Here is a 72,089-nt window from a genome sequence, read left to right on the forward strand (position 1 = left end):
TATAAAACGTCATGAAGCCACATGTATTCCTTCTCATCCAACGACCTAGACTGCTTCAATGTCGAGCGCTCAACATGTTTAGCGTGCAGTTAATTTCATGCCAAAAATAGTGCTAATCACATAATAACACGCAAATAATATCCTACTTAATATCCGCATGCACTTTATATACTTCCAAATTAACGTGCATTGCACGTACACATTGACTAGTACTACTAGTACGTGAAACTGGTGCCATGACTTGTGAACGCGTCCAGATATGGTCAACGGCAACATCGCCAGCGAGTTCTTTGTGTTTGCCCGTGCGTCTAAACGCAGAAGGGGAGGAGAGAGAGAGAGCACACATGGAACCCACCAGTAAGTGAAGGCGAATAGTACTACGTGCTAACGAGCCAGTCCCACTAATGTACTAAAATAATATTACATGTTATCCATTAAATAGGATGTGGTAATATAAAAACATTATATGAACAAAGAGGGTACAACAAACATTGATGTTCTATGTATGTTGCCTATTGACGTGCGGCTTGAAGACCCTGGTCGCATGTTCGATCCTCGTCCTTTATTTTTTAATTTGTATATGGGTCCAAATTTGTTTCATGATAGGTGGGCCCCTCGGTGTGTAGTTTGTAGCAATTTAATTTGTGGGTCGAAATTTGTTCCATTCCAGGTGGACTATCGGTGTGTAGTTTTGTAGTTTATTTGTAATAATTAAAGAGAACAACAGAGTTTCTTGCAATAATACCATGGTGCAACGTTGAAGGCGAGAAAGGACGTGCGAGAGAGCGATGCCCGAGCCAAAGGAAAATCAATTGGGGAGGTGCGGGGGTTGCAACAGTGTTCGGAGTAGTTGTGGGCCGAATGCTACGAAAATATAATCTAAACCCACCGGAATAAATGCCTACACAAATTAATCCAATGTTGGAGTCCCCCTCGCAATGTAAATAGCTCCGGCTTTGCGAGGGATGGAGAGGTAGCTTCAATGTGTGGAAGATACAGCGTGAGAAAGCGAGGTCAATCGAGAGATATATAGATAGAGAGACAAAGTGAGTGTGGTCCGACATTCATTGAAAAGATACTAGCAATGTGCCCGTGCGTTGCAACAGATCCAAAATAGAATAATACATGTTCACATACTTGAAAGAAAAACACTATAGTTTGGTGTATATATCACTAAAAATATACTCGTATTAGGTTTCACTCAAAATATATTCCTTGTGGCTGTTTTGATGAGATGGGGGAGGGATGTGGTTGGATTCAAGATACTAAGGGGTTTCTGCAAATTGGAGGAGACGAGTGGGGCCGTGTTGCAAAAATGCCACGACTTACATCATAGTCGTTAGATGTAGATCTGATGGTCAGAAATGACGGATGGCAGACACACCATCATCACCAACTGAGTCTTTTATAGGAGTAGAGATATATGCTCTGGAGAGATATTGTCGGATTGAGCTTTTGGGAAGGGTGAGGGCTGTAAGATAGAGCTTGAGAGATGATCCAGCCACATACATGTAGATATATTTTATGCGTTGGAGGAAGCAAGGTCAATCGATTACATGTATAAAGGGAGAGAGATTGAGCGAGTGTGGGTCGTCGTGCGATCAAAAGAGTGAGACGGGTTGGAGAGAGTGACCTAGATAGACAATGTGCATGCGAGAGTATACAATATGAATATGTCGATTTGGGCTCAAACATGGAGATATATCGTTTGTGTCCGAGAAAGAGCGAGGTCAATCGAGACATACACAGAGAGAGAGAGAGAGAGAGCGAGAGAGGGAGAGAGAGAGAGAGAGAGATTGAGCGAGCGTAGCCCGCAATGAGGTCGAAAGAGTGGGGGCGACTTGGATGGACTGACCTAGATAGACAATCTGCATGAGAGAGTATAGAGTGTGTCGATCGAGGCCCGAACAGGGAGATATATCATTTGTGTGTGAAAGAAATCGAGGTTAATTGAGACTGAGATAAAGAGAGCGAGATAGAGTGAGTGTGGCCCGTCGTGCGGAAGAAAGAGTGAGACAATCTCGAGGTAGTGACCTAGATAGACAACATGCGTGCGTGCGCACAGAGGTTGGGGGCTAGATAGGCAATGCATGTATCTAGTGAGAGAGGGTGGGAGGGAAAGAGAGAGAGAGAGAGAGAGAGAGAGAGAGAGCTCGGCATGGGGTGCAATGGCGGGTGTGTGAGGTAAATACATTTGGAAACATAGTGGAAAAATGGGGGTTGTGTAGTTGAGAGAGTTAGAGATCGAAACATGGAGAGAAAGAATGAACGTGTGTCGGAAACCGATAGCTTCCTAAGGTGGTTAGGAGAGGAAGATTGACCGATACAGGAAGTATGTAGCATGTGTGCCGAGGGGGGGGCTAAAAACAACATTTGAATGTAGATAGTACGAGACTTAATATCGATGTTCCAATTCCGTGTACATTGTAAGATTTGAACTGAGGACCATGCATATGGGTAATTATTTCGAATTCGTGCCATATTAGGTTTGGAGAAGTTGACATTGACTCGATTGTTGTGCTATTTTGTAGGTCATATGTTTGAATCCACCCAAAGTTTTCTCACTACCATGGTGTTCATCATATACATATGAATTTGTATTAAAAAGTAGTGTGGATACCGTGAAATGCGAAATCCACGTTAGAATTGGAGACTGCTATGTGACACACACTCTAATTCAAATAACTAATTATGTGACACACACACTCTAATCCATGTTAGCGTAGATACCGTGGATACCGTTTCAATTTTTTTCACATAACTCCTCATTAATTAATTTATAGTATCTTGTTTCGAATGACTAATTATTTGCAAGGAAAACACGGGCATGGTAATACATACATATTCGTTTGTAAATGAAAGAAGATTCGTTTGCATTCTCAAATGTAGGCACACCAAGCAGACCAGGGTCATGTCGTGGTGGTCGTGTGTGTCGTACGGACGCTTAGCACCCAGCCACCCACCCCCTCCCTCCCCTCCCCCCCCCCAAAGAACGACGACAAAATTAGTTCGCGCTTTCATGTTTCGGACTGAAATATCTGGCGGCCCCAATTCCAGCCCTACAAAATCTCCCTTCTCCGTCGTCCCCTTCCGCGCCCAGATTGCTCAAATCCCTAATTCACCGCCAACCCAAGCAAAGTACGAATCGCCCCTCGTCTCGTCTCTTTCCCCACCTCTGTGCCGGACGAAGACGACGGTCGCGCTTCACCACCGCACCGGAGCTACCTCATCTACGCCCTCGTCCACCGCACCGGGTGGTCCACCGACAATGTCAGCTGCCGCAACCGACGTGCCTCATAGACACCGACTTCCACCGCATCAGGTGCGCTTCACCGACGCCGTCTCCCACCTCACCGGGGCTACTTCACCGAGCACATCGTCGCACCTCCGCCCCCCGAGGCCGTTGGGGCTTCACCAATGGTCTCATCCACCGCATCGTAGCGCTCCGCTGCCACTCTAGATCTGCATCCGTGCGCGGCCAGCCAACGCCAGCACATCACCCTCAATGGCTCTGAAGTGACCCGCACTCTAGCTAGGCGAGCATGCCCAAACGCCGGCCCGAACTAGGTATCCACACATCACTCCCTTGTGCACTGTTCCGATGATGTTTGGATATCCTTTCACTGCTCTCTTAGCTTACACGCCTATGCAACTCTGACTTTAACTCTTCGTTCTTCTGGAGATATCATCTGAAACAAGCAAAACCATTTTTTAGCGAAGCATGACGGCACTATGGGATCTGGTACACATCCTGCACACCCGTATAACCTTGTAAGTATCTATCCTCTGGTACAACAGTAAGGTCAATTCCTCTTATTTGATCAACCGTTCACCTGTCAAAAATGCAGAGGGGGATGCAAGGAGCACAAGGCCTGCACATCCAAGCAAGTGGTAACATGGACTTGTACATGGAACATCCCAAGTGCAAGCAGGGCTGCAGTGAGCCTGTACAACGAGCTAGCGTAAGTCCCTGCATTTCATTTAATTCGTACTGGCCTGCGTGTATGATTTGTATGCAGTGGCGGATCCATGAATTCAAGTTACCAGGGGCGAACATTTAACTTAAAAAATACGAAGGCACTTGCACTCCGGAAATCAAGATAACTTGAGAAATGTGAAGCTACATGCACTTTGAAAACCAGCTAATGATCCAAAGTAGTTCAGATTATAAAACACTAAATGATGCAAGCACCAAAAAACACAAAATGCAACATGGTGTACAAGGACTACTAACATGGTCTGTACCTGCTTGAATTATTCGTTCTCTGGCTGAAAATATCGAAGTGTAATTGCACCTATAACCAGTGCGCAAACTGCATATCAATATATCTATCCTGCACAAGTATGCCAATGGTTTCAAACAACAGATTAGAAAAGTATTTATACTACGTTTTCATAATACGGGGACTTTCTGGTAGATGGCCTCGACGTTTCCTGAAGCCATGAAAATGTACTATAATTTGCTTGTCATCAATGCCTGCAAATCTCCATGTCTCTCTCAACATAGCAGATCATCATTAGACACTAAATCCTTCAATGGGAGCTTGCAAAATGCTTGCATTAGATCCCTCATTAGACACTATATGTTCATCACTAGGAGCATGTAAAATGTTTGCATCAAATCCTTCATTAGCAGTCTGTTCATTAGACACTTCAGGCTCAAGAACAACATGATCTTGTATGTTTGCACCGGAAACTTGATTAGATACATCAGATTCAGTCAGTTTAGTATTGATTGGGGGAGTTATAAAATAAGCAGAAATTGGTTTCATTTTCTCATAGATTCCCTACATACAAGCAGTTTCACAACACCGTCAGGTCTAACTATTGGCCAGAAATTGAACAGTTGAATTAGATAAGAAATTGAACAGTTGAATTAGATATAATCAGGGATGTGATGTACCTGCTCGTTGCGCATGCTGCTCTTGCAAGCTGCGACTGTCCGTTTGCGCAAGCTCGATGCCATGCCCGTGCTGCCGCCGCTACCTCCCACGCAGGCTACACCCAGGGCTGGATCTTCATATTCTTGTCCTTCCATTCGCTTGAAGCCCGGCGACCACCCTCCAACGAGGGCGCGAGAAAGTGCCGTGTTGGTCTATCCAGCGGCGGCTAGGTTAGGAGCGAACCAGACTGGAGGCTGGAGGGAACGAATTGGGATTTTTCCTGCTGTCGATCAATATGGGAGGCGCTCGTTTGGGCCGCGAGCCTGCTATAGGGCCTGCCTTGCACTTACGTTATTGGCCCATCCAAATTGGAACATTTTTCTTCATTTTTTACATTGTCTGCTCGTGCGTTGGGACGAACATAACTAGCCTGGGCCAACCTAGACGACTCAAACTAGGTGCACACTTTCCAGCCACCTGAGGCGGCCGCCCGTACCAGCCCCTACGGTGGCGTCGCCCCTTTTTGCGTGTATGATTGGGGTAGTGAAAATATTCCAGTGGCACTTTTGATTTACCCACAGAATGGTTGAATTCGTGTTTCTATGAACTGAGTTCGCCAATAATGTGAAGGATGCCAGTCTTTCATCCTATTGTAGATTTCTTAGATCTCGATATGCCAAATGTAATCGCATGAAATATACAGTAAAAGCCAGTGTGATGTGTGTGGCTACAACTAGTCTGACTACGCGTCCTCATATAACATATCAAGGACGCACCATCTTACAAGATTAACCATTCGACTTACCAATGCAGTGTGTAAAGAAAGAAGTATTGAGACTGTGTATCCAAGCAATTGATGCCATGGACTCCTTCGTAGAACCTTGTAAGCAAAAAAGAAGTTGCAGTGTGCCTGTACAAAGAGCTAGCGTAAGTTTAGTTACCTGCTTCTCGGAATTTTACTTAGCCACTTATTGCAAAATTGTTCAATTACATTGCTTGGCTTAATTTAGTTTGCTACTGATTACATAATGCCATAGCATGTTAATCCTATTATAGACTGCGCCTATCTATGTGTTTGATACTTACTGTTAAGAATTACCTGTTTGCCTGAACTTAAATAGCTACTTAAGCACGTAGATAGCTGATGTCTACTACACAACCTTCTTCTTGTAGACGTTGTTGGGCCTCCAAGTGCAGGGGTTTGTAGGACAGTAGCAAATTTCCCTCAAGTGGATGACCTAAGGTTTATCAATCCGTGGGAGGCGTAGGATGAAGATGGTCTCTCTCAAACAACCCTGCAACCAAATAACAAAGAGTCTCTTGTGTCCCCAACACACCCAATACAATGGTTAATTGTATAGGTGCACTAGTTCGGCGAAGAGATGGTGATACAAGTGCAATATGGATGGTAGATATAGGTTTTTGTAATCTAAAAATATAAAAACAGCAAGGTAACTAATAATAAAAGTGAGCGAAAACGGTATTGCAATGCTTCGAAACAAGGCCTAGGGTTCATACTTTCACTAGTGCAAGTTCTCTCAACAATAATAACATAATTGGATCATATAACTATCCCTCAACATGCAACAAAGAGTCACTCCAAAGTCACTAATAGCTGAGAACAAACGAATATATTATTGTAGGGTACGAAACCACCTCAAAGTTATTCTTTCTGATCGATCTATTCAAGAGTCTGTAGTAAAATAACACGAAGCTATTCTTTCGTTCAATCTATCATAGAGTTCGTACTAGAATAACACCTTGAGACACAAATCAACCAAAACCCTAATGTCACCTAGATACTCCAATGTCACCTCAAGTATCCATGGGTATGATTATACGATATGCATCACAGAATCTCAGATTTATCTATTCAACCAACAGAAAGAACTTCAAAGAGTGCCCCAAAGTTTCTACCAGAGAGTCAAGAAAAAAATGTGTGCCAACCCCTATGCATAAGTTCACGAGGTCACGGAACCCGCAAGTTGATCACCAAAACATACATCAAGTAGATCACGTGAATATCCCATTGTCACCACAGATAAGCACATGCAAGACATACATCAAGTGTTCTCAAATCCTTAAAGACTCAATCCGATAAGATAACTTCAAAGGGAAAACTCAATCCATTACAAGAGAGTAGAGGGGGAGAAACATCATAAGATCCAACTATAATAGCAAAGCTCGCGATACATCAAGATCGTGCCAAATCAAGAACACGAGAGAGAGAGAGAGATCAAACACATAGCTACTGGTACATACCCTCAGCCACGAGGGTGAACTACTCCCTCCTTGTCATGGAGAGCGTCGGGATGATGAAGATGGCCACCGATGAGGGATCCCCCCTCCGGCAGGGTGCCGGAACAGGGTCCCGATTGGTTTTTGGTGGCTACAGAGGCTTGCGGCGACGGAACTCCCGATCTAGGTTTGTTTCCGGAGGTTTCTGTATTTATAGGAATTTTTGGCGTAGGTCTCATGTCAGGGGGGTCTCCGGGCTGTCCACGAGATAGGGGGCACGCCCAGGGGGGTAGGGCGCGCCCCCCACCCTCGTGGGCAGCCCGGGGCTCTTCTGGCCCAACTCTTTTACTCCACGGGCTTCTTTTGGTCCATAAAAAATCATCAAAAATTGGCACGTCAATTGGACTCCGTTTGGTATTCCTTTTCTGTAAAACTCAAAAACAAGGAAAAAACAGAAACTGGCACTGGGCTCTAGGTTAATAGGTTAGTCCCAAAAATCATATAAAATAGCATATAAAACATCCTAGATGGATAATATAATAACATGGAACAATCAAAAATTATAGATGAGACGTATCAATAGCTGGTCATATGTACTTATAGGGTGTAGCAGAATTCATGTGTAATTTACGTTCTGATACCCGGTTTGTTTAAATGGTTTGCTGTTATCACTTGTAGCACTAGTAATGTTTGCATGTTCATAGATAGAAAACTCTCAGGTTTATATGAGGGACACCGTATTTTTAACTTATATCTGTTTTGGAATAATTTTGCTTACATCAAAGAAATTTACAGATGTCTGTGTTGCTGGTAAACGGTACCGACTTGTTACTTTAATACATTGCCAAGAATTTGTTAGTTTTACTAGTTCATGTGTAATTAAATACGTTGCCAAAACTGGTTAGTTTTACTAGTTTGATGTTAGTTTCTTATGTCTCTTGCAAAACTTTATTTATTGATTGCTAACATTCAAGTTTGTAGGATCCAACTGAAACTCTGTTGGCACAACAGGTATGTTTTCAGAAACTTCCTTGTTTACCTGGTTTGCTATTGTAACTTGTTGCTGTAATCATCTTACCAACTTCAAGTTTTCAGGATCCAATTGGAAGTCCAATTGCACAGCAGGTACATTTTTAAAAATATATTTGTGTAACCGGTTTGCTACTGTAACTTGTTGCTCTAATCAAGTTACTGACTACTCAACTTTTCAGGATCCAAGAGAAACTCCAATGCCACAACAGGTTCCTTTTGCAAAACTTGTTTGTTTAACTGCTTTGCTGCTGCAACCGGTTGCTCTAATCATGTTACTGGCTACTCAACTTTTCAGGATCTAAGAGAAACTCCAATGCCACAACAGGCACCTTTTGCAAAACTTGTTTGTTTAGCTGCTTTGCTGCTGCAATAACCGGTTACAATGATGTTAATAACTACTTTTCAGCATCCAATTGAAACTCTTTATTTCCTTGTTTGTTTAACTGGTTTGCTGTTATAACTACCCGTTTAGATGTTTTGCTTACTACAACTTTTCGGAATCCAATCAGAACTTTAATGGCAAACAGGTTAGCCCAAGATCAAAGAGTGAGGTCCCCATGGACGTCGTATCATCCCACAGAAGTGGCACCGGCCCAATCGTGCATCATGAATTGCCAGCTCATGCTCTAGAGGCTAAACTAGTGGTAGAAAGTGATTCTGCTTCTGCACTTAGAGATGAAGTTGACATGTTGAGGAAGCAAACAGCAGAATCACAAGCAGTACTCAAGACAACCATTAAATATTTGGTGGATTTCAAAACAAAGCAAGCTGAGACTGACCGCATTGTTAAGGTCCTGAAGGAAAAAAGGAAATTAAATTCCCACTTGGTAAATCATAGGTGAAATGTTCTTTCCATCGTTGAATAACCTTTCTGTTGTTTGTTCATGTAATCGATCAAACCATTTGTTTTGGAGATCATGCAATAATTGTTTTTTGTTTTTTGGTTTTGTAACATCCCAAATTTTCAATTTGGAATGTTATACATTAGATCATCATTGCATATCATATTTTATTGCATTTTGGTTTGATCCTAGAAATTCTACGCAACTCAAGGACCCACGGAGAGAGTTGGGAATTTCGTTATTTTCATATTTGAGTTTTCTCAAATTTTGAAAAGAGGGTCGTTTGATTTTAATTATTTTCTCTTCGAATATTTCTTTTATAAAAATAAAAGAGGGAGGATAAAATGACTTCCTCAAAATAAAGAAATATTGGAGGTTTAATGTTAAAATCAAATAAGATTTTTATTCGGAGTTCTATTGCTATTTTATTTGAATTAGGAAAAAATTGCGTTTCTCAAAATTGCACTTTAGGCCCAAATAAATGTTCATCTTGTCCGGCCTATTTTAGAGGACGGGGAAAATTTATTTTGCAATTTTTGGAGTCCGTTTAGTATTTCTTTTCTTTCTTTTTCTGCCCGACGGAATTATTAAAAAAAAGGAAACCGACTCCAGGCCATACCCGAGCGGGACTCCGCCCGGGGGGGCTTTATAAGACGCAGCCCCGAGCCGCCCCAAGGCCCAGCCACCGCCGAAGCCCACCGCCGCCACCCAAACCCTAACCCGCGCCCCGCCGCCGCTGCACCGCGCCGCACCGCCGCCCCGCCTCGCCGCCGACCCGCCGCCGCCGCTGACCTGCCGCCGCGTCGTCGCCTCGTCGTCGCCGGAGGTAGCCACCGCCGCCGCCTCGGTTTTCGTGAGAAAACCGATCGGTTTCTTTTTGAAAACCCTAGATCCGTTTTTTTAGTTTCGGTTCGGTTTTTTCGGTTTAGTTATTTAGCGGACGTTCGTCCATATGTTCGTTTTAACGAACGGTTTTCACCCGTTAGCCGCTGATAACGAACGTTCGTTCGTTAGTCTGTTCGTCAGTTTATCTTTTTCTCGAATTTATCGTGATTATTTTCGATCGCGATTTCTGATCCGATTTTCATTTTAGTTTATCTTTTCGCTCGTTTATCGGAATCAGGCGATTCAAGCGCCTAGAGTTTCGTCTCGAAGCCCTCTTTCTCTTTAACCAACTTAAACAAGGTTTTGCTACTGTAAAACTTGACTTTAGTCCAGATTAGTAAACGAAGCTTGTTTCTTTCGCAGTTTGAGTTTCGTTGTTTCGTTTGATTTGATTCTTTTTGCAAACCGGAGTTCTTAAGTTGAACTTTCTGGTTAGATCTCTTATTTGAGTTTTACCCGTGCATGGTTGCTTGATTGCTTATTGTATGCTTGTTTGTTTGCGATAGAGTACCCGGAGTGCGAAGCGTGCTACTACGAGTCTCTAGGTTTCACGAATCATCAGCAAGGCAAGTAACACTTTGATCATACCTCTTTACTACCCAGTTTTATTGCATTAGATCAATCCTCAAACATTTGCATGGTTAGGGTCTTTTAATTTGTGGGTTTGGGAAGTAGATGAGGTAGTACCTATTCACCTGTTTATTATCAAACCTATGGGAGTTACTTCTACGTTGCTTATATTGCTATGTTATGCTCGTAGACGTGGTTTGGGTTTGAGAGTATTCATGACAGATGTGAGTATTGTTAATTATTGGTTAACTTAAGGTGGCAACTTTAATACACATCTGGGTGGATTGAGGCACCTGGGGAACCCAGTGATTGCCTGTATATTTTTTTTTGAAATCCCGGGGTACCGTGTGATTCTCCTATGGACTGCCACCCAGGCTCAAAGGGATCATGAGATTATTCATGCTAGAAACTTCCGTGTGCAGCCCCAAGCCATTATGGGCTCTGGCATAGTTGAGTATGTTGTGTGACCTCTTTTAGTGGTAGACTAGCAGATGTAGGGGATGTAGGTGGTACGGTCTACCCATCGAAAGAGTTAATGCTTCTGAAAGACTGTGTCTCGGTCATCCGTTTCTCAAACATCATGTAGTGTGAGAAATTCAACGGAGGAGATCGAGTCTTGTGGGGAAAAGTGCGCAAACCTCTGCAGAGTGTACAAACTAATCATGGTTAGCCGTGTCCCCGGTTATGGACGTCTTGAGTATCTGGTTCTTGGATTATTATGTGGATCTCATCACTCTTAATTATAAAACTGGATTGGGTTATTAATTACTTTTAATTGGGATTGAGATGGGGTTTACCATTCTCAATGTTTAACAACCACCATGATAGTTAAATAAAATTTATTCCTTTGTTGTAGGAAAAAATTGGCTTTTCGCAAAACATATTAACCATACAGCCTCCATCAGCCATTCATGCATGTAGTGATAGCTATTATTCTGTTTATTACTCTTTTGTGTTATATTGCCAGCATATTCCATGTGCTGACCCGTTTTCGGGCTGCAACGTATCATGTTGCAGACTTTTCAGACGACGAGTAAGGTGCCTTAGGTCGGGTCTTTCACTCAGTGATGCCGTTGGAGTTGATGGACTCACTTTATCTTCCAAGCCTTCCGCTGTTATCGTAATTAGATGGCCTTAAGCCATATTATTTTGTAATAAGTTCTCTTTTTGAGACATTTGATGTAATAAGTGTGTGATTGCTACTCTATTATAAATCCTTCAAGTACTGTGCGTGTCAACATTACTGATCCAGGGATGACACTGATGCACAGAGATCAGACTGTTTGAGGTCTGGTCGCTACAAGATGGTATCAGAGCACACGCTGACTGTAGGACACGACCACTAAGCTAAAGCCCTAGATCACTACTCTCTTCTCATTTCTGACTCCTCTCCATTTTCTACTCTTTAGGATGGCGGATGCAAGGATCAAGTTCACGCAACCTGATGAAGACACCCCTTTTGGACGTCACTTGAAGGAAGTCACTAGATACCTGAACATTGGAATACCAAGCTTCACAGGGACTTACAACGCCACCTTACCAGAAGAGGAGCGCTGGATGATTCAAGTTCAAGTTCCAGGGAGGACGTTTACGCCAGTCACTGAGCCCATAGAATTTTCCTTTGATGCACCAACCTGGAGTCTAGGAAAGAGTATGGCAGCCCACATTACCATGGGACGCATTGGAGAAGTTTACCACAATGATCTCAAGGATACTATCTATCAGATTTGTGGACGCCGAGATGAGCAATGGGAGATGATCAGCACCAGGAAGGATAGATCGATTGCAGCTTTCATCCAGGATTTAAACCAACACATTCGACGCCAGGAGAACCAGATGTGCGCAAGCATGATAGATTTGAAGAAGGCAATGACAAGGATCACGGAACTGGAGGAAGAACTCAAGGCTACTCGCGAGGATTATATGGAGGAAATTGTCGTACTAGTGGAGAAGAATGACGACCTGACAAGGAAGCTAGGAGTATTCATGGGAGACCCCGCGCCAGGACGAGAAGACGACAGTTCCACTTGCCCGAAGAACTACATCATCATCGACGACACCGACTTGGATCCCGACGATAGCGATGATGACTATGTTGATGAAGCAGGAGCAGATATCATGGAGTCTTCGACCGATCAATTTTTCCAGTTGACCACCAAATCCGTAGTAGAATTCCACCATGTATATAGTATAGTCCGAGCACTTTTGTAACGATAGTTTTTAGACCGATTGTATGCCCTTGCTTGATTGATTGAGTGATATGTTTGTGTTTGTCTCATGTGCATATGGGTAGTGTTTTTCCCCCTAGACCTCATTCTACTCTGTTTTCTCACCTTTTCTAAACCCAGCAGATGCCTCCGAGACGCGACAATGGATTTGCTTTCCCACCAGAGCTCACTCAGTTGATCCAGCAGCAGAATGCATTGATGCAGATACTAGTCCAGAATCAGAACCAGGGGAACAACAACAACAATAACAACAACCCACCCCCACCACCACCAGTTGATCACTTAGCCCGTTTTCTTAAGCTGAATCCGCCGGTGTTCTCCAGTAGCACCGAGCCGATTGTTGCAGATGATTGGCTCCGCAGGATTGAAAGGGAGTTGACTACTGCAGGATGCACAGATGCGGAGAGAGTGCGTTTTGCCGCACATCAGCTTGATGGACCCGCAGCATCATGTTGGGAGAATTTCATAGTCACTTACCCCATCGACACTGTGACATGGGATCAGTTTCAGCAGGCTTTTTGCACTGCCCATGTATCAACATGAGCTATGGCCATGAAGAAGCGCGAGTTTCGCAACTTATGCCAAGGAGGTCGCACCGTTGGCCAGTATGTGGATGACTTTAGTAAGCTAGCACGTTATGCCCCAGATGACGTCGCTACAGATGCAGCTAAGCAGGAGAAGTTTTTGGAAGGACTGAATGATGAGCTGAGCATGTAGTTGATGGTGGCAAATTTCAATAACTACCAGGAGTTGGTAGACAGAGCTCTCATGATTGAAGGGAAGCAACAGCAGATTGACAACCGCAAGAGGAAGTATGGACAAGGAAGTATAATTCTGGAGCTCATCAGAGGCCCTGTTTCACCCCGAACTCGGCAGGACTTGTCCATAACCAGGGAAGTCACAATCACACTGGAGGGAGTTCGCATAACCATAGTGGCGCCAAGAACGGGAATGGTAACGGAGGAAGCAACGGACAGAACCGTTCCAACCCGGCAACACCCGCCAAGAAAGATCTAAGCCACGTTACTTGCTACAAGTGCCAGAAGACGGGACATTACGCCAATGAATGTCCTGAAGCCAAGAATGGAAATGACAATGGAAGCTCTGGGAAGAAGCCCAACCCTTTCACCAGGGGACAAGTGAACCACGTTAGCATGGAGGAGGTTGAAGCCCAACCCGATGCAGTAATAGGTAAGTTTTTGGTTAAGTCATTTACTGCAGTCGTACTTTTTGATACTGGTGCATCGCATTCATACATATCAAGGGGATTTGTGGATAAGTTTAAACTGCCAACCCAAGCCCTTAGGTCACCCATGTTAGTAACCTCGCCAGGAGCAGAGTATATGGCTAGCCTATGGTGTGATCGGTTACCATTAAGGATTGGTAACTACCTGTTTCCCTCAGACCTAATAATATTGGAGTCACAAGGACTGGATGTGATATTAGGCATGGATTGGTTATCGAAGTATGGAGGGAACATTGACTGCGCCAGTAAGTCGATTTTGCTCACCACCCCAGAAGGAAGAAGGATCAAGTATGTATCCCGGCATGTGCCGAATAGGACTCAAGTGAATTCCTTATCAGGAGTTGTACAGGAGGAAGTACCAGTGGTGAAGGATTTTCTGGATGTATTTCCAGAAGAGTTGCCAGGCATGCCACCGGATAGAGACATTGAGTTCTTGATTGAGCTTTTGCCAGGCACAGGGCCAATATCTAAGAGACCGTACAGAATGCCCGCAAAGGATTTGGAGGAAATTAAGAAGCAGATTAAGGAGTTACTGGATAAAGGTTACATTCGCCCAAGTTCGTCACCTTGGGGATCCCCAGTACTTCTAGTGGAGAAAAAGGATGGATCGTTAAGGATGGTTGTTGATTATCGAGGATTGAATGAGGTGACGATCAAGAACAAGTACCCACTGCCGATGATCAATGATTTGTTTGATCAGCTGCAAGGAGCTAAGGTGTTTTCCAAGATCGATCTGCGATCAGGGTACCACCAGCTGAAGATTCGAGAGCAGGATATACCTAAGACAACTTTTACCACGAGGTACGGGTTATATGAGTATATCGTTATGTCGTTTGGCCTGACTAACGCACCTGCCTATTTTATGAACATGATGAACAAGGTGTTTATGGAGTTTTTGGATAAGTTCGTTGTGGTGTTCATTGATGATATTCTGGTCTACTCGAAGAATGAAGAAGAACATAAAGAGCATTTGCGTTTGGTACTTGGGAAGCTCAGGGAACATCAGCTATACGCCAAGTTCAGCAAGTGTGAGTTTTGGTTGAAGGAAGTTGGATTCCTTGGACATGTTATATCCGGAGAAGGAATAGCAATAGACCCCACCAAAGTTGTCACTGTGACAAATGGGGAGTCACCCACGTCAGTCGGAGAGATTCGGAGTTTTCTTGGACTCGCAGGATACTACCGGAGGTTCATTGAAAATTTCTCAAAGATTGCGAAGCCCATGACGGAGTTGTTGAAGAAGGACACCAAGTTCAAATGGACTGAGGAATGTGAGGCCAGTTTTCAGGAGTTGAAGAAACGCTTGGTTACATCACCGGTGTTGATTCTGCTAGATCAACGCAAGGATTACGAAGTGTATTGCGATGCTTCTCGTCGAGGACTTGGAGCCGTACTTATCCAGGAGGGAAGAGTTGTTTCATATGCCTCACGACAGCTTAAACCCCATGAGTTGAATTATGCTACCCATGATTTGGAGTTAGCAGCCGTAGTGCATGCGTTGAAGACTTGGAGACATTTTCTCATCGGAAACCATTGTGAGGTATACATGGATCACAAGAGTTTGAAGTATATCTTCACGCAGAAGGAGTTGAATCTCAGGCAGAGGAGATGGTTGGAACTCATTATGGATTATGATATGAGGTTGCATTATCATCCTGAAAAGGCTAACGTAGTAGCCGATGCGTTGAGCCGCAAAAGTCATGTCAATACACTCATGACCGGAGGATTACCCAAGGAGTTGGCAGATGACCTACGCGAGCTATGTTTGGAAATTGTTCCGAGAGGTTATGTAGCAGCTTTGGAGATTAAATCTACTTTGATGGATAAGATCAGAGAAGCTCAGAAGACGGACAAGGAGATAGCCAAAATAAAGGAAAAGATGAGTAAAGGAAAGGCTAAAGGATTTCGTGAGGATGAGCACGATACCTTATGGTTTGAGGACCGCGTATATGTGCCAAATGACCAGGAGATCAGGAAGCTGATTTTGCAGGAGGCCCATGATTCGCCATATTCGATTCACCCAGGAAATACCAAGATGTATCTGGATTTGAAGGATAGTTTCTGGTGGACCGGAATGAAGAAGGATATTGCGGAGTATGTAGCAGTTTGTGATGTATGTCAGAGAGTGAAGGCAGAACATCAGAAGCCAGCAGGATTGCTACAGCCATTGCCAATACCCGAATGGAAGTGGGATAAACTAGGCATGGACTTTATCACGGGATTACCCAGGACTCGTTCAGGTTATGACTCGATATGGGTTGTAGTCGATCGTTTGATGAAGGTAGCTCATTTCATCCCAGTGAAGACCACTTACACCAGTGCTAAGTTGGCAAAGATATACATGACCAGGATCGTATGTCTGCATGGAGTTCCAAGGACCATTGTATCAGATAGAGGAACCCAGTTCACCTCAAAGTTTTGGAATTAGTTGCATGAAACTTTGGGAACCAGGCTAGAGTTCAGTACATCTTTTCACCCGCAGACAGATGGACAAACTGAGAGAGTCAACCAGATTCAGGAGGACATGTTGAGAGCTTGTGCGCTAGACTATGGGTCTAGTTGGGACGATAATTTGCCGTATGCAGAGTTCTCTTACAACAACAGCTATCAAGCCAGTTTGAAGATGGCCCCTTTCGAAGCACTATATGGAAGGAGGTGCAGAACACCGTTGTTGTGGGACGAAGTTGGAGACCGACAGTTGTTTGGACCAGATTTGATTAAAGAATCGGAAGAGAAGGTTAAGCTGATTCGCGATAGACTCAAGGTAGCCCAGTCCAGGCAGAAGAGTTATGCGGATTCTAAACGCAAGGAGACAGTTTACGAAGTTGGAGACAGAGTGTATCTTCGTGTATCACCACTTCGAGGAGTGAAGCGTTTTGGAGTTAAGGGAAAGTTAGCACCATGTTTTGTGGGACCATACCAAGTTTTGGGACGTATGGGAGAAGTTGCTTACCAGTTGGAGTTGCCTGAAGGATTGTCAGGAGTTCACGACGTGTTCCACGTTCCTCAGTTGAAGAAGTGCCACGCAGAGATGGCTGATATCCCTCTGAGAGATACAGTACCACTGGAAGCGATACAGTTGGATAGTGACTTGACATATGAGGAGAAACCAGTCAAGATACTCGAGTTTGCCACCCGAGTTACACGCAGCAAAGTAATCAAGTTCTGCAAAGTTCAGTGGAGTCACCATACCAAAGATGAAGCCACCTGGGAATGAGAGGAAGACCTACGGAAGGATCACCCTCACCTATTTTCTAGCCAACCCGAATCTCGAGGGCGAGATTCATCTTAAGGGGGGTAGGTTTGTAACATCCCAAATTTTCAATTTGGAATGTTATACATTAGATCATCATTGCATATCATATTTTATTGCATTTTGGTTTGATCCTAGAAATTCTACGCAACTCAAGGACCCATGGAGAGAGTTGGGAATTTCGTTATTTTCATATTTGAGTTTTCTCAGATTTTGAAAAGAGGATCGTTTGATTTTAATTATTTTCTCTTCGAATATTTCTTTTATAAAAATAAAAGAGAGAGGATAAAATGAATTCCTCAAAATAAAGAAATATTGGAGGTTTAATGTTAAAATCAAATAAGATTTTTATTCGGAGTTTTATTGCTATTTTATTTGAATTAGGAAAAAAATTGCGTTTTTCAAAATTGCATTTTAGGCCCAAATAAATGTTCATCTTGTCCGGCCTATTTTTCGAGGACGGGGAAAATTTATTTCGGGATTTTTGGAGTCCGTTTAGTATTTTTTTTATTTCTTTTTCTGCACGATGTAATTATTTAAAAAAAGGAAACCGACTCCGGGTCGTACCCGAGCGGGACTCCGCCTGGGGGGGGGGGGCTGCCATAATTGAAATCATCATGTCCAGCGAAAACGTCCCGTAGATTAGTTTTGATTTGAAAATTTAGGGTTAGGTCTCCGCCGAATTCATCTCGGACCGACCGAGTTGTAGAAATCGGTCTCACCGATTTTGGCTTAGGCCAGAGCACACGAATTTTCGGTCCGACCGAAAATTGCAAATCGGTGTGACCGAGTTCGATTCTCTGTGAAACCCTAGCAGTCTCGGTACCACCGAACTGTGACTCGGTCTGACCGAGTTCACTAGTTCAGGTTCCAAAAGCTGCTTCGGTATCACCGAGTTTACAAATCGGTAGATCCGAAATGCTTTCTGTGAAGAACTAAAACTAAGTTTTTAAGTCATCTATTTTGCAAAAACTCCTGTGCTTTGTGATGCTCATCTACTCTACCTCATCTATAACCTATTCACAGGGTCTGCTGACAGTTTGCCTGCAAGATGTCTGACCAAAGTGACAGCCAGAACAAGTCAGAGGAACAGGTTCAGTTAAGTGAGGGCACTAGTCCCTCTAGCAGCTATGATGATGGCAGCAGGAGCACTCCATGAAGGAAATATGCCCTAGAGGCAATAATAAAGTTATTATTTATTTCCTTATTTCATGATAAATGTTTATTATTCATGCTAGAATTGTATTAACCGGAAACTTGATACATGTGTGAATACATAGACAAACATAGTGTCACTAGTATGCCTCTACTTGACTAGCTCGTTAATCAAACATGGTTGAGTTTCCTAGCCATAGACATGAGTTGTCATTTGATTAACGGGATCACATCATTAGGAGAATGATGTGATTGACTTGACCCATTCCGTTAGCTTAGCACTTGATCGTTTAGTATGTTGCTATTGCTTTCTTCATGACTTATACATGTTCCTATGACTATGAGATTATGCAACTCCCGTTTACCGGAGGAACACTTTGTGTGCTACCAAACGTCACAACGTAATTGGGTGATTATAAAGGTGCTCTACAGGTGTCTCCGAAGGTACTTGTTGGGTTGGCGTATTTCGAGATTAGGATTTTTCACTCCGATTGTCGGAGAGGTATCTCTGGGCCCACTCAGTAATGCACATCACTATAAGCCTTGCAAGCATTGTAACTAATGAGTTAGTTGCGGGATGATGTATTATGGAACTAGTAAAGAGACTTGCCGGTAACGAGATTGAACTAGGTATTGAGATACCGACGATCGAATCTCGGGCAAGTAACATACCGATGACAAAGGGAACAACGTATGTTGTTATGCGGTTTGACCGATAAAGATCTTCATAGAATATGTGGGAGCCAATATGAGCATCCAGGTTCCGCTATTGGTTATTGACCGGAGATGTGTCTCGGTCATGTCTACATTGTTCTCGAACCCGTAGGGTCCGCACGCTTAAAGTTCGATGACGGTTATATTATGAGTTTATGTGTTTTGATGTACCGAAGGTAGTTCGGAGTCCCGGATGAGATTGGGGACATGACGAGGAGTCTCGAAATGGTCGAGACGTAAAGATCGATATATTGGACGACTATATTCGGACATCGGAAAGGTTTCGAGTGATTCGGGTATTTTTCGGAGTACCGGAGAGTTACGGGAATTCGCCGGGGAGTATATGGGCCTTATTGGGCTTTAGGGGAAAGAGAGAGGAGAGGCTGCGCCCCCCCCCCCAAGGCCTAGTCCGAATTGGACTAGGGGGAGGGGCTGCGCCCCCTCCTTCCTTCTCTTCTCTCTCCCCTTTCCTTGACTCCTACTCCTACTACTTGGAAGGGGGGATCCTACTCCCGGTGGGAGTAAGACTCCTCCTAGGGCGCGCCATAGAGAGGGTCGGCCCTCCCCCTCCTCCACTCCTTTATATACGGGGAGGGGCGCACCCCTTGGAGACACAACAATTGATCATTGATCTTTTAGCCGTGTGCGGTGCCCCCTCCACCATAGTCCACCTCGATAATATCGTAGCGGTGCTTAGGCGAAGCCCTGCGTCGGTAGAACATCATCATCGTCACCACGCCGTCGTGCTGACGAAACTCTCCCTCAACACTCGGCTGGATCAGAGTTCGAGGGACGTCATCGAGCTGAACGTGTGCTGAACTCGGAGGTGTCGTGCGTTCGGTACTTGATCGGTCGGATCGTGAAGACGTACGACTACATCAACCGCGTTGTGCTAACGCTTCCGCTTTCGGTCTACGAGGGTACGTGGACAACACTCTCCCCTCTCGTTGCTATGCATCACCATGATCTTGCGTGTGCGTAGGATTTTTTTTGAAATTACTACGTTCCCCAACACTCCAAGCAACTTGCCAAAAGCTGCCACCAGGTCAAGGAAGAAGAGAACTTCTGACTCTGAGGATGAAGACTATGTGGCTGTTGAAGATGAAACCACTTCAAAGAAGAAAGTGCTGAAGAAAGAGTATGGCTCAGCTGCTGCAACTAAGCCAGGTCTGAAAACAAGGAGGCCAGCAGGAAGACAACCCATGTCTAAGCCAAGAAAAGTTGCCACAGGTGAAACTATGAAGTTCACCATTGAATCTGAAGAAGAAGCAGCTGGTGAGGATAAGAAGAAGAAGAGGGCCAGAACCACTACTGCCAGAGTTCTTGGCAAGCCCTCAATGAGGAAAGATTCTGAAGAAGAGGAAGAGGAATAGGATGCTGCACCAGCACCCAATGCTCAAAAGCTCATGGGAGATGCAATTAAGGCAGGGGCTGCTCCATCTAAGCCCAAAACTGCTCCTAAGACTGCTGCTCCAGCTCCAAAGCCAAAACCCAAGAGGAGCACTAGGAACATCCCTGCTGAGGAAAAGAACAAGGCCCCAGTGCCTCAAGCTGCTGAAGAAGAAGAAGAAGATGATGATTCTGTCATTTTGAGAAAGCTGAAGCCCAAGATCCCTGATCACAATGATGCTCACCCAGTTGCAGAGAACATGAAAATCAGGAAGGATTCGGGATTGAGGCTATGGAGAGAGTCTGATCCATATGTCACCAGGAGAAGGACTGCTGTGGACTACAGATTCCACACTAAGGAACAGCAGGACTTCTATGAGACTGTTTTACTTGATAAGAAGCCCATAGTGTGTGACATGAGATGGGTTGATTGGAAATTCATCAAGGAGAATGAGGATCACTTCCCTGGTGTATATGACAGCTTCAAGGCATGTGGAGTTGATAATTTTGTGGCTCAGAAGTTCACCAAGTGGAATGATGAGCTCATTATGCAATTTTACTCCACTGCACACTTCTATGCAGATGGAAGGATTGTGTGGATGTCTGAAGGTACTAGGTACCAGTCCACAGTTGAAGAATGGGCAAAACTCATAAATGCTCCTGAGGAACATGAGGATGACTTGGATGTCTATGCCAAGAAGAAGAAAGACCACAACTCTATGGCCAATATGTACAAAGAGATCTCTGATGATGCTTTGGACACACATAAGTTTGGATCTGTACACTACTTGTTGTCTGGTCTGCCAACAATCAATTGAATTCTGAGGCACACACTTCTACCCAAGTCAGGTGATCACAAGATGATCAGAGGACATGCTATCAACTTCCTGCACATATTTGATGTCCCACAGAAGTTCAAGGTTATGAGTCTGATTGTGGAAACAATCAAGATGACTGCAGCTGATCAGAAGAGAAGTTGTGGATATGCCCCACACATCCAGGAGCTCATCAATTCAAAGATGGGCAAAGGCAAGTACATCTTGGACAAGGAGCATCTACCCATTTATCCTGAATTTGAGGACAACACAGTTGTCATGACTGAGAATGAACCATCATCTGTGCAAGCATAAGAGAAGAAAGCCAAAGCTAAAGTTGAGAAGGTTGCAAAGGTGCCAACTGTGGAAGAGGCATCTCAGGTCTTCTTGAAGAGCAAGCAAGACCAGCTTGGATATCTGATCCAATCCACTCTGAGGATTGAGCAGGGCCTGGCCACCCTGACCAAGAACCAGGAGAGCTTGGAAAGGATTGTTGAGACAAAATTCTATGACCTTGATGTCAAGATCACAGAGATCCAAACTGCAGTTGAGCAACTTTAGGAGGAAGCAGAGGAGAAGAAGGGCAAGTCTACCACAGATGCATTTGCTAGAGTGCCCAGAGGACAGAGATCTGCTGCAGTGCCAGTGACAGACACTAGAGCTACAGCATCAGCACCAGCAGCTACAGCTCCAGTTCCAACTCCAGCAGGTACTCCACCAGCTCCAGCCACTTCATCAGAAGCTTTCGTCCTTGGCGTTCTCTCAACACCACCTCCCGAAGATCAAGCCTGAGAGTCGTTTAGCACTATGCATTTTCAAACTTTTTGGTAACTTGTTGCCAAATGGGGAGAAAAATGTTTAGATCATAGGCTTCGAGAGAGAGAGTGTGTTGGTTTTTATCTCTCTTTGCACTCTTTTTGGTTGGTTTCAAACTTTACTGCGTGCTTGTGTGATACTACTTTATGTCCTTGTGAGATACTTATTTGGTCAAGTGTTTGATCATATGCTACCCTTAATGCTTGTTGGATAATGCTATCTTTCATATCCTATTATGATCATTCACTTTGCTTGGTGATGAGTGCATACTTTTAATCTCTATCATTTTGAGCGCTCCACCAAGATGTATGTGACATGGAAGAGTAACCCATGATCCTAATCGATTGTGCATTTGCATTCAAAAGCAAATCTTAAATAATGCACAAATTTAGGGGGAGCTCTTGCTTATCACATACTTCTCAAAGCGACGATGTTTTTCAATCTTATTTATCATTTGTCGAAGCTTTGATCTATATGTTGTCATCAATTACCAAAAAGGGGGAGATTGAACGTGCAACTATCCCTGGGTGGTTTTGGTAATTCCTAACAACATATAGCTCATTGAGCTAATGCTATTCCAAGATAAATATTTCAGGAAAGCTCAATGTTTGGCATGGCATGGATTAGAAAGCAGACCCTTCAAAATGCTAAGGACAAAGGATTGGCTCAAGCTCAAACCACAAGACTCTACATTTTCTATTTTAGTGATCCAAGATCACATTGAGTCTATAGGAAAAGCCAATACTATTAAGAAGGGATGAGGTGTTTCTTAATGAGGATCTTGCTCAAAATGCTTAGTGATATGCTCCAAAACCCTCCACTACTTTCTCATATCCACATATGTCCTAAACCAAAAAGTCCAACTCGGCCCCACCGATTCTTTCCATCCGGAGCCACCGAGTTCAGTTGACATAGCCACTGCCAGAAACCCTAATCAATTCGGTCTCACCGATAGGGATCTCGGTCTCACCGAGATGGGATTGCAAACTCTCTATTTCCCTTCGTAACGTTTCGGTCAAACCGAGATGAGCGATCGGTCCCACCGAGATTGCAATGCAAACTCTCTGTTTCCTTTTCGTAACGTTTCGGTCCAACCGAGATGAGCGAATCGGTCCCACCGAGTTTGCCTGACCAACTCTCTGTTTGGCTATTACCAAAATCGGTCTCACCGAGTTTGTGTAATCGGTCTCATCGAGATTACATTATGCCCTAACCCTAATGACATCGGTCCCACCGAGTTGACATGTCGGTCCCACCGAGAATCCTAACATTCACATTGTGAACCAAATCGGTCCGACCGAGTTCTCTGAATCGGTCCCACCGAGTTTGGTGATTTGTGTGTAACGGTTAGATTTTGTGTGGAGGCTATATATACCCCTCCACCCACTCTTCATTCGTGGAAAGAGCCATCAGAACATGCCTACACTTTTAATACATATTTTCTGAGAGAGAACCACCTACACTTGTGTTGAGTTCAAGATATTCCATTCCAACCACATAAATCTTGATCTCTAGCCTTCCCCAAGTTGCTTTCCACTCAAATCTTCTTTCTACCAAATCCAATCCTATGAGAGAGAGTTGAGTGTTGGGGAGACTATCATTTGAAGCGCAAGAGCAAGGAGTTCATCATCAACACATCATTTGTTACTTCTTGGAGAGTGGTGTCTCCTAGATTGGCTAGGTGTCACTTGGGAGCCTCCGACAAGATTGTGGAGTTGAACCAAGGAATTTCTAAGGGCAAGGAGATCGCCTACTTCATGAAGATCTACCCTAGTGAGGCAAGTCCTTCGTGGGCGACGACCATGATGGGATAGACAAGGTTGCTTCTTCGTGGACCCTTGTGAGTGGAGCCCTTCGTGGACTCGCGCAACCGTTACCCTTCGTGGGTTGAAATCTCCATCAACGTGGATGTACGATAGCACCACCTATCGCAACCATAGATAAAAAATCTCCGTGTCAACATTGCGTTTGCTCCCTCAAACTCATCCCTTTACCTTCGTATGCAATTATTTTACATTCCGCTGCTATACTCTTAGAATTGCATGTGTAGGTTGATTGCTTGACTTGTGCTAAGTTGCTAAAATCTGCCAAGAACTAAAATTGAGAAAAGGCTAGTTTTTTATTTGGTCAAGTAGTCTAATCACCCCCCTCTAGACATACTTCCGATCCTACACCTATCCCCGATCTTAAAAACATGATGAACACAGGCCCGAAATGGCTTCTCCATGCCCTGTGCAAATTGCCTGATGAGCAGCGCCTGCACCTGGTTATGCTCTTATGGAGAATTTGGTACGTTCGGAATGAGGTAGTACATGATAAACCAGCACCGCCAATTCAGGTTTCAGTACACTTTCTTAGAAGCTATGTGCAGTCCATTTTGACAATCGCCAAAGAGCCAGAGAAAGACCCCTTGAAGGGGAAATCTACTATGTTGGATTGTTCTTTTTCTGCTGCACCTGCGGCTACGTCTGAACTGGTAAATCCACCAGCTGTGTGGCTGAGACCTAAAGAAGGACAATTGAAACTCAATACAGATGGCTCCTTTGTTTCGGCGGATGGTACTGCTGGCAGCGGCATGATCTTGCGTGATCACAACGATAATATAGTCCTCAGTGCTTGTCGTCATCTGTACCATTGCCACAATGCTTTAGAGTCTAAACTTGCGGCCATCACAGAGGGTGTGTCACTTGTTTTACAATGGAGTGAGCTACGTATAGACATTGAGTCTGATTGCTTGGAGGCTATCAATCTTTTGAAGAAGGGAGAAATGGATAGATCTGCGAACAGTTTCATGGTTCATGAAATCAAAATACTCATGGATCAACGAAATTCTTGTATTACTCACATTTATCATAGTCAAAACAATGTAAGCCATTTATTGGTATCTTTTGGTAGAACTATGGGTCGTATCATGGTGTGGCTTGGATCTGGACCTGATGAGGTCGTCAAACCGTGTAATTCTGCTAGTAGCTCGGCTACGTGAGTAATATAAGTAATTTAAAAATAGAGGTCCAGGGTGTCCACGCGCGCGTGGCGTGTCGGGTGAGGCCGCGCCGCCCGTGTGCACCGTCGTGCGTGCCATGGCAATGGATCAGACCGGGCCGGCCATCAACATCCCCGACCGACTTTTCTCGAGGAATAAAATCCCAGGATATCCACCTTCCATTTCCACGTGCTTATTTTTCTCTTGATTTGATTGTAGGGGTGGAGCCGTGATAAGAGGAGGAGGAAGCGGGCCAGCTCTTTGCCCCCTGCTGTTCCTGCTCTTGCTCTGAAAAAGAAAGAACCCACGCTCAGGCGTCTGCTGGACACGTTAAAGAAAAGGAAAAAAAGAGAATCATCCGCCGGAGGAGCGAGCGGGGATCGGAGGGAGCCGGGAGCAGCTGGGATCGGGATCCTCTCTCTTCCTTGCATTGATGGCTTCCCTGGGCTTGCCCGGACCCTCCTCCTACCACGACCTCTGCTGCTACGGGGCAGGAATCGCAGGTCAGCGCCACCGCCATTCCCTTTGCTCTGCTTCTCAGGCTCTGCCGCCGTGTAGGGGACGGCCGGATTTGGTTCGGCCAGTTCTTGACCGCCGTCTTCTCTTGATCTTCTTCCAGGGAACATCTTCGCCTTCGTGCTCTTCATCTCCCCGCTGTAAGCCCGTCCCCCTTTCGATTTCAACCCGATTTCATTTCTTCTTGGCTCGGCTCGAGTTGCTTCAAGACGGTGCTGCTGATCTGATCGATCTCTGTCGATCTCAGGCCAACATTCAGGAGGATCGTCCGGAATGGGTCGACGGAGCAGTTCTCGGCCACGCCCTACATCTACTCGCTCCTCAACTGCCTCGTCTGCATGTGGTACGCCCTCCCCTTCGTCTCCTACGGCGTCGTCCTCGTCGCCACCGTCAACACCATCGGCGCCGCCTTCCAGCTTGCCTACACCGCCGTCTTCATCGCCTACGCCGACGCCAAGAAAAGGGTGGGCACCCTACCCACCGCTTCTCCTTTGCTGCCGGCATCTGTAAGTTTGACTGATGTGGCTTCTTGCTGCAGCTCAAGGTGTCCGTGCTGCTGGCTGGGGTGTTCTGCGTGTTCGGCCTGATTGTGTATGTCAGTATGGCGCTGTTTGATCACAAGCCTCGGCGAACATTCGTCGGCTATCTCAGCGTGGCGTCCCTCATATTCATGTTCGCATCCCCTCTGTCCATCATTGTGAGTCCTGAAGTATTTCCTGCTTTATAACTAACTCGAAATAGGCTTCCGCAAATTATAACTAACTCAAACTTGTATTCCATAACCACATCTGGTGTATAATTGATAGTAGGTTTGATGGGTTTGGCGTTGTTGATCTCATCTGACCATGTTATTTGAAATGTATAGTCCTGTAAATGAACTTTCCTCTTGTGTTTGACAGAATTTGGTGATCAGGACCAAGAGCGTGGAGTACATGCCCTTTTATTTGTCGCTATCGATGTCCCTGATGAGCATGTCGTTTTTCGCATACGGGGCGCTTCTGGATGACTTCTTCATATACGTAAGATATAGTTTTCTATTGCTGATCAGGGATTTTGCTTGGAGGGTTGCCTAACATCATGTCTGTTTGGCCCTTCTTTCTTGTTGGTTTGCCAATTACAGGTTCCCAATGGCATCGGCACAGTCTTAGGTGTCATGCAGTTGTTGTTATATGCCTATTACAGTAGAAAAGGATCGAGAGACGAAGCCAGACGGCCATTACTAGTCACACATACATGAGCGTGCAAGGGAAACAAGGTTGAGTTTGAAAAGCTATTTACTGTTATATGCGGCTTTCCTATTTCTGGTTGAGTTTCCTGATCATGGTTGCGTCTCCATCACACGTTTTAAGCGCCATTTCAATGGTTTGTGCAAACTTTGGTGTCTCGTTTGAATTGTGTGTCACATTCGTTAAACAAACATGGGGGACCTCTGGGGATAATATAATGGTTGCGTCTCCAGCTCTGTTGCCACCTGCCATAATATCTGTTCCCTTTATCTGAAAGCAAGAACAACAATAGAGTAGTTGTCTGTACAGGTAAGCAAGACTTGTAATGTTTGCCAAGTTCACGAGTGAAGATCTCTACCAAGTTTTATTTTTAAAAAATCCAAGAGTAAGAGAACTTGCGAAGCAATATAATGTTTATTGTAAGAAATGGTGCCTTGCAACAAAAGGAGGCGGCTCAAAGCTGATTTAGCCAAAGAAGGCTAAGAAGCGTCAACTTGTGCGAACAAATACATTTTAGCATGAATTATAACTTGGACCAAGTTACTTGGTGGTCAATGGTGGTGTCACTTTCTTGCAGCAAATTGCTGTTTGAGTTTTTTTCCTTTGCACGGAAAATTGATGTTTGAGCATGGCTTGCACGTTTTGTGGTTTTTCTAGAAGGCTACAGACAGAACATGCACCGGTCAACAGATATACTGTATTTCAGACGCAATACTACTGCATGGTCTGAACTTTTTCCTCTCCCAAATTTCAGATGGATGATTCTTAGGGCATGTACAGTACAGCCATCGCTGTAAGCCTACAGCCTGCCTGCATCTCAGGGTTGAGGTTCTCTGCATTATTTTCCTTGTGTAAAAAGGTGGAGTAGGGCTAGTTTTAAGGTCCTCGAGTCATTTGTTTATATTGTTTTTCCGGTGAGCCATTATTTGTTTATTTGATGCTATGTACGGCGAGCATTAATGGATCACTGATGTGCAGACTTGATGGATGTATCATGTATGTGATCTGTACAAGTGTAGAATACCAGTGATACCCACTTCCACATGATCCCATGCTCCCACTTGAAAAAAAAAATCAATTTTAAATATTTTCGGAAATTCTGGAAAGAAATATGGTGTTCACAAAGAATGTGTCTGCAACCCCTAAAATTTCAGGCCCAAATTTGAAATGCACATTGACAAACAAAAAAGACAAGTCCTGATGTAAATAGTGTCAATTTTACTTTTGTCTTTTTGTGTCACTATTCATACTATATTTGTCTTTTTTGTTTCTCAATGTGTATCTCGAATTTGAATCTGATTTTTTCAGGGGTTGTAGGCGCATCTTATGAACTTCCAGACAAATTTCTAGTATTTTTTGAAACATTTAAATTTGTCTTTCCAAAGTTGGTATCATGGGAGCATTTAAGAAGGGTATCACATGATATTCTCCCGTAGAGTACAAAACAATAATAAAGAACTGTACGATTTTCAGTTGAAATATTGAACTGAACGAACTCTCAGGGCAGGAAGAACTTGCATTGAAATATTGAACTGAACGAACTCTCAGGACAGGAAGAACTTGCATTTACTTAGTAAATGCAGGCAAGAACACAATTACTCCTATAAAAGATGTTGAAGTACCCGCCTCCTAGGGCCATTGACGCGCGAGTGCCCTCCAAGCCGTACGTTTCGCGCGCACCTCCTGCCAATGCCTGATCATGGGCCTCGGGCATGACCGCGGCCACTTCCCCATGGTGGTTTTTGTCGGGCCCGTGTGCTTCGTATCGTGCGCTGCTTTGCGTGCACTAGATGAGGCTGGATCGGCTTGTTAGCGTGAATCGCTCACTGCAGGGCTGATTTGCACGGGCGAGCTGGCTGCGCATGCGCGCTCGGCTGCTATCCCGCCCAAAAGCCTGCCGGTGGTGTCCAGGGGTCACGACGGCAGGCCAGCCAGCCAGCCAACTTTAAAATTTTGGAACAAATAAATGAAAAAGGAAGAAAAAGGAAAAAGAAACAAAAAAAGGAAATCGAAAAAAAATATCACTTGTGGCCGCAGCCCACACTGAGGCGACGCACGAGGGCTGTGAGAAAGGAAAAAAAAATGCCTAATCGCCACGACGGGTCCTCCTCCGCGAGCTGCGCGTACAGGGACGACACCGAACGATAAAAAATGATCAAAGAATACGGATCTTGATGTCTAAATCGTGCGGTTAGAAAGTTAGATGTGTGGTAGTAACTATTTTACATGTAGATGTGAAATAGCAAATCTGTTACATCTAGAAACAAGCAATAAAACGGGCTGCCAACACGCCACAATAATGGGTCGATAAAAATGAAGTCAAACATGCCAACAAAAAGGATGTGTTACAAAACATAAATAGCGAGGTGGGAATCGAGTGCTTGCATGAAAAATTACAAAAATTTAATCAAACGGCGACAAACATAGATGAGGCATCGTTTCTTTAAAAATATTCATGAATTTATATGGTGTTCACAATCTTAAAAATATATTTCCAAATTTTACAAAAATATTAAAAATATCTTATTCACAAATTTGAAAAAAAAGAAAAATAATACTCCCTCCGTTCCTAAATATTTGTTTTTCTAGAGATTTCAACAAGTGACTACATACGGAGCAAAATGAATGAATCTACACCCTAAAATATGTTTATATACATCCGTATGTGGTAGTCCATTTGAGATCTCTAAAAAGACATATTTAGGAACGGAGGGAGTAACAGACAAAACTAAAGAGAAAGAAATAAATAAAAACAGACACAAAATGAAATATTTAAAAGATAAAACGGATAGAAAAATAGAGAAAATAAATAAGAACTAAAAGAACAAAAAGTGTTGCTAATTGTATTTAAACAAAAACACGTTAAAAATGTATTGAAAAACACAAAAACACTCAAAACAAAATGAAAAAAGGGGTCATAACTAAACCACATAAATTTATTTGTATGATGCAAAAATTACTATCAAAACTGAAAGACACATAAAATAGTGTGCATAAAAACACCTGAAACCACGAATGTACCTCTGTTCTCACTTATTTGAATATGTAGGATTTTTTGTCAACCAAGAAATACTAGATGCGATAAAAAAAGGAATAAAAAGTTACATGGCAACACCACTGTCGTTGCATCCAGCCTCCAGCCCGTGCGATAACTTGGGCGTGTTTATATAGGCCAATCAGTCCCGCGCAGAAAGAAAATTGATTGTTTATTTACGCATGTTCACTAATTAGCCCGCATTGCATGAACATCAAAGCACCACTCAGCCAGGCCAGCTGAAAACACTCAAATCGGCAGTTTCCAATGAGTTGGACTGAGGTAAGGCACATCGCGCGTACATGGTGGACCCTGTTGCAGGAGAGGAGCCTTTGTAAGCTTCTCTCTAATCTCCTTCTTTCTCCTCCCTTCAAATATACACAACAATGCTTCGATTTAAGATAAGCTCTACACAAAAAAGATGCACATTAATGTTACAGTCAGGCGATCGGTTCGATCGGTTCGTAGTTTCTCGGCCGTAAATGCTTAACTTCGTGTTCATGTTTGGAGCTATTTTAGACGAATTTTGTCAAATTCATCACCCACAGTTGACAGCTTAAAATTTTGTTTGACTAGTAGCTTCATCTTGCAGTTTCACACTACTTTCATATTGCACATTTTTTGTCTCCACGATCGTAGACGATTAAATCTAACTTCTTTCTCGCTGGAACGTTCATACGCATATGTGTGTTAATGACACTCCTTAATTTCGGTCTCCACTCCTGTGTCCTGCTAAACTAGCGTCACCGTCGGCGTCGTTCCTCTCAATCTTCTCTCCCGCATCCTACTACACTCGAATGGTCATCGTTCCTCTTTGTCTTCTCTCCCACGTCCTGCTACGCTGAAGCCATCGTCGACGTCATTCCTCTCAACCTCCTCGCCCGCGTCCGGCGTTGTCACTAGCGTTGTTCTTTTTGGGCTCCTCCTCCGCATCCTCCTACACTGGCGCGACCATGGCGCGCAAACTACATTTCTCCATCATTTTCTGCCTCAGTGTCATGGCGTCGCTAGTGTTATGTGTAGCTGTCAGCCTTATCGGATGGACGCCATGTTGTGCCCGCCGCCGCCGCCGTTGTTCCTCTCTGTCGCCTCGTCCTCGTCCTACACTGACGGCGCCGTCACAAACACACTGCCAAGAACTCTATTGTAACTCTGTGTGTCATGTGTAGATGTTAACTGTTAATCATGTTGCATACATACAACCAAACATCATGTAGTGGTGTGAGTGGAGATAATACAGGACACCAAATAGTGTAGAAAGTCTAGATGCAGACGACCAAACAAGATGCAGATATTGATCTTTTGCGTGTTTTCCCTCGGTCAGGCCCAACTAAAACATGTATGCAGTGCAGGTAATTCGCAGATGACAATCAAACACCCCTTTAGATCCGTGGACAACGATCCATATCAACCCGCACACGAATTCTAAGGACAACAATGGGGCTTAGATATGAAATAGCAAATCCGTTTATCAAAAATAATTTTGAAGTTTCAGATTTGTGGCCTTGTCGAGATCATGTCTGTAAAAAGAATCGTGGCCTTGTATGGCTTCATGCGCGGAAGTGTGGCACAACTACAGTTTGGTCTCGTGCAACTAAAGCAATGCCGAAACAATCGATGCGCAAGTCCAGGAGAAGTCGGGGCCGAAGATCAAATTCCTTGTTGGAATATCATATACAGAACACAACAAGCATTGCTGAACAAGTTCTTTTCTTCAAGAAAAAGTTAAGTTCTAAAGAAAACTAAATTGGAACTGCTGGATTCGACGAACTCTCATTCAGCCCACCGTCACCGAGACTGCAACACTGACGCGATGCACATTGGCCTCATTCATCAATCGAACACGGCCAACTGATCATACTCCGGTCCGGCGATTGCCTTTTCCATGACGACCCTCGGGGTGAACGTGCCACCGCCATCGAGGAACAGCTTGAGCAAGTTCTTGGAGAACCCGCTGACGAGCGCCACCCCCTTCTGTCCGGACATCACCGGCACGGCCCTGGAGTCCCTCAGGTTCCAGAACACTATCTCCGGCACGGCGGCGCCGTAGCCAGCTTCCGAGAACTTCCTCACGATCGCCTCGTAGTCTGTCTCCCACGGGTTCGCCGACGCCTGGTCGAACTCCATGTCGCTGAACACGAACACCCGCCGCACCATCTTCTCCGCCGGCAGGCCGGCGCCCACGGCCACCTCCAGGATCTTGTCGAACACTGCCTGGAAGTCGGTGTTCATACCCCAATCCATGTTCCGGACGAATTCAGTCTTTTCGGAAAGGGTGTCGCCCTTGATCATGTGGATGTTCGGTTGCTCGCTGAAGGTGATCACGCGGCCGCGCCACGGGTCGTCGGTGAGCTCGGACACGAGGAGGCCAAGCGCGATGCAGACGTCCATGGGCAGGCCGGACATGCTTCCGGACACGTCGCACACGGCCACGCAGCTGTTGAGCTTGCCGAGAGCGCGCATGTCGTCGACCATGCGCTGCCACTGCAGGTCGGCCACTCCGCCGTCGTCCCCATCTTCGCCGAGGGACTCGATGATCTGATGCGGGAGCAGCGCGCCCGCGGCGATCCGCTTCTTGCCGGACTTGACATCGGCGAGGTATGCGTTGAAGCGCTCGGCGTCGTGCTTGAGGAAGAGGTCCTTGTAGTTCTTCATGGCCACGGAGGCCACGCGCGTGTACACCACGGACTCCCAGGCGCGCGCCGAGATGAACACCTCGGGGAGCTTAAGCGCGGCGCGGAGCGGCACGATGGCCGCTCTGCGGAGGCGCTCGCGCGCGCGGTACGCGTAGTGCGCGTCCGGGAGGTCGTCGCCGAGCTCCGACGACGAGCCTCTGGGGAAGAGCCGCCGCGCGATGGCCTCGCAGAGGAGGGTGGAGCGGTCGTAGGACGAGTCCAGCGACGGGCACCACTTGGCCGCGAGCGAGAAATCCTTGACATTGCCGACAGACAGCTTGCGCATGTCCTCCGCGAGGAGCTCGGCGAACAGGTCGGCCGTGCGGTCGTGCAGGGACCGGTACGTGGAGTCGCGGCTGTACATCTCCAACGCCCTCGCCGCGGCCTCCGCCCTCTTGGCCCGGCGCGACAACGCGGCCGCGGCCGCGAGCCCCCTATCACGCTCCAGGCTAGCCGCGACACGCTCCTCCGACGCGCCGACGGGCGGCGCGCGGTCCTCGCTGCGCGGCTTGCGGCCTCTCCCCCGCCCGCAGCCGCCGCGGCGTACGAAGCCGCCGTCCTCCGCTTCGCGGCGGGCCTTCTTGCCGGGGGTCCGGGTGGACTTGCCGCCGTGCACGATGCGGTGGAGCAGCTCGGGCAGGTCCTTGAGGTAGCCGAAGGCGGCGACGGAGGCGGCGTTGCGCGCGAGCGTGGCCGGGTGGCGGGCGTGGAGCCAGAGCGCGGCGGCGTAAAAGCCCTCGCGGTCGGACTTGCCGGAGCCGCGCACGCCGCGGAGGTTGGCGACGAGGCGGAGCGCGGAGACCGGGTCGGCGGCCCAGGCGGCGGCGAGCAGCGAGGCGACGGAGGCGGCCGGCGTGCCGGGCACCACGTGGAAGAAGAAGTCGAGGCAGGGGTCCCCCGAGGACACGAACGTCGGCGAGGAGTTCTCCGTCAGCGCCTTCCCCGCCCCGACCGTCGCCTTGTTGAAGCTGGCGTCCAGCAGGTCGACGAACGTGTCGCCCGTTGGCGCCGCCGCGGCCGCGCCAAGTGCGGTCGCGGCCTCCGGCGGGCCGACCAGGGCGAAGCCGGCCATCGGAATCGGCGGAGTTTCTGAAGTGGCCACCCACTCGGGCCTTCTCTCTTCTGCGAGCCCGGGCTTGGAATTGGGTTTTAGGGCTTGGGGTCGGGCTCGTCGGGCGGGCTTTGCTTGTGTGGAAATGGAGGATGGTGGCGAGTGGAGTTATATGCAGCGGGCAGCAGGTTTCGTGGCAGGCAAGGATGGGATTAAGGTCGGTTTGATCAATGAACCGACTAGAACTTGCCTCTCGTGTTCCTCGTTGCGGTGTTTGTTTTCTTGGTAGTTGCCACGTCGCGGCGTGACTCATGGCCGGGCCCACTGTGCCATCACTTCTTTTGTGACGAGTCGTTTGACCGTCGGCGCACAATCAACTTCGGTTGACATGAGATTTCTGTTGTTTGCAGACTAGTAATGAAGTACTCCAGAGAAGTTCAGACGAGAATCAGTACAGCCCCTTTTGCGTGAGCTCCACTCCGAGGCGCCTTTCCTAGAGCATCTCCAATAGCGGCGGCAAAAACCCTGCGCGTGGTAAACTGCCATTTCATTACGCGCGGGACGTTTTCGCGCGCTTTAGTGGAGGAGGAAAACTCGGGCGCGCGGGAAACGATTGCGCGCGTGGAAAAGCGGGAGGTCGCGCGTTAGATTTGGCGCATCGCTTCCGGCACGTCTATAAATTGCTGCGCCTGCCACACGGCCTTCCATCGCTATCCACATTGCCACGCGCTCTCTTCCCACTTCCTCTGCTTCCTCTGCCGCTTCCTCGCCCCGCCATCGACGCGCCACCATGCCGCCGCGCCGCCGGGGATCTTCGGGCTACCGTGGCGTCCGCCAGCGCCCCTTTAGCGGCTTCTACGCTGAGATTCGGTCCAGTGACGTCCGCATCAGCCTCGGCACGTTCGAGACCGCGCACAAGGCCGCCCGCACGTACGACGCGGCACCATGGCGCCTCCAGAGGCCTCGCGCGCAGATGAACTTTCACGACGTCTGGACGTGCGAGCAGGCGCAGGCCGTAGCCCCTCCGCCTCGTCTTATAACAGACCAGGACCGTGAGGAACACCGTCGGCGGCAGCGGCGCCTCCTCATCGCCGAGGCGGACGAGCGAGCCATGGCGGAGTGGCGCCAGCGCTACCCGCAGGACGTCGCCGACGAGAACACCTTCTGGGCGGAGAGGACGGCAAGGCGTCATGCGGAGCGGGCGGACAGGCGTCGGCGGAAGGCACTCGCGGAGGCGCAGTGCGATCTCGTTAATGCAAGTGGGGAGTCGTTCTTCGACTCAGGAGATCCTCGTTGAGAAGACGCACTAGTAGAAAAACGACCTAATGCTCAGCTCATTAGTCCTAGTTTGTAAATGAACCGACACTAATGTGACCATTAGTGCCAGTTCCAACGGCTAGGCAGGCGGCACTCATTAGTCCCGGTTCGTGTTGAACCTCTAGTCCCGGTTCGTGCCATGAACCGGGACTAAAGAGGTGGTGGCAGGCTGGGGCCCCACCAACACCTTTAGTACCGGTTCGTGGCACGAATGAGGACTAGAGATGCACATTTATTCCCGGTTCGTACAACCAACCGGGACAATCATCTTATATAAACCCTTCGTCGAGCCCGAGCTCTCTGTTCTTCCCCTTTCCTCTCCTCTCTGTTCTTTCCCTCTTCCTCGAGCTTATCCCTCATTGTGCCCAAATTTTGTCAAGATTTGAAGGCCCTCCGTCCATCCAAGTGATCACAAAGGTTAGCAACTTTGTCCTTTCATCTCTCATTGTTAGATTAGCTCTTGCAGTGCTCTATAAGTATAGTGATTTGTGGGTTTTAGTTTGGGAGGAATTATATGTGGTAATTTATTTGATTTATATGCAATTTGAGCTCAAAATAACTCTTAGTTTGCATACGTAGGTGTGGTTTACTTAGTGCCTTCCCGTCTACGTCCTAACCATCGTCGATCGCCCGCACCGTCCCGTCGCTGGCACCACCTTGTGGTGAGCCTCTTGTTCTTATCTTTTATATATATATATATAAAATCATGTTTGTGTGATTTAGATATATAGTTACTTGTATAATTTTTTCCCCGTACGTTGTTTGTTATACATAGTGCCATGGTTTTGATATCCGTCCCTGTCGGCCCTCGTCCGGTTTATGATTCGGATGTGGTACATTCTCTTTTATAACTATTTTTTGCATTTCGTTTTTATGACAAATTATGCCCATCAAGTTGAATAGATATTTTTATCTAGGAGGTATGTGAACCGGAAATTCTAACCGACCCTACTGTCGAGAGTTCAAATTTAGTTGAAAAATAAAATGAGTATTTGAAAGAAAAATTGAAAAGAACCGAGGAGGATAAGATGGAATTGGAGTTGCATGTTGCCGATGTCATCGATGATCACAAGATCAAGATGGAGAAAATGCGCTTGAAGATTAGAAAGATTAGAAAATATGCCATTGATAGTGAGGCTTGGTATCATTATGCTGTTGGATCAATTGTTACCTTAGTTACGATCTTGATCGCATTTGTTGTTGCATTTAAATGCTTTAGCTAGAGAGTTTGTATGCTGTTTTATGAGAATAAGTGTGTATAAACTTTATGTATGAACTTTGTATTAATTTGGTATTTTCGGTGCTGTGTAATGAAGATAAGCCGGCAATGGATGTACGATGACCAATGCTCTCCCCAGTTCGTTAATGGCGTGCATACTTTTCTGCTTGCGGCTGAGGCAAACAAGCGGGCGGATGGTTTTATGTGTTGTCCATGTGTTGGCTGTAAGAATGATCACAATTACTCTAGCTCAAGAACCATTCACTGGCACCTCTTTGAGTCCGGTTTCATGCCCCACTATAATGTTTGGACCAAGCACGGAGAAAGAGGGGTTATGATGGAAGACAATGAAGAAGAAGAGGACGACAACTATCTTGGCCATGGGTTCCCTGAATACGATGGTACAACAATGGGGGAAGAAGCTGAGCCGACAATGCGGCAAGAAGCTGAAGAAGAGGCATCAGATGAGTCCGCTGATGATCTAGGTCGGGCCATTGCCGATGCAAAGAGAAACTGCGCAAGTGAAAAGGAGAGGCTGAAGTTGCAGCGCATGTTAGAGGATCACAAGAAATCGTTGTACCCAAATTGCGAAGCTGACAAGAAAAAGCTGGGCACCACACTGGAATTGCTGCAATGGAAGGCAGAGAATGGTGTATCTAACAAGGGATTTGGAAAGTAGCTGATAATGTTAAAGAAGATGCTTCCAAAGGACAACGAATTGCCCGAGAGTATGTATGAAGCAAAGAAAGTTGTCTGCCCTCTAGGATTAGAGGTGCAGAAGATACATGCATGCCCTAATGACTGCATCCTCTACCGCGGTGACTACGAGGATTTGAACACATGCCCAGTATGCGGTGCATTGCGCTATAAGATCAGCCGCGGTGACCCTGGTGATGTCGAGGGCGAGCGCCCCAGGAAGAAGATTCTTGTCAAGGTGATGTGGTATGCTCCTATAATACCACGGTTGAAACGTTTGTTCCAAAACAAAGAGCATGCCAAGTTGATGCGATGGCACAAAGAGGACCGTAAGAAAGACAGAGAGTACCCGCTGACGGGTCGCAGTGGAGAAAAATCAAGAGGAAGTGGAGGGACTTTGCAGATGACGCAAGGAACGTATGGTTTGGTCTAAGCGCAGATGGCATTAATCCTTTTGGGGAGCAGAGCAGCAACCATAACACCTGGCATGTGACTCTATGTATGTATAATCTTCCTCCTTGGTTGTGCATGAAGCGGAAGTACATTATGATGCCAGTGCTCATCCAAGTCCCTAAGCAACCCGGCAACGTCATTGATGTGTACCTAAGGCCATTAGTTGAAGAACTCTTACGGCTGTGGAATGGAAAAGGTGTACGTGCGTGGGATGAGCTCGATCAGGAAGAATTTGACCTACATGTGTTGCTGTTTGTGACCATCAATGATTGGCCTGCTCTTAGTAACCTTTCAGGACAGACAAACAAGGGGTACCGCGCATGCACGCACTGTTTGGATGATACCGATAGTATATATTTGGATAATTGTAAGAATAATGTGTACCTGAGACATCGTCGATTTCTTTCGAGTAGGCATCTCGTAATGAAGAAAGGCAAGCATTTCAAAGGTGAGGCAGATCACCGGACGAAGCCTCACCACCGTACTGGTAATGATGTACATGATATGGTCAAGGATTTAAAGGTAATCTTTGGAAAGGGTCCTGGTGGACAATCTGTTCCGAATGACGCTGACGGACGCGCACCCATGTGGAAGAAGAAATCTATATTTCAGGACCTACCCTATTGGAAAGACCTAGAGGTCCGCTTTGCAATTGACGTGATGCACGTGACGAAGAATCTTTGCGTGACCTTGCTTGGCTTCTTGGGCGTGTATGGGAAGACAAAAGATACACCGGAGGCACGGGAGGACCAGCAACGTATGCACGGAAAAGACGCATACATAAGGGTCATGCCAGCTATGCTCTTACCAAAGAAGAGAAGGAAATCTTCTTTGAATGCCTGCTCAGTATGAAGGTCCCGTCTGGCTTCTCATCGAATATAAAGGTAATAATAAATATGGCGGAGAAAAAGTTCCAGAACCTAAAGTCTCATGACTGCCACGTGATTATGACGCAGCTGCTTCCGGTTGCATTGAGGGGGCTTCTACCAGAAAACGTTCGATTAGCCATTGTGAAGCTAAGTGCATTCCTCAATGCAATCTCTCAGAAGGTAATCGATCCAGAAATCATACCAAGGTTAGAGAATGATTTGGTGCAATGTCTTGTTAGTTTCGAGTTGGTGTTCCCACCATCCTTCTTCAATATCATGACACACGTCCTAGTTCACCTATGCGAAGAGATTGCCGTTCTGGGTCCTGTATTTCTACACAATATGTTCTCCTTTGACAGGTTCATGGGAGTCTTAAAGAAATATGTTCATAACCGTGCTAGGCCAGAAGGAAGCATCTCCAAGGGCCATGAAAATGAGGAGGTCATTGAGTTTTGTGTTGACTTTATTCCTGACCTTAAGCCGATTGGTGTTCCTGAATCGCGGCATGAGGGCAGACTGGGTGGAAATGGCACTCTAGGACCGAAACAAATAATATGTATGGATGGGCATTCTCTCACTCAAGCACACTACACAGTTCTACAAAATTCCTCCTTGGTGGATCCGTATATCGAGGAACACAAGAATATTCTACGCTCCAAACACCCGGAGCAGTCTGACGACTGGATTACATGTGAACAAACGGGGACTTTCTCCGGTTGGTTGCAGACACGTGTCATGCATGACGACGCTGTTGAAGATGACATGTACTTGTTGTCCCAGTTACCATCTTCGAATATAATGACTTTCAAAGGGTACGAGATAAATGGGAATACATTTTACACGATTGCCCAAGATAAAAAGAGCACAAACCAAAACAGTGATGTCCGCTTTGATGCAGCAACCAATAGGGGAAAGGACACATATTATGGTTACGTAGAGGAGATATGGGAACTTGAATATGGACGTGGTTGAAGGTCCCTTTGTTTCGGTGCAAATGGGTCAATCTGACACGAGGTGGGGTAACGGAAGACCTGCAGTACGGAATGACAACAGTGGATCTCAACAATCTTGCGTACGCAGACGAACCATTCGTCCTAGCCAATGATATGGCGCAGGTTTTCTATGAGAAGAACATGTCTACCAAGCCGAGAAAAAGAAAAGATAAGGAATCGTATACATCATACGATGAGCCAAAGCGCCACATAGTTCTTTGAGGGGAAAGAAACATCATGGGAGTGGATGACAAGACAGCCATGTCAGAAGATTATGAAAAGTTTCATGAAATTGCTCCCTTCACAGTGAATATTGACCCGGGCATCTAGTTAAATGATGAAGATTGTCCATGGTTACGGTGCAAAGGGACACACGTGAAGAAAAAGTTTCACACCCAAAGATCCCACTCTGGGATGTGACCGGCTTCACTGTCATCACTTTCTTCTCTAGTGAGTTTCCGGACTTATATAACTAGAAAGTCCCATTGTGGACAAACTAGAGGGAATCTTTGTAATAGTTAGGGTGCTTATGTGTTTTGGCATTTGAAATGTGTACTTTTGTGCTTCGGACAAACGTCATCAATTTTCAACCCTTTCTGACTTCATTTGTTATTTTTCATGCATTTACTGATTTTTTTGAGCTAAACGACCCTGAAATTGAAAAGCACTATAAATGAACTATGAAAAGGTTGAAAGTTGGCATGGTATCATCATTTCACCCACATAGCATGTGCTGAAAAGTTGAGAGGGTTACGGCAAAAACTGGATCCACTTCGTGTACAAAATGGACAATCTCTTTCGAAGTATCAGGGTTTCGAACGAAAATTCATCTGTTACAAAGGCATTTCATTTTTTTAAACTTATTTCAACTCCAGACTTTTTATGCGTTCAGTATACACCATTCAAAGCCACGTCATCAATTTTCAACCATTTCTAACTTCATCTGCTATTTTCATGCATTTACTGATTTTTGAGCTAAATGACCCTGAAATTGAAAAGCACTACAAATGAACTCGGAAAAGGTTGAAAGTTGGCATGGTATCATTATTTCACCCACATAGCATGTGCTAAAAAGTTGAGAGGGTTACGGCAAAAACTGGATGCACTTCATGTACAAAATGGACAATCTCTTTCGAAGTATCAGGGTTTCGGACGAAAACTCATCTCTTACAAAGGCATTTCATTTTTTTAAACCTATTTCAACTCCAGACTTTTTGTGCGTTCAGTATGCACCATTCAAAGCCACGCCATCAATTTTCAATCCTTTCTGACCTCATCTGCTATTTTTCATGCATTTATTGATTTTTTTGAGCTAAATGACCCTGAAATTGAAAATGACTACAAATGAACTCTAAAAAGGTTGAAAGTTGGCATGTCATCATCATTTCACCCACATAGCATGTGCTAAAAAGTTGAGAGGGTTACGGCAAAAACTGGATCCACTTCCTACACAAAATGGACAATCTCTTTCGAAGTATCAGGGTTTCGCACGAAAACTCATCTGTTACAAAGGAATTTCATTTTTTAAATAACCTAAGTATTACCAAATTGAATATAATGATAAAACAGACTAATATTAAACAAAAGAAAAAATATCACTGAAAAATCTATTTTTAAAGTAAAGTTATTCACAAACTAGTGTTTCACACAAATTTCAAATAATTCAAATTTAAACTATTCAAATTTGAAAACTACTAGCACTAACAGTAAGTTTATAAAAAAATTACCTAAAGCAAAAATATTCACAAAGAAACTCTAAATAAAGAAAAAACAACTCGGAAATAAAAGAAAATAAATAAAGCAGAAAACAAAATAAATAAATAAATAAATAAAAAGCCCGCCTACTAGGCCACAACGGCCTGCATACGACTAGAAACCCAACCTGTAGTTGGGCCAGGATGCAGGCCCGCAAGGCCTAGTAGGCCCACAGGGAAGCACAACACAGGCAGGCCCAGAAGGTCTGCTTTGAAGAGGAGCTCGAAGGAGCAGCCGCAGCTGGGTTTATAAACCAGTGTGGCTGCCCTTCGCTCGACGAGGTGGGACTAAACTTCCTGCACCGTGCACACGGGAAGCATGGGCCTTTATTCCCGGTTGGTGGCTCCAACCACGACTAAAGGGGGGGGGTCTTTAGTCGCAGTTGGAGCCACCATCCGGGACTAAAGGCATGCGCTTCCCGCCGCTTGGCCTGGCCAAAACTGACCTTTAATCCCAGTTGGTGGCTCCAACCAGGACTAAAGGTCCCTCCTATATAAGCAGCACTTCAAAATTTCCAGTTTCTTCTCTGCTTTCTTCGACCTTTGGTTCGACATCGCCGCGTTGTCGCCGTCTCGTCGCCTCCCCGACGCCAGAGCTCGTCACCGCCCCCGCCGCCGCCCGCCCGTGCCTTCTCCTTCCTGGGCCCGGCCCGACGCCGCCCGCGCCCAATCCGGCCCCGAGCTCGTCTCTGCGCCGCCGACGCCGTCGCCGCCCCCGACTCGCCTCGCCTCGCCGTTGCCCCGCTGTGAGCTCCCCCTCTCCCTCCCCCCCTGTGCCGCGCCATGGCGGCCGCTGGCCCCTCCCCGAGTGCCCCCCCCACACATATATACACGTACACACACACACACTAGATGATTAGATATATATATATGATTAGATGCAATTTTGATGTATAGAGAAAAGGTTTTGATCCAATATGTATAGATGCAAGAATTTTGACATTTTTTTGCACTATATGATTAGATGTATATAGAAAAAAGTTAAGGAATTTTATACTTTTAGTTATATAAATGTTAGATGCATGGTTTTTTTTTAGTTTTTTATACTTTTAGTTATAGAAATGTTAGATGAATTTTAGATATATAAATGTTAATTAGATGAATTTTGACATTTTTTGCACTAGATGATTAGATGTATATATGTCAAAGTTTGATCATATGTCAAAGTTTGAATTTTGACATATGAAACATTTGATCATATGTCAAAGTTTGAATTTTGACATATGCAACATTTGATCATATGTCAAAGTTTGAATTTTCAGATTATGCAACGTTTGATCATATGTCAAAGTTTGAATTTTGACATATGCAACATTTGATCATATGTCAAAGTTTCATCATATGTCAAAGTTTGATCTAGTGAAATATGATCAAAGATATGATTCTCTTAGTCCTTTAATAAGGTATTTATCAAGAATGCCCCATTATGGATGTGCACAAGTTGATCCATTTTTTTGATCTCATCTACGTACCCTAGCTTCTATATGTCATGTTGTCTTGTGTCAAAGTATTGAAGAAATCCATGGTTTCATCATTAGCCAGAAGTAACAGGCGCATGATGGTACGAAGCTCTCCAAAGTTATTTTGGAACGGAGTTCCTGATAGGATAATTCGCTTTTTGGTACGAAGTTCAGCAAAGGCCTTCCAAATAGCAATATTCGGAAGGCTCTTGCTGAAATTCGTACCAAAAAGCTAATTATCCTATCCGGGACTCCGTTCCAAAACAACTTTGGAGAGCTTCGTACCATCATGCGCCTGTTACTTCCAGCTAATGATGAAGCCATGGTTTTCTTGCCTTTGACACTAGACAACGTGATGCGTAGCATCCCTCTGCCATCCCCACAGACGTCCACTCACCACCCCAAGCACCAAGGGGACCGATGACAAGAGCTCGTGCACGCGCTATCGAGAACGAGGTCAATTCTCTCCTCTTCGAGTTTCATTCGGAATCACATATGAATTGGGTCCTACCTCAAACAAAAATGTTGTGTACTCTTAGGTATCACGAAGGAGCCCATGAAGAAGCTAAGAGGGATACCCAATCATCCAGAGAGAAGACGAAGGGAGAAGAACGAACGAGACGCGAAGCTACGGAGAATGGCCAAGTGCCTGGACACCCCGGGTGCCCGGCCCTCCTTTCCCCGGGTGCCCGGGCCGCCGGCCACCTCCCCGGGCAGGCCCTCTATACACCCCGGGTGCTCGGCCCCTTGAGCCCCGGGTGCTCGTCCGAAGACTGGGAGGCGCCCTAGGTGCCCGGGCCACCACACCCCGGGTGCCCGGCCCCCTCCAGCCGTCCTCCTGCCTGGTTCGGGTGCCCGGCCTCACCTGAGCGCGCGCTTCTAGCCAGTCCGGGTGCCCGGACCCCTCCGAGAGTGCCTGCGTGCACCCGATCAATATGTACTAGGCACTGGATCAATATGTTAGTCCCAAAAATAGTATAAAAAGTTGCCAAAAAGTATATGAAAGTTGTATAATATTGGCATGGAACAATCAAAAATTATAGATATGACGGAGACGTATCAGCATCCCCAAGCTTAATTCCTGCTCGTCCTCGAGTAGGTAAATGATAAAAAAGATAATTTTTGATGTGGAATGCTACCTAGCATAATCTTGATCATGTATCTAATCATGGCATGAATATTAAGACACGAGTGGTTCAAAGCAATAGTCTATCATTTGACATTAAGACAATAATACTTCAAGCATACCAACCAAGCAATTATGTCTTACTGAAATAACATAGCCAAAGAAAGCTCATCCCTACAAAATCATATAGTCTGGCTATGCTCCATCTTCACCACACAAAGCATTCAAATCGTGCACAACCCCGATGACAAGCCGAGCAATTGGTTCATACTTTTTAATGCGCTTCAGCCTTTTCAACCCTCACTCAATGCATGAGCGCAAGCCATGGATATAGCACTATAGGTGGAATAGCATATGATGATGGAGGGTGTGTGGAGAAGACAAAAAGGAGAAAGTCTCACATCGACGCGGCTAATCAACGGGCTATGGAGATGCCCATCAATTGATGTCAATGTGAGGAGTAGGGATTGCCATGCAACGGATGCACTAAGAGCTATAAGTGTATGAAAGCTCAAACTGGAAACTAAGTGGGTGTGCATCCAACTTGCTTGCTCATGAAGACCTCGGGCATTTGAGGAAGCCCATCATTGGAATATACAAGCCAAGTTCTATAATGAAAATTCCCACTAGTATATGAAAGTGATAACTCAAGAGACTCTCTATATGAAGAACATGGTGCTACTCTGAAGCACAAGTGTGGTAAAAGGATAGTAACATTGCCCCTTCTCTCTTTTTCTCTCATATATTTTTTTCTCTTTTTTATCTTTTTATTTTTTTGGGCCTTCTCTTTTTTTGGCCTTTCTCCTTTTTTTATTTTTTTTAATTTTTTTTCGTCCGGAGTCTCATCCCGACTTGTGGGGGAATCATAGTCTCCATCATCCTTTCCTCACAGGGGCAATGCTCTAATAATGATGATCATCACACTTTTATTTACTTACAACTCAATATTACAACTCGATACTAGAACAAAGATATGACTCTATATGAATGCCTCCGGCGGTGTACCGGGATGTGCAATGATCTAGCGTAGCAATGACATCAAAAAACGGACAAGCCATGAAAACATCATGCTAGCTATCTTATGATCATGCAAAGCAATATGACAACAAATGCTCAAGTCATGTATATGATGATGATGGAAGTTGCATGGCAATATATCTCGGAATGACTATGGAAATGCCATGATAGGTAGGTATGGTGGCTGTTTTGAGGAAGATATAAGGAGGTTTATGTGTGATAGAGCATATCGTATCACGGGGTTTGGATGCACCGGCAAAGTTTGCACCAACTCTCGAGGTGAGAAAGGGCAATGCACGGTACCGATGAGGCTAGCAATGATGGAAGGATGAGAGTGCATACAATCCATGGACTCACATTAGTCATAAAGAACTCATATACTTATTGCAAAAGTTTCTTAGCCCTCGAAGCAAAGTACTACTACGCATGCCCCTAGGGGGATAGATTGGTAGGAAAAGACCATCGCTCGTCCCCGACCGCCACTCATAAGGAAGACAATCAATAAATACCTCATGCTCCAACTTCGTTACATAACGGTTCACCATACGTGCATGCTACGGGACTTGCAAACCTCAACACAAGTATTTCTCAATTTCACAATTACTCAACAAGCACGACTCTAATATCACCACCTTTATATCGCAAAACTATTGCAAGGAATCAAACATATCATATTCAGTGATCTACAAGTTTTATGTAGGATTTTATGACTAACCATGTGAATGACCAATTCCTGTCAACTCTCTAAATAGATATAAGTTAAGCAAGAGAGTTTAATTCTTTCTACAAAAGATATGCCCACGCTCTAACAAATATAAGTGAAGCAAAAGAGCATTCTACAAATGGCGGTTTTCTATGTGAAGAGAACAGGCAATCCAAACTTCAAATGATATAAGTGAAGCACATGAAGCATTCTATAAAGCCATACTCAAAGATATAAGTGAAGTGCAAAGAGCATTCTATAAATCAACCAAGGACTATCTCATACCAGCATGGTGCATAAAAGAAAAGTGAAAACTAAATGCAAAAGACGCTCCAAGATTTGCACATATCGCATGAACGAAACGAATCCGAAAACATACCGATACTTGTTGAAGAAAGAGGGGATGCCTTCCGGGGCATACCCAAGCTTAGATGCTTGAGTCTCCTTGAATATTTACTTGGGGTGCCTTGGGCAAACCCCAAGCTTGAGCTCTTGCCTCTCCTCCTTTTCCTCATATGGAGACCTTCTCCATCATCGAACACTTCATCCACACAAAACTTCAACAGAAAACTCGGTAAGATCCGTTAATATAATAAAGCAAATCACTACTCTAAGTACTGTTGCAAACCAATTTATATATTTTTTGCATTGTAGCTACTGTAATATAACTTTTCCATTGCTTAATCCACTGATATAAACTGATAGTTTCATCAAAACAAGCAAACTATGCATCAAAAACATAATCTGTTTTAAACAGGACAGTCTGTAATAATCTGAACATTCACCATACTTCTAATACTTAAAAAATTCTGCCAAAATTAGGAAAAATAAACAATTTGTGTATAAATACAGTGCAAAAAGAATAAGAACCATTTGACGTCAGTAAGAAATTAAAAATTGCGCACTACAGACAAAGTTTCTGTCCTGCACCGCACAAACCAACAAGCATCATAAACATCCTAAAGGCAAACCTTGGCACATTATTTTTATTTTTAAACTTTATAAAAGCACACAACAGAAATAAATGACTCTAAAACTTCTGGGTTGTCTCCATGGCAGCGCTTTCTTTAAAGCCATTAAGCTAGGCATAAAGTGCTCAAGTAATGGATCCACCCGGATCCTAGGGTATATCAAAGCCAATTTTAATTAGCAATGATTTGGCATTTAGTAGTGAGCACAAGGCAACATATATCAAGCAATGACGAAGTCTAACTCTCTTCCTATGCATCGGCATGTCATAAAAGAACAATTCATGCACACCTAGTAAAGGCCAATGCATGGCATAAACCGTTTCTTGCAATTTTATCGTGTGGGAAACATAGAGAGGTGGAGATATAGTTCCTTTCTCATAATAATTGCAAGTTGGAGCAGCAAGCAGATGCATATTATATTCATGAAAATCATCATGTGCAACGGTAAAAGGCAACCCATCAATATAATCCTTAATAAGTGCAAACTTCTCCGATATAGTGTAGTCGGGAGAATTCAAAAAGATAATAGGACTATCATGTGTGGGTGCAATAGAAACAATATCATGTTTAACATAAGGAACTATAGCAAGTTCATCTCCATAAGCATAATTCTTATTGGCATCTTGGCCACAAGCATAGCAAGCATTATCAAAAAGGGATATTTCAAGAGAATCAACGGGATCATAACAGTCATCATAGCAATCATCCTTCGGTAAGCATGAAGGGAAATTAAACAATATATGAGTTGAAGAGTTACTCTCATTAGAAGGTGGACATGGGTAGCTAATCCGCTCTTCCTCCTTTTGTTCTTCGCTCTCCTCCTCATCTTTTTCATCCAATGAGCTCACAGTTTCATCAATTTCTTCTTCCATAGACTCCTGCAAAATATTAGCCTCTTCTTGGATAGCGGAGGAGTCCTCAATATATGGTTTAACATAGGCATTAGAAGCATAATTATCATAACAATATTCAAGTATGGCAAAAATTTTAGATTTGTAAAGAGTAGCATGATACTTTTCAATCAAAGAAGCAATTTCATAAGCACCCTTAAAAGCAACAAATTCTTCAATTTGTTGAACATCATAGTAATTATAAACACCCTTAGCATAAGAAGATACGATTCCATTATCACTAAACAAACATTGGTAGGGAAGGTGTTTCTTAGGGTCTTCAGAACAACAAGTAAAATCATATATTTCGCATAAATTCCAAGCATAGCATTGCGAACGATGAATTTGATCCAGTAAACGTTTCCCTTTTTCAGATATGCGGTGTCGCACATAACAAGCATGCTCATCTAAAGATTTGCCCTCAACTAAGCTAGTTGGGGTTTTAGCACGAGCAGATAGGGATCGAAGATGATCCAAGTAAAAAGCTTCAGGAGTGTGATAGATTTTGAGTGGTTCTTCAACCATTGGTTCAGTAGGTACAACTAATTTTTTTTGGTATTTTGCGTTTCCTACCCATAACTAAAGATAGAAAACAACTAAGAACAGAAAATAAAAATTACTTAGTTGATAAAGCAAACAAGCACACACGAGAATATTCACCCCACGCTATTGCTCCCCGGCAACGGCGCCAGAAAAAGGTCTTGATAACCCACAAGTATAGGGGATCAATTGTAGCCTCTTTAGATAAGTAAGAGTGTCGAACCCAACGAGGAGCTAAAGGTAGAACAAATATTCCCTCAAGTTCTATCGACCACCGATACAACTCGATGCATGCTTAACGTTCGCTTTACCTAGAACAAGTATAAAACTAGAAGTACTTTGTAGGTGTTTTTGGATAGGTTTGCAAGATAATAAAGAGCGCGTAAATAAAAAGTAGGGGCTGTTAAGATAAAGAAACAATAAAGTAAATATAGCGAGTGTGGAAAAGTGGTGGTAGGAGATGCGAAATTGTCCCTAAGCAATTGACTACTTTACTAGACCGATAACAAGTTTTATGTGGGAGAGGCCACTGCTAGCATGTCATCCCTGACTTGGAATTCTATGCACTTATGATTGGAAATATTAGCAAGCATCCGCAACTACTAACGTTCATTAAGGTAAAACCCAACCATAGCATTAAGATATATTGGTCCTCCTTCAATCCTGTATGCATCAATTTCTATGCTAGGTTGAAGCTTCTGTCACTCTTGCCCTCCAATACATAGTCCTATCAACATACAACTAACCCTATGGTGTGATCCACGCGCGCGCTCATATGATGGGCACCAAAGGACAACAACATAACCACAAGCAAATTAAATCAATCGTAGCAATTCATCAACCACCGATAGGACAACGAAAATCTACTCAGACATCATAGGATGGCAACACATCATTGGATAATAATATGAAGCATAAAGCACCATGTTCAAGTTGAGGGTACAACGGGTTGCGGGAGAGTGGACCGCTGTAGATAGAGGGGGGAAGGTGATGGATATGTTGGTGAAGATGGCGTAGGTGTTGGTGAAGATCGCGGTGATGATGATGGCCCCCGGCGGCGTTCCGGCGCCACCGGAAGCGAGGGGGAGAGAGGGCCCCTTCTTCTTCTTCTTCCTTGACCTCCTCCCAAGATGGTAGAAGGGTTTCCCCTCTGGTCCTTGGCCTCCATGGCATGGGAGGGGCGAGAGCGCCTCCGAGATTGGATCTGTCTCTCTGTCTCTCTCTGTTTCTGCGTTCTCCTATTCTGCCCTTTCACCGTTTCGTATATATATGGAGATCCGTAGCTCCGATTGGATTGAAACCTTCACCGAGATTTGTTTTCTTCTGAAAATTAGCTTTCTTGCGGCCGAAGAAGAGTAGAAACCGCCTTACGGGGGGCCCACGAGGGGGCAGGCGTGCTTAGGGGGGCAGGCACGCCCCCTCCCTCGTGCCCCCCTCAGGCACCGTCTCGCATTGATTCTTTCCCCCATATTTTCCAAATATTTCAAAAATATTCTCCGTCCGTTTTTGTCCCATTTGGATTCTGTTTGATATGGGGTTTCTGCGAAACATAAAACATGCAACAAACAGGAACTGGCACTGGGCACTGGATCAATATGTTAGTCCCAAAAATAGTATAAAAAGTTGCCAAAAAGTATATGAAAGTTGTATAATATTGGCATGGAACAATAAAAAATTATAGATACGACGGAGACGTATCACGGCGTCATCCACAACGGACATACAAACCTATAGCTTCAAGGTGAAGGGCAAGGAGTATATGCTACGACCAATGTCACCAAGCCAAGTGATCGCCGACAAGCAAGCTTCCACACATCGGGGAGATATTCGTGAGAGAGTGAACCACCACAAATAAAGTGAGTGCCACAAGCCCAAATTGAGTGACTCTTCGCCAAGAGAGAAAAACTTAGTCCTCCTAGCCACAAAAAGAGAGATGAGAGAAGTGTGTGAGAACCCATAGAGTGTCATCCACTATGTCCTACTATGCAAAGATGAGGTGGCAAAAACTAACACTCCTAATCCTCTTCCTCTAGTGTTCTCTCACTTGTTGCGGGAATTCGCGGATGTCTTTTCCGATGAGCTACCTCCCGGTCTTCCTCCTCTATGTGGCATTGGACATTGGATCGACCTCATCCCCGGTGCACCTCTTCCTAACAAGGCTCCATACCGCGTCAACCCCGAAGAAACTAAGGAGATCCAACGGCAAGTACAACAACTCATTGACAACGGTCATGTACGTGAAAGCTTAAGTCCTTGTGCCATTCCGGTTATCTTTGTGCTTAAGAAAGACGGTAGTTCTTGCATGTGCTCCGATTGTACACTGGTACAGCGAGGTGCTATACAAACGTTTTTTAACCCCTTTCCACGACGACATTTGGAACCGTCGCCAAAGTGAGTGTGGGTGATAGGGGGGTCCTTCCCACACGACCCAGAAACCGTCGGGGATATGCCCTCCTGGCACACACGCTCAGCAAAATGAGGACGTGTGCGACCTGCGAGCGATCAGATACGGTTGTACGTACAGTAGTGCTAAAAAATACAATTATACAGGCGAAATCGTTTCCGGTCATAAGTACATCCCACACAGTCAGTCCCCGCTAAACGTTTCCATTCGTATATACATCCCACATAGTCGCTCCAAGGAAAACGTTTTCGTTTGTAGGTACATCACACACGATATTAACAATTTTATCGTTTGCGTTATTGAATGCACCACACACGGTGCGTAGAAGAAACTATGTGGCAAAGGCTGTCCATCACACATAGTTTTTATGTGGTAAACGTTTGCACAAGGTGGCCTAACGCAAACAGTTTTCAAGAGAAGGTCGTGTGTGATTGTTCATTGATCCAAGATGGTTTATTCCTAGAAACTATGTGTGTTGCCTGAGGTCATCGCCCACGGTATTTTCTCAATAACCATTTGCAATGGAAAAAACCCAATTAGCAGGCTAATTCGCCATTAGCAGGCTAATTACCCTATTATTAATAATCCATTTATTAATCTAATTCACATTCATATTAAGCACATAATATATTTCATTTCCATATTAAGGAAGCATGATTTCATAATTGAAATACATCAGAGTACACCATGATATAGCTTCAGCACTCAGCTACCCCATTACACAACTGCACCAGCACCAAGTTTCACATGCAACATGTAGAACCTTTCGAAATTAGCATCATAGACGGTACATAGATAGATGCATCTCATCTGGAAAACTCCTGAAGCAGAAGGCGAATATTGAGCCTTCATTCATGTTGAAGGTATTTACAACTTTAGGCCAGTGCCTGTGGATGATTGACCGTCCGTCCTTCGTCCTCTTCAGGAACACTTCAATATTGAAACGTGGGTGTTGTATGAAAACCTTCCTCGCCTCCTGACCATAGAGGTGGTTTGAGAGGTAATCATCGGTGAACTGCTTTGGAAAGGCCTGAAAACAAGGATGTGCATAAATATCTTCTCTATATTGGAAATGGGGCAAAGGAATAAAAAAGGCAAGGTATAATAGTTAGTACCATCTTGTAGTGAACTGATGTCTTCTTCATTGTGTAGACAAAGATCTTGTTGTTTTTTGTTGCTAATTTCTTTATCCTAACAATCTTTCTGAGTTTCTTGACTTGATTGATATTCATGGACAACTCATTTCCCCATATGCAAAAAGGGTCATACAGTGGGTCAAAACCTCTGACAGCAGGACCTACATGTGCAAGACCAAATTGTTAAAAACCTAAATATTAGAATGGTTCCTGCAATTGCACAATAATGTGCTATTAGACAACGGACCATGCATGTGCGAACCTCGATTGTAAACCTCAGTGCTTCCCAATGTTTCCCTGCAACACATATAAGGTAGTTAGTGATCAGGTTAAGTAAGGGTTCGCATGCTATAAGTAAAATATGTTGATGAAAAATAAGCACATTGCAGATTCATCAGGTTAATTCAAGCCACATGGAAAACCCATTTATCCAAACCAAGCATGATTAAGACCTAGGAAATATAGCACTTGTATATGTTTCTCATCTATTAAGTGCAACCAAATTCGATTTATTCCTCACATGCACAACAATACAAAATTCTATCCATGACAATTGGACATCGCATTGCAGAATTGAACCAACCAGTTAACTAAACACCACAACAAATGAACCAAACATTAACTGAGCACCACATTGCACAATATAACATACTCCTAATAGAAGATCAGATAGTTAACCAAACCAAGCATGCTTAACAACTTGGAAATATAGCAATTGTATTTGTTTCTCATGTATTTACTACCGCCAAATTCAATTTATTCCTCACATGGTATGCAATAACGGAATGCACCCACAACAATTGAACATCGCGTTACATAATTGAACCAAACAGTTAACTAAACACCACAACAAATGAACCAACATTAACTGAGCACCACATTGCACAATATAACATACTCCTAATAGAAGATCAGACAGTTAACCAAACCAAGCATGCTTAACAAGTTGGAAATATAGCAATTGTATTTGTTTCTCATGTATTTAGTACAACCAAATTCTATTTACTTCTCACATGGTATCACCGGTGCGCGTCGGTCCTAAACAAACGGTTTAAAACCCCTTTCCGCGACGGCATCTGGAACCGTCGCCAAGTGAGTGTGGGCGATAGGGGGGTCCTTCCCACACGACCCAGAAACCGTCGAGGATATGCCCTCCTGGCACACACGTTCGGCAAAATGAGGTCGTGTGCGACCGGCGAGCGCTCAAATACGGAAATACGTACAGTACAGCTAAAAGAATACAATTATACTGTGAAATTGTTTCCGGTCGCAAGTACATCCCACACAGTCAGTCCCCGCTAAACATTTCCTTTCGTATGTACATCCCACACAGTCGCTCCAAGGAAAACGTTTCCATTCACAGGTACATCACACACAATTTTTCCCGTTAAATCGTTTGTGATAGCGTTGCCATTGCACATGATATTAATAATTTTATCATTTGCGTTATTGAATGCATCACACACGGCGCGTAGAAAGAAGCTGTGTGGCAAAGGCTGTCCATCACACACATTTTTTATGTGATAAACGTTTGCGCAAGGTGGCCTAACGCAAACAGTTTTCAAGAGAAAGTCGTGTGTGTAGTGGAGATTGATCGCACACGTAGTGGATCCTAGAAAAGTTTCTGATCTCCACGTATATCGCAGACGTTTCGCTTAAGCAAACCGTGTGCAGTGTAGTCCCTATTTAATCCATAATTAAACCCTATTTAATCCATAATTAATCCAATTAATCCCTAATTTAAAAATCACATGTTATGAATTTGAAAGTAGGCAATCACTTATTTCATATCCAACCATGTTTATTACAAATATAGGTTCAACCACGAATCCATAATTCAATGCACAGGTACATATACTGAAGAACTACAGAAGCACCAAGTAAAGAATGATGAACCACATTTGTACTAAAGACTGTAAAGAGAGAGGAGAAAGACATTCTGGTTGCTGGAGAAGGTGAAGCGAATGCCCATATTGTGCCCTCCACCATGCGTAAGGCGCGCACGACTCTAGGCCAACCCCTTGTGATGGCTGCCCGTCCATCCTTCACTGTCTTCATTAGGACTTCTCGATGCTCATTGTAGTCTGGATGAAATACTTTAACCTTCATTGCGTGTCCACCAATCATGTACTTTGCGAGGTAATCTTGAGTGAACTGCTTCGGGAACCACTGGGAATGAAAAAGATTCAGACATTGTTGTCTAACAACTCATTATGGGCAGTAAAAGGAGAAGGCTGCAGAGTTTGTAGTTACCATCCTACAACTCACTCTTGTGTTGGATAGAGCATAAACAAATAATTTGCTTGCCACCATTCATATCTTTTTGCTAATAATCCTTATCAGTTTCCTCACTTGATGCTTGTTCATCAATATCTCATTGCCCCATACGCAAAAAGGGTCGATGTGTGGATCCTTGATAAGGGCATATGTACCTACAAGCAACAAGTCAATATTAGAAGCTAACTAGTGTCCAGGCCTGGATCTATGTGCACTACATTATGGAACGACGGGGGAGTACAAGCTGAGGAATGAAGCTAACCTCCGCGGAAAATGGTGGCCACTCCCATTGTTGTCCTGCATAAGTAGTGGAAAGGCATGATAAGTACAACAATCTTAACATCAAACAAATATAGCAAAGGTAAACAACATCATCTCCAAATGATAGCTTGAATGTGTTGGTTTCAGCATGCTGTTAAAGCAGATATAAAATGGAAGGCAATGTTACCAACAGCAGGCTTAACAGCCATCAAATATTGCAATTCAAACTGGTATTGTTGAAAATGAATAGAACGTAGGTAATGCTTAAACATCACACTGGATAAATGTGTAAAACTGAAAATAAAGGGCATGTGTTAACTACACCAGGAATAACTGGAACCAAATATAGCCGTTCAAACTGGTATTGATGTAGTCGAGCGGCACAGTTCCGACTTGCACATAATGAACCACACATTGTGAATGACTGAAATAAACAAGGCATAAATGACCAGTATAACAACCAAATATAGCCATTGAAAACTGGGCAGAGTCTCACTCCAACCAACCTAACAAGCAAATACAGATAAACAGGGCATATGCTTGAAAACTGGACAAATGCTCACTGCAACCAACCTAACAAGCAGATAAAGATAAACAAGGCATCTGCTTGATAACTGGAGAAATGCTAAAAAAAGCAACCTAACAACCAAATACAGATAAACAAGGCATCTGCTTGATAACTGGACAAATGCTAAAAAAGCAGCCTATCAACCAAATACAGATAAACAAGGCATCTGCTTGATAACTGGACAAATACTCACTGCAACCAAACTAAGAACCAAATACAGATAAACAAGGCATCTACTCAATAACTGAAAAAATGCTCACTCCAACCAACCTAACAACCAAATACAGATAAACAAGGCATCTACTCACTATAAACAACCAAATATAGCCATTCGTGAAACTAAAGTGGACAATTCATACTTAAACATCACATAGACCTATTGAACAATACATTTTTGCATAACTGAAAATTAAACACGACACAGTTAAAGCACCGCACGACAAATGCTACTACAACAAAGGGTACGGGTTGGCAAGCTAGAAAAGGTAATATTTGCTGATAGAATGTTGCCTCACATTTCATGGACGGGATCCTTCCAGTTGGAAGAGCACAGACCCATGATGCGCTCTCTGATGTCACAGATGGGTTGTTTCACCTTGGAAGAACCTTCGTGGGTGCCCTCCTTGTGGTCATGGTCGTGGTCGATGAGATCTGACTTGGCAATTGAGGATCCCAAGCCGTCGCCGTAGAACGTGTCCTTCAGAAGTGACAAAATGGGCTCGATGGCGTATAAAGCTCGCAAATCCTTGACCGCTTGGCGGAGGAGATCAGCGGCAGGGCTGTCAAAGAGATCGACGGCAGTTGAACCAGAGGGGTTGGGGATGGACCACTTAACCTGTGACATGGCCCGCGTGAAGCCGTCGGTGTGGACGAGCTTGATGTCGTAGCCAGCTTTCCCGAGATACAGTAATACGCTAGCCCGCTGACATGAAGCCTTCGGCATGTCAACATAGTCAACGTCTTCGCCGGCTTCCGCGGTGACGTGTTGCTCCGGGATCGACAGGTCGGGGCGAACGGCGGCCACCTCGCCAACGTCCACCGAAGAGGCCATGATAAACCTCTTCTTGGCCGAACGCTCGTCGGGCTCCCCAGGATACGTGGTTGAGCTTAGGCTGCGACATTCTGGAGTAGGGGATGTGGATCTGGCGGGGAGGGACACCGCAGGCCTCATCTAAAAACTTAGGGGAGTGGGGCGACGGTATGGGAATCGTTGGATAACCTGAACTTTATTATCTAAGCTAGGAGGAACGGGCAGACCGGCAGGGTTGGCGGTGGTGCCGACGATGGCCGCAAGCTAGGGTTCGAAGGGGGGAGTGGGGCGGGTGGGGGACTGTGGAGGGGGGGGTGGTGTTTGAGGATACGACGCGGCTACTGAAAATTTTAGTAATGGTGGGTGGAGATGGTGGTGGACAAGGGAGGGCGACAGTTCAAATGCCTCGGCTGCTAAAATTTTACTATAAGGTCGGTGCTGGAGGAGTGTGGGCGACGGTTGAAGTACGGCGGCTACTAAAATTTGGGTAAAGGAATTGATGCGGGGCGGGAGTGCCCAAGATCGCGCACGGTCCAATAACAATATGCGTGTATGATAATAAGGAAAAGTGGCGCGGATCCGCGGATTTTTGCAACACTCAAGGCGGGTAGTTTTTTTATATTTCTAGCTAGCTGGTCTATCGCACGCGGTTCGTCCTAATTTCCAAATAAACTTACCTTCCTTTAGCTTCCATAGGTGGTGGTTTTACAGCGCACTTGCATCGCACACGGTTAAGCCAGTACCTCCACCCTTTGCTCGCGCTTGCGCGGTCGTGGTGATTTCAGCGCACTTGCATCGCACACGACTGAGCCAGTACCTCAACCTTAATTTTCTCGCGCTTGCGCGGTCGTGGTGATTCACATCGCACTTGTATCGCACACGGTTTAGATATTATACCCCGTGTCCGTTGAGGATCATCAGAGTCTTTGCAGCAAAATATAACGTTAGGGAGGGTCAAAAGACAGCCACACCAGCATGTGGCCCAAATATATATGAGTGAAAAGGGTGGTATGTGATGTTCAAAATTCCAATGCACAACTTTGACCCCGCGGGCCCACGGTTGGGCGCGTCATTGAAGATCAATGAGAGGGGCCAGAAGTCAAGAACCACCTGGAAGTGGCCAAATATATGTACGAATATTGGGGATGTTTAAAACTTTAAATACACAATGCATAACTTTGGTGGCACCTGCCTCGCAAACCCGAAAGCACCCTAACAACCACCTAGCTAGGATATATATAATGACATAATGTCGTACCTAGCTAGGATGCTTGGCCCACCATCTCCCACTTTGTGTCAGCGGGGCAGACGCACGTAATGATCGATACTTTGGTCATACATGCATGTCGACATGACCTACCATAAGACAGACCAATGAATCTTTCGTTTGGTCAAATGACAATTGTTGTTGTCGATAAACTGCTTGGGCCAATAGATTGAACCATCATAAACATCGCACGAGAGGGACCACAAAACCAGCACCTCTTGCATGCGGCCCAAAATGATGTACGTTGGGAAGGGGTGATGTGTGTTTTCAATATAGAACAATGTACAATTTAGATGTGGTGCCTACCTCTCGATACAGAAAACAACCATGAAGGTAAGGTAGTTAAGGACGAGATACGTACGCAGGGTTTGATGTAGGTCGAACCCAGCAATCCGAGCATCTAGGAGGGAATCCTGACAATGCATGAGCTCGAGTTTTGGTTGACCGACATTTGATGGTGACCGGCCCTAACATGAACTAGGAGGAATCCATTCATGGCAAACACATACCCATCATTATCGGTCAAAGGGATGATATATATACACTCGGGGAGCCCACATATATCCATGTCGTCACAAAAAACCGCACAAGGGAGACGTGGTCGATCAGAAGACCCCGTATACACTGCATGCGGCCCGAAAATATGTATGGATATGATGGTGTATGATGTGTTTAAATCCCAACTGCACAACTTCGATGGGCCACGCCAAGTACATTACAAACCGAACACCGTACCCGACTCCAAGCCTGGTTCAATACCTATGATGTCAGTTTCCTAACTTCGATGCGGCAACGGGGGGGGGGGGGGTCGTCCCACGCATGTGCTCAAACTTTATTTTGTCTAGCATGGGACACATCTATACATCTATACACATATATAGTGTGCGAATAACTATGAAAGTTGCTCGTTGGATGAAGCCAATCCAACGGTATAGAGATGGCAAATCCGAGCACTACTGGCCATTGGATATCATCTACATTCCACCAGATTCTGCCACATGTACAATCTAGAAGACTCCATGGTTGAACTTAAGCATAATGCATAAACCTGTAAACACAAGCACTTCTCCTTTGTTCTCTAGAATCTTCCATATCTTAATTGTCCAAACTTTTTTTTTTCTAAATGAATTATCACTATTTGTTTTTACCTTTACAATGCACAATTCCATGAATCTTAAAATAGTTTTTTTTACAAAACTAATTGATTTTGGATGAGATGAACTATAAGAACGAACATCTACATCATGCATATCTGGGAGAAGTGGCGGGAAACCGATTAGAGGAGTGGCGAGAAACGGTAGCCTGTTTTGAGTGAAAACCTAGTAGAGAAGGAAGCGTGAGCTACAAGACGCATGCACACAGTGCTTACCCATGTACTGCATGTGCTGTCGAAAGGGCTCAGGGTTGCCGTTCGATCTAGGAGCAGCCAATGGTGCACACGTACGATCCGTGGGGTTTGGGTTCTGGCCAGTCAAAACGCAGGACTCAGATCGCGCATGCAGCGGGGGGGGGGGGGGATATCATACGGAAACCAACATTCGGTGGAAACCGGTGAAAACCACGAGAAAAAGATGTTTTGAAGTTTCAAAAAAATTTCAAAAAAATGCGGGATGTTAAGACGATGATGTTTTATTGGCACACAAAATTTCAAGTTGAAACACATTAAGAGATGTGAGCTATGAAAAAGACAAAATCGGTGTTGAGTAGTGCTGAATAGTAATGTCACTATTCAGGGCGGAATTTGTCTTTTTCATAGCTCACATCTCGTAATTGTTTTCAACTTGAAATTTTGTGTCGCAATAAAACATCACCTTCTTAACATCCCACATTTTTTTCAGATTTTTATGAAACTTTAAAATATGGTTTCCACGAAGTTTTCATTGAATATCGGCTTTCGTGAGTGAACCGTGTGCTATTTGAAAACATTTCGTGAGAAGAATCTTGGTTTTTAAATCTCGGTAAATCCAAAACTAAGCTGAAAATCGTGAAACCTGCCATGGTGTCACGACATCGCACTTATATGTTGAGGAATTTTTTCGTCCATTGTGGCGCAAGTTTTATCACAAGCCTCTTACAAACTGGAGCTTCTCTCAAATAAGCCTCATGGTTCCGATAGGGAAACGTGTCCCCCTTGTGGGCGAAACATAATCACTGCCTCTTTTCACCTTGTATTTTCTTCTACGGGCAACAAGGAACGACAAGATATCCGTGCTGAAATTTAAACTTATTCAGGGTTCGTTTGGCCTTTTTATACACTAATTGAGTTTCCTAGGCATTTAATGTCCATAATTCAAATCTGAACTACAAATACATGCTCCAGTTCACCAAAATGGCTAGAAAAATTATACATGTGTCCTTGGGTGCATGTTTAGGTCCCATGCCAGGAATGGGAACGAATTACAACCGTACTGGTGTCATGGCTCGTACTCAAACATTTCGAATCTCAGTTTTTAAGTCCCCATAAATCCTAAACTCACCAGAAAGTCATCAAAGGTGGCATGGTGTCACGTCATGGCACATATATGTCATGGTAAAAACATTGTCCAATTTGGGCCAAGCTTTATTACAAATCTCTTACAAAAACTGGAGCTTCTCTCAAAGAAGCCTCGTGGTTCTGATAGGGAAATATGTTCCCCTTGTGGGCGAAACGTAATCACTGCCTCTTTTTGCCTTGTATTTTCTTCCACGGGCAACATGGAACCACAGGATATCCATGCTGAAATTTAAACTTATTCAGGGTTCGTTTGGCCTTTTTATACACTAATTGAGTTTCCTAGGCATTTAATGTCCATAATTCAAATCTGAACTACAAATACATGCTCCAGTTCACCAAAATGGCTAGAAAAATTATACATGTGTCCTGGCCTGGCCACAAACATTGCGAATCTCGGTTTTTAAATGTCTGTAAATCCAAAACTCACCAGGAAATCATGAAACTTGGTATGGTGTCACTACATGGTATATATAATTGTCCAATTTGGGCGAAGCTATATTACAAGCCTTTTACAAACTGGAGCCTGTCGCAACCCTCGTGGTTCCGGTAGGGAAACATGCCCCTCTTTTGGGCGAAATGATAATCGATGCCTCTTCTCGCCTTGAACTTTGTTTTCTAGAGGCAACATAGAATAAAAGGAGTGTCGGGCTGAAATTTGAAACTGTTCAGGGTTCATTTGGCCATTGTATATATATTACTAATTACTAAGTTTTATATGCATTTAATGTAGTCCATAATTCAAATTTGAACCACAACCACATGCTCCAGTGAAGCAAAATGGGTGGGAAATCGTACATGTGTCATTGGGTGCATGTTTAGGTCTCGTTTAAGGAATGAGAATGAATTACAAACTTGTCGTCGTCCTGAAACAATGAGAATATCAGTTTTTGAATCCCAGTAAATAAAAAAGTCACCCAAAAAACATGAAACTTGGCATGGTTTCATGACATGGCACATATATGCCGTGGTAAGAAAAATCATCCAGTTTGAGAAGAGGCGCACACATTAGTAGCCAATGAAGTCCTTTTTGAAAAAAAAGCTGACACGTTAATATCGCAAATGGTTGTATTATATTTACCGTGTCGAAATTTAACCATACTCGGTGGCGTGCGTGCAACTGTTTGATTAGACGGGACGAGCGCGAGAAGTCAGCCGTGCAGCTTCGACAGGACGCGTGCGAGCAGTCCGCCGCGCAGGCTCGACGGGACGCGTGCATCCTGTCCACCTCGCAGGCTCGACGGGACACGTGCGAGCAGCAAGGCCGCCCATGCTCACCGGGAAGCAAGCTCTTTGACCTCCATGCACCAGCCGCCGCCCGCCTCGCTCACAACTTCTCCATTAATGGGTTGATTAAAGCACCTGGACGGAGGGTGTTTGCTTGTGATCCCATGGCAGCATTTGCTTTGTTCGTGTTTTCAACTAGTATTCCGCCCTAATTTAAATTGCCACATAGGGCAACGGATAATACGACCACAAATAAAATGGCAATGGATAATACAATGACAAATTTACAATGGCACACATAATAATTGTCTTACATATTCTGGATAATTTAAAATGCCACATGGGGCAAAGCCCGGAAGACACGGGGGCAAGAGAAGAAGGAAATTGCAGACAACGATCTGGGTCGCTACTGTCTCTACTCGTCGATGGATCGCCGGGCGGCGAAATCCTCAAGCTCCTCCTTCAATTCCTCACGACTTTGCTTGAAAGCAGCCACGGATTCCTCCACCTCCTGCTCGCGCTTGATCCGGAGCTTCCTCAAGCCACCCATCAGTTCCTCGACGACCGCTTTTAGCGTCATCTCTGAGGCACTGCTCTGCTCATGCAGCATCTTCCATCCGGCGACCTCCTCCTCCTTCTCGGCGACCAACTTGATGAGCTTCGCATTGTCATCCATGAGTTGCTCGACGAGTCCGGTCGCCTTGTCAACCGAGGCATCGCTAATCTTGAGCAGCTTCATCAAGCCGTCGATCAGCTCCTGCTGCGTAGTGACGCCAGCGAGAATGTCGTCGTTGCCGGCGAAGGACTTCAGGAATGCCGGCTCGTCGCGATGGCCGACGCCGCGAATGCGCTTGTGAGAGCCCTCGCGTGCCTGTGAGAGATCGTTCGAGGGCTCCGCGGCGCGCCCGGACATCTCTGCTGCGGTTGCGGCTTCGCGGCGGGACCTCTCTAGTGCTTCCACGGCCTTGGTCTTTGCTGCCTGGTTATATGTCCACCCTAAACTCCTCCTACCGGTCATGGCGGAACAACTTGACAGAGAAAACTAGTTTTGTGGGTGATGAGAAGAGGAACTGTGAAGTAATTTTCGAGTGGGTAGTTTTTATAGCCCGATGCTAAGTGTGAACACATATTAGTTTGAGAGGTGTGAATAGATTTGCAATTACTTATTGCATTGTAATCAGCAATGTGACGAGAAACAAGGTCAAAATTTATTGATGGCAGAAGGTTGACCACGTGGTTGCTCGCTGTTGAGGCGGCCGCGGCGCGCTCTGCTCTGGCGTCCCTACGCGCGCTCTGCTCGCCGTTGAGGCAAAGTTACAATGGCAATGTTAATAATTCTTAATAATTGTCTTACATATTCAAGATAATTTAAAATGCCAAATGCGGCAAGGCCCAGAACACTCGCGACCTACATATGCATACAATTATAATAAAATATAAGCTAAAAGGCTGAGCTGGCGGCCTTCCGACGATGGTCTTCTCGGACTCCATGATCAGCATAGCACCCTTGCGGCTGTTCACTCCGAGTGTCCCGACCCGCCTCCGCCTACGGAGCTGCTGGCGCTGATGGGAGGCTCTTGGGGCTGCTGGGCCTCTTCCAAAATAGCTTGACAGCGTGCAATCGCGCGCATGACAACTCCACGGAACTGCTCCATTTCCATGTCTTTGGCCTGGTAGCAAATTCCGTCGATCACCTGCATCCTCAAGATATCACGTTGGCGATGTTCTACTTCGTCGGGGACATCACCTCCGCCAAGGATGCGCTTGAGCCTGGCCACCACATCATCGGGATCGAGGTTGACATGGCCGCCGCGGGCAATGATGAAGCCGCAGGCTGCCTTTGTCTTGACTGAATCACAGAGGTCCTATGCCCATTCCTTGCGGGGCATCAGGCTCTCGATGTGCACTGGTGACGGCAGTTCTTCGGGTGGGTCGTCGATCATGCCACCGAGCAGCTCTGGATCTTTTGCACGGTGGATGGCAAACTGCTCATCACACCTCCTTTGCAATATGTAGATTGTGCTCCCAGGGACTGTGACGCTGATATCGTTGTCGATGGACCATGGTGCCTACACCGGCCGATGAAGCTCTTGCTCCCCGACCTGCTCTGGCTCGTTCTCCTCGCCGAAGATGTAACGCTGGTAGGCGTCGATGTCAAAGCTTTGGTCGTTGTCTGGCATGCTTGGAATAACTAATGGTAGATGGGTGAGGACTAGATCTTCGCAGAGTGTTGCGGCGGTGCGTTGCCGCCTGGGTTGTATGCAGCAAGCCATTAGCTGGTGGCGGGAAACCGGTGAGGGAATAGGCGTGGATTTTACAATTCACCCATGTGGAGCACGGGAAGCATTCGCTGGAGCGCGGGAAGACTAAGTGGAGCACACACACAACCCGAATACCGTAGCCGGTGCCACGTGTTATTTATCACACAAGTGTTACATAAGGAAATGCATGTGTAACTTACTAATCATCGCACATGAGTACTCGCAGACGCATCGTGTGCGATACTCCTAGCCACCGCAAGCAACTAGTTTGCATTTTTCAAAGTTTTTTGTACACACAGAATCGCACACGAACTAACTGTATTAACCGTCTGTGTTGTAAATTCTCATCGCAAACAGTTCATCCGAGTCGGCTGTTTACCACGTATCACACACATCTTGTTAAGTTGAACCGTTTCTGTTGCGTTCGCTAATCGAAAACAGTTCGTCCGAGTGAACCGTATGCCCTATATCACACACACCTTGATGTGGCTAACCGTTTATGTTGCACTTCCTAATAGCAAACGGTTCATCGGAGCGAACTATATGCCGTATATCGCACACACATTGATATGGCTGCCCGTTTCTGTTGTTCTGCCTCATCGCAAACAGTTCGAACGGGTTAACCGTGTGGCCTGAATCACACACGCAACTAAAATCTGAACCATGTTTGATGCATCCTCCATCGCAAACGTTTTGCACCTCTTTTGACGGTTTTCATACACCACCGTTTGCGATTACTGCATCGCACACAGTTTCTTGAAGGGTCTCTGATCGTAGTGTCGCGTTAGCAGCATCCTGCAGTAGTGTATACAATAACAGAATGCACCCACAACTATTGAACATCGCATTGCAGAATTGAACCAAACAGTTAACTAAACACCACAACACAAATGAACCAAATGTTAATCGAGCACCACATTGCACAATGTATAACCAAACCAAGCATGCTTGACAACTTGGAAATATAGAATTTGTATTCGTTTCTCATGTATTTTGTAAAGATAAATTCGATTTATTTCTCACATGGAAGACAATACAAAATTGCAGCCTGAAGAATTGAACATCACATTTGCAGAATTGAACCAAACTGTTAACTGAAGACGACAACTAATTAACCAAATAGTTTATAAGTGAGCACCACACTGCACGACATATAGAACATATACACTAGAGCAACATATTGCATGGTAAAATTAGATAGCACAATTCACTAGAATTTGTTAAGGAAAGGCAGGAGCAGCACACGCAATGGGCAAACCGAGCATGCTTAACCGGCGTAGCTAGCAAATGGCAAGGTGCTCCTCCAAGATCTGGGGGTCGGCAAGAATGGCAGCCATCGTGACCTCATCCGCTCGTGCAGCCGCGATTTGCTTCTCCACTACCAAATGCTCCTTGAGCTCCTGGCTATACTGTGTGTACCATGGCTTAGGGTGGCGCTTATTTGGTGGAGGGGTCGGTGATTTGGGTGGAAGGTGTCGCGCCGGCGGTAGGGGCATGTGGGATGTGGAAGGAGGAGGAGGATGGGGGTCGGGTGTGGATTACCTGCCTGGATAGATGAGGCCGAGCAGCGTGAAGGAGGGTCGCCGGCGAGGAGGCGTCGCTGCAAGCAAGGAGTGAAGATTTCAACTTGGAAAGGAAGGCAGAAATAGGGGAAATGTGGCTTTTCGTAAGGGGGAGGGGGCGGGGAGGTAGATATTTCCATGGAAGCCGAAAATTTTGAATCAGTTCAGTGAAAAACTGGCGCGCAAAGTGCCGTCACACACGGTCCCTTATTCAGAACTGTGTACGATATGTGAACATCAAAACGATTCAGATAGCTTAACCCGTGTGTGATGAGTTTGAACGTCAAAAATTTTTGGTTCCAATTTCCCTGGTTATAGTGGTCATCCACGTCATTGCATAATTTGGGTACACAACACGCCCACACTTCTTAATCGAGCAAGTTCAGCAATTAAACAGAGCTAGCTGGCCTAAACATTAATCTAACAAATTAAAGACCGGCGCTCTTAATTAAACAAAACAAAGAGTACTACTACGGCTGGTGCTCGTTGTCGGTGTCAAACCGGCAGATCTCGGGTAGGGGGTCCCAAACTGTGCGTCTAAGGATCGAAGGTAACAGGAGGCAGGGACACGATGTTTACCCAGGTTCGGGCCCTCTTAATGGAGGTAATACCCTACTTCCTGCTTGATTGACTTTGATGAGTATAGGGGTTACAAGAGTTGATCTACCTCGAGATCGTAATGGCTAAACCCTAGATGTCTAGCATGTATGATTATGATCGCCTCTACGGACTAAACCCTCCGGTTTATATAGATGCCGGAGGGGGCTAGGGTTGTACAGAGTCGGTTTACAGAGAAAGGAATCTTCATATCCGAACGCTAAGCTTGCCTTCCACGCCAAGGGGAGTCCCATCCGGACATGGGGGAACACCTTCCATCTTGTATCTTCACGGCCCACGAGTCTGGCCCATGTCACATAGCCCGAACGTCCGAGGACCCCCTAATCCAGGACTCCCTCAGTAGCCCCTAAACCAAGCTTCAATGACGATATGTCCAGCGCGTAGATTGTCTTCGGCATTGCAAGGCGGGTTCCTCCTCCGAACACTTCAACGTAGTTGATCAATCAAGAACTATGTCCGGCTCTGTTTAACAGTTACAACCCACTACCAGAAGGGCATAATACTAAATCAAAGAACACGATATGTCTTTACCGACAGTTTTACTGGTGAAACGTTACGTCTGGCCACTTCATTATTTCGAATCATTTTTTGACCTCCCATTTCGTGTTTCGAGACGCAGCCTCTGGTGACATGTCTTTTCAAAACAGAGATCGTGTCCCCTTATTGCAGGATTCTCATCAATACGGGTTTGGGAAACCCAACCGTGCCGTTCGCACGACCCCTTGGGAATAGGCGAGTTTTAAGGCTCGTGGGGGGACACTTGATATTCACTGCCTTTATAAGGAGATAAGGATCCACCTTTTTTACCCCACGCCTTCTTCCTCCTCAGCCTATCCACCCTCGAGCTCCAATGCCCAAGTCTCAACCATTTTCATCCTCCACAAACATTCCAGCCATGTCCAGATCTGGAGCACATGGCAAATGGATGGCCTCCTCAGTCACGGAGGGGAACATCCGGAGCTCCGGGAAGCAGGGTACCTAGCCAAGGAAATTGCCCACCGGCTTCCTGCCAAGAAGCAGATCGTCCCCACTCCAGAGCCTAATGAGAGGGTAGTGTTCATCCCCCGTTTCCTTTGCGGACTAGGATTTCCCCTTCATCCTTTCGTCCATGGTCTCATGTTTTACTACAGGCTAGATTTCCATGATCTAGCCCCGAATTCCTTCCTCAACATTTTGGCGTTCATCGTCGTATGTGAGGCATTCCTTTGCATTCCCCCCTCCCACTTCGGCCTATGGCTCATGGTCTTCAATGTGAAGCCGAAAGTGGTGGATGGCCAACACGCGGAGTGCGGTGGCGCCATGGTGAGAAAGCTTCCCAACGTCACCGGCCCAAGGGCACCTTCATGGAGACTGTGAAGGGATGGTAGCAGGAGTGGTTCTATGTCACAGAACCCCGCGACTCCACTTGGGCTGCTCCTCCCGAGTTCAAGTCCGGGCCTCCAATGTGGCTGTCATCTTGGCTCAACAAGGGCCTGGGCTGGGCATCGTCCGACGAGGTGATGACGCTACAGAGGCACGTCAAGAGCATGGTAGACAAGAATACCAGTCTTGCCAGCGTGATCCAGGTGATGCTCTTTCGCCGGATTATCCCCTGCCAAGCGCGTCAAGAGTATATGTGGGAGTTCGACCCGGCCGGTCCCCGGACCCTGCATCGGTTCTTCGGCACGAAGCACGAAGACATGTGGAAACTGCTTTTCAAGGCCCAAAAGACGTCGCCGAAGACGACCGAATACCTTGGCCCTGACTGCACTCACGCAGCGACTCTCGTAAGTTTTCTGATAACCTTATTTTGTATGTCCAAGGAGCATACTAAACTCTCCATTCTCCCCACAGGGCTAGACGAAGAAGGCGGAGCGGATTCACTATCCGGCTCCGCTACCCGAAGACCCAGCTATTCCTTTGTTGACGAGGATGCTAGTCCCGGCGCCGTATCAGGCACCGGAAAAGAAGGACAAGAAGAAGAGCAAGGAGGCCAAGGGTGGCCTCCGCCGTAAAGGCGCTTCAGACGTAGTGTCCGAAGAAACCGAAACTCTCCCCTCTCATGATGAAGACGAAGAGGAGGAAGAAGAAAGCAATTCCCCCCTTAAGGGGAGAAAGAAGAAGAGGGCAACTTCCGTGGATCTAGATACGGAAACGTCCAAGAAAGGGAAAACCTCCCTTGCGGATGATTCCGAGATGGACGCCGACGACATCCACGGGTGGCACCCCAGGCCGAAGCCCCTGGCCGGGTCGTAAGTATTCAAAGGTATTGTATATATATCCAGCTTTTTGCCTTGTGGTTGTAACACGTTGAATTGCATGCTGCAGTCCGGCTCGTCACCTCCCCCAGCGATCCTCATCTTCTGGGAACTCGCTGGGTCTGAACATGATGGAGAGCGAGTCACCTCCGCCAGCCTCGCCCCACTGCTATGGATAACACTGAGGTGTTGTCCCGAAGGACCCTTCCGGGACAGGGAGAAGTGCGGGTGGCCGCCAAGACGGCGCCAAAGGGTGATACCCCGACTGCCGAGAACATGGGGGAACCGACCCCCATGGAGACCGGAGACGGCGGCCATGTCCAATTTGGCCCCCAGCCAAATGTCATTCCGGAGACCCACACGGCTCCGGAGTCAGATGAGCAGCCTCCTTCGAAAGAAGGGGGCGCGTCCACCCCACCGGCGACCTCTGTCAATCCGGAGGCGCCGGACACTCTGGTGGGAGCGCTCAGAGCGCCACCATTGTGGAAGAACATCATACCCTTATGGGTACAGTGATTGAAAAGGTTCAGTCCGCAAAAAGTGGGTTGAACGAGGCCTACACTAGCCTTATGAGAGGCTTTGAAGTATGTGATATGATGCCTTTTAGCTATATAATAGGAATGCCTATGTATAGATAGTAGCCCCTGAGACTCTGTTCGGTGTTCGCAAAGAAAGGCCGAACAGAGGATCTAATAACTTGCGCAGGAGATTAACATACATATCTATTTGAACAAACAGGCTGCGATGCAGGCGTCAACTTCCCATGCCGCCGAAGCGTCCAAGCTAAGGTGGAAGTTAGAGGAAAAGCAAGGTATGTGATACTAAAACACATCCGAGATGAGATCAGCTCTAATTTGTTATCTGGATGAGTGTTATAATTATGCTCATAGCTGACGCGTCTGAGGTTGAGACCCTCAAGAGCGCGCTGGACGAAGCCAAGAAGGAGGCGGAGGAGGCACGAGCCGCCCGCCTGAAACATGAATCAAGGGTGGAGGAAGTCCGGCAAGAGCTCAAGGATGCTATAAGCAAATGTGAGTCCTTAGAGCGCAAGATTTTGGATCAAAATTCTGAACTTGCTAAGGCCCTCCAAAGTGCACAGGCGAGGCCCGGGCCGAAGCCCAAAGCAGCTGTCGGGAGATCCTAGAGGTAAAGCAGATTGCGGCGGGTAAGGCTTTTAACATGCAGAGCAAATTTGTGAGAAGAAAGTATATCTTGCTGACCCGGATTTGGAGTTCTCCAGGAGCGTTTGCGGACCTGCCCCGGAGTATTGCTGATGCTGCGGAATTCTTCCGAGCCGAAGAGGGGAGCGCGGCGGAAAAGCTATTCTGGTCGCTGTACCTTGCGCCAGAGCATCCCGTGCCCCTCAGCGATCAACTGAAGTAGTTGACCGAACTACAGAGGGTGACCGGATTGGCCATGAGGGATGTTATAATCCGTCTTTGGCTCGCCGAACCCATACCCAGCAGCTACTTCGGGCTTGTGAAGCGGCTGGTCAGTGCCTGCCCCCGTCTCGATGTCGTGAAGTGGCCGGTCTGCATCGAAGGTGCACGGATGGCCTTCGCCCGTGTGTGGGCGAAGATGAACGCCGTCAAGCTTGCCACCGAGGGACCGCCCGCGGGCAAAGAGCACCGCACGCTGGAGCGGTATTTTGACGACGTCCTCGAAGGATCCCGCATTGTAGAGGGCCAGTGCTCGAAAGACATTATTTTTGAATGAATGTATCCCTACTGTCTGAACTTTGTATTATGAAACAAGGCTGATGTGTAATATGTTGCTTATTTTACCTCAAATTCTTTTCCTCCTATGCGGACGTTTACGGTATCTGAGAGTTGGCCAGCCGTCGGCTTCAGCCCCCACGTAGGTAGTACGGGGGTGTTCGGAATAGCACCTGAACACACTTGACCCATCGATTTGGTCCTTGAAGGAGGTGTTAGTGCGGCGAACCAGGCAATCAGACTATGTGGCTTTATTGCTCTCACTTAGCCATAAGAGTTTGACAATGAGATTGTAGGCGCAGCCCCTGGTATTATTCGATTATCCGAACTTGGGTGATGTGGATGCCTGACCGGGTGAAGACCGGTCCCTCGCGTAATGCGGAAAAAATCGTAAGAGATTTGTAATTGGTCTCCGAATAGCTGACCAGCTCTCGCCGCACCATGACAGTCAGTTTTCGGCTTTCTCTACTGAGGTGTTTATCTGGATAAACCGGAAACACAATCGCAGTAGTTCTCCCTTTACTGTCTTAGCCGAACGAGCGGAACGTAAGGCAGCAACCACAGGAGCCGGGCAACCCAACTATTGACCAAAGACATGATTCGGAGCCGATGCATATAGTGCTATATTCGTGACGCCGAATTGTACTATAAAGGTGTTCGGACTTATTTTAAAGAAATGTACGTGGCCGGATAGAGCCCCTGGCGATTTAAGTCGTACCGAGGTGTACATGGCAATCAGATGAAGAAAAGGGAATACAGGTTAAGAAATAAGCCAATACCGAATAGGTTGGGCGAGAAATGGTTTCCATTATAGTCTAATTGATACGTCAAAACGTATTTTTACAAATAATGCGATAAGCATCGAGGCTATTTTACATGCCGAGCACAAGGGAAAGCTGTGTATGGGTCCTAAAGAAGGAAGCGGTGCTATTTAAAGATCCTTTAGATACTCTGCCACATGTCTACGCTGCTTTTCTCCTTGGCGTATTGTCCTTTGAAAGGATTCAACGATCGGGTTTTCATGAGGGGCCTAGAAAAAGGGCCCTTGGTACCATCGAAAGGTGATGTGGGTTGCAAGGAACCTGGAAAAATAAAAATAAGAAAAAAGAAATATGAGGGTGCCGATAGGGTCGAGCCATATTCTGGACTTTATCTTTACTATTCCTCCATCTTTGCCCATGGTATCTTCAACGCGTAGTGATGTACGCTGGTACATGTGCCGCAATTTGGTTGGGGCTAAGACGGAGGACGAATTGCTAGTCGAGCTCCTGACGAGCTGGACTGTCGTGCTGCGGGGTAGTCCGGACTCGTTTGATAGTGTCCGGGGGCTTGATTGCCGATGCATTTTTTGGTATGGTAAGGCCACTCTGTACTTCTGCTGCCAGGGCCGCGGTGTGCTCCTCAGTGCGGAGGGAGCGTTCTGTGTTTCCATTGACTGTTATAAGACCGCGGGGTCCGGGCATCTTGAGTTTGAGATAGGCATAATGTGGGACCGCGTTGAAGCGAGTGAACGTGGTTCGTCCGAGCAGCGCGTGGTAGCCACTGCAGAAAGGGACGATGTCGAAGATCAAGTCTTCGCTTCGGAAGTTGTCCGGCGAACCGAAGACAACCTCCAGTGTGATTGAGCCCATGAAGCGGGCCTCTACACCAGGTATTACTCCCTTAAAGGTGGTTTTTGTGTGCTTGATTCTTGAAGGATCAATACCCATTTTGCGGACTGTGTCCTGATAGAGCAGGTTAAGGCTACTGCCTCCGTCCATGAGGACCCACGTGAGGTGGAATCCATCAATAATTGGGTCGAGGACTAGTGGGGCCAAGCCTCTGCGATGGATACTGGTCGGATGGTCTCTACGATCGAAAGTGATTGGGCAGGATGACCATGGGTTTAATTTTGGGGCGACTGGCTCGATCGCGTAGACGTCCCTTAACGCGCGTTTGCGCTCCCGCTTGGGGATGTGAGTAACGTATATCATATTCACTGTTTTGACCTCGGGGGGAAATTTCTTTTGTCCCGCTGTATTTGGTGGGCGAGGCTTCTCATTGTCGTCCTCGCTGGGTGACCCTTTCTCCTTGTGTTCGACATTTAACTTGCTGGCCTGTTTGAAGACCCAACAGCTTCTGTTGGTATGGTTGGCGGGCTTGTCAGGAGTGCCGTGGATCTGGCAAGGTCGATCAAGTATTCGGTCCAGGCTTGATGAACCGTCTTTGTTCCTTTTGAATGGCTTCCTCTGTTGACCGGATTTGGAGCCAATGAATCCGGCGTTGACCGCCGTATCCTCTGTATTATCATTGTTGCTTCGACGCTTATGTTTGTTGTGTTGATAACCCACAAGTATAAGGGATCGCAACAGTTTTCGAGGGTAGAGTATTCAACCCAAATTTATTGATTCGACACAAGGGGAGCCAAAGAATATTCTCAAGTATTAGCAGTTGAGTTGTCAATTCAACCACACCTGAAAGACTTAATATCTGCAGCAAAATATTTAGTAGAAAGGTAGTATGGAAGTAATGGCAACGGTGGCAAAAGTAACAATAGTAGTTTTGTAGCAATCGTAACAGTGGCAACGGAAAAGTAACTAAGCAAAGATCAATATGTGAAAAGCTCGTAGGCAATGGATCAATGATGGATAATTATGTCGGATGCGACTCCTCATGCAATAGTTATAACATAGGGTGACACAGAACTAGTGTCAACGGTGGCCTCGACGGCGAGGTGCTCCGCCAAGATCTGGAGTCGACATGAATGGCAGCCATAGCAACCTCATCCGTGCGTGCGGCCGTGATTTGCTTCTCCGCTGCCAAATGCTCCTTGAGGTCCTGGCTATACTGCGTGCACCATGGCTTAGGCTGGCGCTTATTTGGTGGAGGGGTCGGTGATTTGGGTGGAAGGTGTCGTGCTCGCGCCAGCGGTTGGGGCATGTGGGATGTGGAAGGAGGAGGAGGATGGGGGTCGGGTGTGGATTACCTGCCTGGATAGGTGAGGCCGAGCAGCGTGAAGGAGGGTCGCCGGCGAGGAGGCGGCGGCGCTGCAAGCAAGGAGTGAAGGTTTCAACTTGGAAAGGAAGGCGGAAAGGGGGGCAATGTGGCTTTTGGTAAGGGAGAGGGGGCGGGGAGGTAGATATTTCTGCGAAAGCCGAAAATTTGGAATCGCTTCAGACAAAAAACTGGAGCGCAAAGTGTCATCAGACACGGTCCCTTATTCAGACATGGTCCGAAGATATCTTGTGTTGCATCTCACACGGTTGGTTATAATAAACTGTGTGGGATCTACTTGATTTTTGGTCTTGATTTGAATTACATAATGGGGTAACAGCGGCCATGGACGGTGTTTGAATTGCTTACCTTTTATATGCAGTGATCATAAAAGAATTGGAATTATTCAGGGTTCGTGTGGACATTTTTATGCATTAAGTGAGTTTTCAATGCATTTATGTGCATAATTCAAATTTGAACTACATGCACATGCTCCAGTGCATA

General features: G+C 45.6%; 3 protein-coding genes across 3 annotated transcripts; 2 read left to right on the plus strand and 1 right to left on the minus strand.

Annotated features, from left to right (window-relative positions):
• The first annotated feature begins 25,253 nt into the window (after window positions 1–25,253).
• Window positions 25,254–27,835, plus strand: LOC109768565 (bidirectional sugar transporter SWEET2a). Its single transcript, XM_020327301.3, has 7 exons — window positions 25,254–25,552; window positions 25,669–25,705; window positions 25,813–26,029; window positions 26,104–26,262; window positions 26,465–26,584; window positions 26,686–26,820; window positions 27,546–27,835. Exons 1-6 carry the CDS (start codon window positions 25,483–25,485, stop codon window positions 26,800–26,802), a joined length of 720 nt encoding a protein of 239 aa, XP_020182890.1. The 5' UTR covers window positions 25,254–25,482; the 3' UTR covers window positions 26,803–26,820; window positions 27,546–27,835.
• A 3,627-nt stretch (window positions 27,836–31,462) lies between these two features.
• On the minus strand, window positions 31,463–33,962 carry LOC109768564 (uncharacterized). Its single transcript, XM_020327300.4, has one exon. It carries the CDS (start codon window positions 33,570–33,572, stop codon window positions 31,659–31,661), a length of 1,914 nt encoding a protein of 637 aa, XP_020182889.1. The 5' UTR covers window positions 33,573–33,962; the 3' UTR covers window positions 31,463–31,658.
• Window positions 33,963–34,296: 334 nt separating this feature from the next.
• On the plus strand, window positions 34,297–34,848 carry LOC109768563 (uncharacterized; the record flags this gene model as incomplete). The annotated part of the gene is made up of 1 exon (XM_020327299.1): window positions 34,297–34,848. A coding segment is annotated over one exon (552 nt), but the record flags the coding sequence as incomplete, so codon positions are not given.
• Window positions 34,849–72,089: the final 37,241 nt, after the last annotated feature.

This window comes from Aegilops tauschii, chromosome 6 (assembly GCF_002575655.3).
Source record: "Aegilops tauschii subsp. strangulata cultivar AL8/78 chromosome 6, Aet v6.0, whole genome shotgun sequence".
Taxonomy (NCBI): Eukaryota; Viridiplantae; Streptophyta; class Magnoliopsida; order Poales; family Poaceae; genus Aegilops; species Aegilops tauschii.

Bases quoted from the DNA above. Each gene is read 5' to 3' on its own strand.
- LOC109768565 (XM_020327301.3), top strand. From the start codon at position 25,483: ATGGCTTCCCTGGGCTTGCCCGGACCCTCCTCCTACCACGACCTCTGC. The intron at 25,706-25,812 runs GTAAGCCCGTCC...TGTCGATCTCAG, and splicing joins GTGCTCTTCATCTCCCCGCT to GCCAACATTCAGGAGGATCG. The intron at 26,030-26,103 runs GTGGGCACCCTA...TTCTTGCTGCAG, and splicing joins ACGCCGACGCCAAGAAAAGG to CTCAAGGTGTCCGTGCTGCT.
- LOC109768564 (XM_020327300.4), bottom strand. From the start codon at position 33,572: ATGGCCGGCTTCGCCCTGGTCGGCCCGCCGGAGGCCGCGACCGCACTT.